At 34.8% G+C, this 72,089-nt stretch overlaps 5 protein-coding genes, 1 long non-coding RNA gene, 1 other non-coding gene and 1 pseudogene across 11 annotated transcripts; 4 read left to right on the top strand and 4 right to left on the bottom strand.

Moving 5' to 3' along the window:
- Positions 1 to 1,236: 1,236 nt before the first annotated feature.
- LOC128292601 (uncharacterized) lies at positions 1,237 to 3,763 on the bottom strand. Its single transcript, XR_008282586.1, has 3 exons — positions 3,680 to 3,763; positions 3,119 to 3,206; positions 1,237 to 1,495 (listed from the first exon to the last, which is right to left on the bottom strand). It is a non-coding gene; the product is annotated as an uncharacterized LOC128292601 (long non-coding RNA).
- Positions 3,764 to 25,318: 21,555 nt separating this feature from the next.
- LOC108453410 (serine/threonine-protein kinase STY46-like) lies at positions 25,319 to 32,643 on the top strand. Of its 4 annotated transcripts, XM_053028082.1 has the most exons (16): positions 25,330 to 25,647; positions 25,781 to 26,206; positions 26,614 to 26,728; positions 26,921 to 27,018; positions 27,158 to 27,271; positions 27,801 to 27,855; positions 27,976 to 28,086; positions 28,369 to 28,419; positions 29,085 to 29,260; positions 29,334 to 29,441; positions 29,618 to 29,691; positions 29,806 to 29,981; positions 30,727 to 30,822; positions 31,640 to 31,720; positions 31,869 to 31,922; positions 32,165 to 32,529. In XM_053028082.1, exons 2-16 carry the CDS (start codon positions 26,013 to 26,015, stop codon positions 32,300 to 32,302), a joined length of 1,641 nt encoding a protein of 546 aa, XP_052884042.1. In that variant the 5' UTR covers positions 25,330 to 25,647; positions 25,781 to 26,012; the 3' UTR covers positions 32,303 to 32,529. The 4 variants fall into 4 exon arrangements, 2 of the variants coding, with proteins under 2 accessions (XP_017606983.1, XP_052884042.1); XM_017751494.2 differs by having other exon boundaries at positions 25,319 to 26,206; positions 32,165 to 32,643; XR_001866547.2 differs by lacking the exon at positions 32,165 to 32,529 and adding an exon at positions 31,028 to 31,126 and having other exon boundaries at positions 25,331 to 26,206; positions 31,869 to 31,923.
- Positions 32,644 to 34,327: 1,684 nt separating this feature from the next.
- LOC108453409 (mechanosensitive ion channel protein 8-like) lies at positions 34,328 to 37,499 on the top strand. 2 transcript variants are annotated; one of them, XM_017751493.2, is made up of 5 exons: positions 34,338 to 35,936; positions 36,032 to 36,155; positions 36,240 to 36,533; positions 36,618 to 36,820; positions 36,901 to 37,499. In XM_017751493.2, exons 1-5 carry the CDS (start codon positions 34,501 to 34,503, stop codon positions 37,187 to 37,189), a joined length of 2,346 nt encoding a protein of 781 aa, XP_017606982.1. In that variant the 5' UTR covers positions 34,338 to 34,500; the 3' UTR covers positions 37,190 to 37,499. The 2 variants fall into 2 exon arrangements, with proteins under 2 accessions (XP_052884041.1, XP_017606982.1); XM_053028081.1 differs by having other exon boundaries at positions 34,328 to 35,936; positions 36,032 to 36,533.
- A 1,527-nt stretch (positions 37,500 to 39,026) lies between these two features.
- Positions 39,027 to 42,663, bottom strand: LOC108452374 (high mobility group B protein 9). The gene is made up of 6 exons (XM_017750155.2): positions 41,244 to 42,663; positions 40,960 to 41,038; positions 40,689 to 40,851; positions 40,424 to 40,522; positions 39,447 to 39,805; positions 39,027 to 39,348 (listed from the first exon to the last, which is right to left on the bottom strand). Exons 1-6 carry the CDS (start codon positions 41,417 to 41,419, stop codon positions 39,232 to 39,234), a joined length of 993 nt encoding a protein of 330 aa, XP_017605644.1. The 5' UTR covers positions 41,420 to 42,663; the 3' UTR covers positions 39,027 to 39,231.
- Positions 42,482 to 42,663, top strand: LOC108452753 (uncharacterized). The gene has a single exon (XM_017750548.2). The coding sequence runs from the start codon at positions 42,482 to 42,484 to the stop codon at positions 42,608 to 42,610; it is 129 nt and encodes a 42-aa protein (XP_017606037.1). The 3' UTR covers positions 42,611 to 42,663.
- On the bottom strand, positions 42,513 to 42,663 carry LOC128293442 (U4 spliceosomal RNA). The gene has a single exon (XR_008283624.1). It is a non-coding gene; the product is annotated as a U4 spliceosomal RNA (small nuclear RNA).
- A 3,859-nt stretch (positions 42,664 to 46,522) lies between these two features.
- On the top strand, positions 46,523 to 47,155 carry LOC108450939 (uncharacterized). The gene has a single exon (XM_017748703.1). It carries the CDS (start codon positions 46,523 to 46,525, stop codon positions 47,153 to 47,155), a length of 633 nt encoding a protein of 210 aa, XP_017604192.1.
- Positions 47,156 to 63,447: 16,292 nt separating this feature from the next.
- On the bottom strand, positions 63,448 to 67,354 carry LOC128292621 (uncharacterized; annotated as a pseudogene).
- Between the last annotated feature and the right edge of the window lie 4,735 nt (positions 67,355 to 72,089).

Raw genomic sequence — 72,089 nt, 5'->3', positions numbered from 1 at the left:
CTACTAGTAGGAGTGGAATAGATCAAATTTCGACAGATCTTATCTTCGCTGATCAGGAGCGGAGCAGATCAAATTTTGGTGAATCTTACCTCTATATATCGGCAATGGAGTAGATTTCAGCCACCAGCCTTATCTTCACGGCGAGGTGAAGGAAGAGGCTAAATGCAAGCAGATCTCATCCCTTGGTGAGTGGAACAGATTAAATTTCAACATATCTTATCTTCGCTGAGCAGGAGCGGAGCAGATCAAATTTTGGAGAATCTTATCTCCATGTATCGGCAATGGAATAGATTTCAGCCACAAGCCTTATCCCACTGAGCAGGAGTGGAACAGGCTAAATGTAGCAGATCTCATCCCACTGGCAGGAGTGGAACAGATCAAATTTCAGCGGATCTTATCTCCATGTATCAGCAATAGAGCAGATTTCAGTCACCAGTCTTATCTTCACTGAGCAGGAGTGGAGCAGGCTAAACTCTAGATCTTATCTTCGCTGAGCAGGAGTGGAGCAGATCAAATTTTGACGAATCTTATCTCCATGTATCGGCAATGGAGCAGATTCAAACCACCAGTCTTAACCCCCTAAGCAGTAGGGTAACCGGCTAAAAACTACAGATCTTGTCTCCTTAAGCGGTAGTGGAGCAGATCAAAGATACATGCTTTAACTCCCTAAGTAATAGGGTAATAAGCTGAAGATTATAGATCTTATCTCCCTAAGCAATAGTGGAGCAGATCAAAGATACACGCCTTAACCCTCTAATGTAATACCCCTCGCCCGTATCCGACGCCGGGATGGAGTTCAAGGTGCTACACGACTTTTACTAACACTTCCATACTAAACAGGGCCATGAAATCTCAAATAATTAAAAACTTTTATTTTCACATACAATCTGTCCCATATAAGGGCTTACGAGGCCCAAAACATACATCCGGAGTGGTTCGGGACCCAACCGAGAACTCATGAAAAACTTAGAAAATCTCTTGCATCAAGGCTTCATACGCCCGTGTGGGTATAGAGCACACGCCCGTGTGCTAGGGACACGCTTGTGTCCCAAACCCGTGTCCAAAAACCTGGACAAATACAAGGCTATTTTCCAAGCCATTTTGTCACACTCACAATAGATACACGCATACTTATACAATAACATACAACATGGCAAAATTAGGTACTTAAACATTCCTAACATGTCATGATTATGGCAATTTCACATGCAATAGATATCATAAATTTTACTCACATTTTTACCATATTCATACTATAATCATTATAAACTCATCACATAATACCATAGCACATGCATGCATAATAAAAATAGATTTACAACCCCATAATCAAAAAAGGCCAACACATATGGTTAAAGCCATATCACATACTCTAATATTTAAACTCCTATACATGCCATAGGCTCAAAGTACTTGAAATCACTACACCAATAGCGTTAGCTTGACAGTGTGATAATATCTCTGACGGCCTCCAACCCGAGCTAACCTGGAAACTCTAGAAAACATGGGAAAGAAGAGGGGGGTAAGCTTTCGCTTAGTAAGTTCATATGAAAACAATAAGCACTCATTAACTTGTTTTATCAATGTTTACAACATATTCTCAAGTTCACTACAAGCTGTCTTTCTGGGCAACAGTCACTAAATTATTTATATCTGGAGCTACGAAACTCCGAATTAAGTTCAATTAATTTTCCCTAAAACTAGACTTATTTTACTTTCTTTCATAAAATTTTCAGAATTTTTGGTTGAGCCAAATAGTACATTTTATTCCTCAAATTTACCCCTGATTCACTGTCTAACAGTTCCAACCCTTCTGTACTAAAGTTCAATTATCTCATAGTACAAGACTCGAATAATGTTCTTGTCTATTTCTATTGAAACTAGACTCATATTTATATTTAATAATTTTTTTCTTGAATTTTTGGTTGGGCCAATTAGTACAGTTTATTAGTTAAAGTCTCCCCTATTTCAGGGTATGACCACTCTGACCCCTGTGCACTACAAACCGAATTTCTCACTGTACAAAATTCCAACGACCATGGAGTTTATTTCCCATAAAAATAGACTCAATAAGGAATCCATGCATGTAAGGTATGACTCTTAATAATTTTTGTACAAATTTTGATGAATTTTTAAAGTCAGAATAGGGGATCTTGAATTCATTCAGACCCTATTTCACAAGAATTCAAATATCACACAATATGGAATTATTTTTCTTCCCCTGTTTCTTTCATGTGAAAATAGACTCATTAAGCTTTAATCCTATATTTTATTTTGCCTCTAACTCATTTTCCACTATTTTTAGTGTATTTTCAAAGTTACACTACTGCAGTAACTCAAATCTGTCAAGGCTAAATTACTCATTCATGATCATTGTTCACAAAATTAATACAACATCGTTTGTATAATCATCACCGAGACATTCATATCACATTTTCATTTATCATCTTACCATATTGTTGTTATGTCGAGTTTTCAACCCGAGGGTTAAGTACATACCTGTTCAAAGCATCCATTTCACAACATTTACTAGTACGTCCCTTTCATCTCGAGTATTCCTCCATTTGAGTAGAATTTTACCCTTTGAACATATCGGAATATAATTCGGATACATGGAAAGTTTGCACATAAGTGCCACATATGTAGCCAAGCTACCATGTAACCCGCCCATAAGTGAACTCGGACTCAACTCAACGAGCTCGGGCGTTCGCATCCATAAGTGAACTCGGACTCAACTCAATGAGCTCGGATGCCTAGTTACATCTCACGAACTCAGACTTAACTCAACGAGTTCGAACATTCGCATCCATAAGTGAACTCGGACTCAACTCAATGAGTTCGGATGCTCAACCATCCTAGTGACATGTCACTTGTATCCTAATCTATTCCTAAGGTTCAAACGGGATATTCCTCGAACACATCTCCTTGTCATCTTCCGTAAAATACCGAAACCAATACTCGGTAGCACTTTATATTTAATAGATAATACACATAACTTGTATTTTATTCGAAAATAACCACAAAGCATATATTTCATGATAAAAATTAGCATATCATATATTTAACATCAATAACTTAAAAATAACAATTATGTTACATTATTTACACATGAACTTACCTCGATACCACAAAGGTGAAAAAAAAAGACGTAATTATCCCTTAATCGATTTCTTTCCGTTCTAGGTCCAAATCTCGATTTTCATCATCTAAAATATCACATTTCCACTTATTAAAACAATGTACTGATCAAATTAGTCCATTGACACACTTGGGCAATTTTTACAATTTTGCCCCTATATTTTGCCAAAATTACCAAATTACCCCTAGGCTCGTAAAATAATTTTTATCACATTTCTTTACTCCTTGAGTCTAGATGAACCATTTTCATAACTATAGCAACTCATAATTTCAACTATTTCACACATTTACAACTCATTTTACAACTTAGCAATCTAGCCCTTTTTAAGGTGTTTTCATGCAATTTCTTTCACAAAAGTTGTTTATTAGACAACTAGGACTCATAATCTTCCATAAAAACACAGCAAACAACACATTTACTCTGATGGCAAAACCCTAAACTCTTCATCATTTTGCAAAATAGACCCCTCATATGAAAGCTCATGCTTTAGGGGTTCCAAAAATGTAAAAATCATCAAGCAAAGACATTAAAATCACTTACAAGCAAGGGAAATATGTTCCTGAAAATTTCCAGCTTCAAAGCCCTTTCTTTGCTGCATATTTCGGTGAAGGAGAAGAGAAAATGATAGCTTTTTCTTTTTGATTTGTTAATAATAAAACTAGTCAAAATTGGTGACCAAATTTCACCAAATTTTGACTTTTCAACAATTTTGTCTCCCATGGCCGGCCATCACACTTTCAATGGCCTAATTTCACTTTAAATACCCCCAATTTAAGATACAAGGCAATTTAACACCTTAAGGTATTAAAACACAACTTTTACCTTTTACGCGATTTAGTCCTTTTTCGAAATTGGACTAGAAATTGCTAAAATTAACTTACCAAAATTTACATGCACTTATAAAATTATATTATAACACATAAAATAATACTAAAATAATTTTCTCTATCCTCGAAATAGTGGTCCCAAAACCACTATTTCGACTAGGCCTAAATCGGGCTGTTATACCTAAGCAGTAGGGTAACAGGCTAAAATTTACAGATCTGGGCTCGTCGAGCAGTGGCGGAGCAGATCAAAGATCCACGCCTTAACCCCCTAAGCAGTAGGGTAACAGGCTAAAATTTACAGATCTGGGCTCGCCGAGCAGTGGCGAAGCGTGTCGAAGACTCACCTTAACCCCCTAAGCAGTAGGGTAACAGGCTAAAGTTTATAAACTTGGGCTCGCCGAGCAGTGGTGGAGCAAGTCAAAGACTCGCCTTAGCCCCCTAAGCAGTAGGGTAACAGGCTAAAATTTACAGATCCTGGCTCTCCGAGCAGTGGTGGAGCAGGTCGAAGACTCGCCTTAACCCCCTAAGCAGTAGGGTAACAGGCTAAAATTACAGATCTTATTTTCTTTAAGCAAGAGCGGATCAGATAAAGTTCCAACAAATCGTATCTTCATTTAGAAGCAATGGGATGCAGTGGGTTGCGATAAGGTTACACCAAGAAGCCAAGATCTGACAGGACCGGGCAAAATTGGCCTTTGTAATCTTTGCTTCTTTCCCATTACATGACAACGAGCAAAGAGGGGCAGCTGTTAAGCCCAATTTCTGCCCGGGCCCAATCAAACCAACCCAAATTAAACATCCTATTAAACCGAACACTAACTCCATCACCCTACTAAACCATCCACTACCTCCATCACCCCCACACCCTACTAAACCATCCACTACCTCCATCACCCCCACTAACTCCATCACCCTACTTGTTATAAGTTGTAAAATTTGGCTATAAAAGCCATGGAAAAACTATTGTAAGGGAGGATTTTTTTTGAGAGAATACACATACGAAATCGAAGAGAATACAAATCAGATTTTTAAGGTAACTTTTTATGTTATTCAATTTTGTTTACTTTGGCGTTCACATTTTTTCTTTACACAAACGAAAGAAGGGAAAAGAGAGGGAGTTTACCTCTGATTTTATTTCATTTCTGATTTGGCCCCAAAGTTTTCATTTTTAATTCAATTTAACCCTTTTTTATTTTTGTTGTTTTATTGTTAAATTAATTAATTTGGGCTTCATTCGCATTATTTTTATATTTGTTTTTTATTATTTTCTATTAATTTAATTAATTTGAGTTATGTTTCATATTATTATATTATTTATTTATTATTATATATTTATTATGTATATATATATATTTTAAGCAAAGTTAATTATTTTAAATATAAATTTCTATTATACATAGACTTATTATATTATTTTTTATATACCATTGTTTATTATCGATTACCATTTTTATATCAAATTATTATTATTTACTATTTCTCACTATTACTAATTTAACATTGTTATTCTAATTTTTTTATTACTATTATCCCCATATTTAATGTTATCGTCAACATATTTTTGTTATTATCATCATGTTTTTAATATTATTATTAATACTATTAGCACAATGTTTATTACATTCTTCTATTTATTATTATTGTTGTTTTATTAATTATTTCTATTAATTACTATTATTATTATTTTTTATTATTTATATATGGTTAGCATTATTCTCATATTATTATTTTCATGTTGTCTATTATCATCATTTTTAAAAAAATCTATGTCCTTAATTCATTTATCCATTGATCTTCTCTCAAAATTTTTCAAAATAAAGGCAATGTTCGGTATTTAAAGAATTCGAAGAATCGTGCCCTAACGTACTGGGTTTCGCTTTCTTTGTTTGTCTTGAATATTCGAATATCCTCTTACCAGTTCACTCTAAAAAATTTTCAAAATAAAGGCAATGTTCGGTATTTAAAGAATTCGAAGAATCGTGCCCTAACGTACTGGTTTCGCTTTCTTTGTTTGTCTTGAATATTCGAATATCCTCTTACCAGTTCACTCTAAAAAATTTTCAAAATAAAGGCAATGTTCGGTATTTAAATAATTCAAAGAATCATGCCCTAACGTACTGGGTTTCGCTTTCTTTGTTTGTTTTGAATATTTGAATATCCTCTTAAGGCTAAAACGCACGTTTTAAAGGCAAGCTCACAATTGAGGGTCAAAAATGTTGTGTCCTAACGTACTGGATGTAATGTTTTACCTTGAGCTGAGATGGTCTTTAATACACATTTGACTTACCTAAATGTTTTAAAAGCCAATAAAAGGAGGATCGCGGTTTGAACTCTATTCAAATCTTTAATTTTCGACATTAAGACACTAAATAATCAATCAAGTACCAATTTTGGGCGTGTCGAGGGTGCTAATCCTTCCTCGCACGTGAATCGACTCCGAACCGGTTTTCTATTTTCGAGACCAAAATCGTCGTTTTGAAAATTTTATTTATTTATTAAAAACGACCGTGTTTTGAGGTGATCCAATCACACCCTATTAAAAACGATTGGTGGCGACTCCCAACTTTTCTTTTTCAAAAGTCGATTTCCCGTTTTCAAAAAATGGTTTCGACAGCTTGGCGACTCCACTGGGGACCAATAAGAGAGTCGAGCTGTAAATTGATTATTTTCTGTTCTCTTGTTGAAATTTAGAAATTCGATTTTTCTAAAATACACGATCCTCGCTTTGCATTTTCTGTGTCCTTCTTGAGTTTTTTTTTTCGTTGAATTTCTTTATATACTCTCGCATCATATCGCATGACCGTTGTGGTCACACCTTTTAAGTGGGAGTGAGAAACTATGCTTTCGTGAGGTTTTCACCTCCGCATGGGCTAGGGGATCACTTCCGGAATACATCCGTACTTATGTCTTCGTGAGGTTTTCACCTCCGTACGGGCATAAGGAAATGTATTCCCCTGAACCGAACTTGATCCATATGAACCTATAATGGGCGAGGGTCGAGGAATCTGCTGGTTTAGGTACATTTACTCTAGAGCTAAACCACATATAGTGAGCTATAGGAACCCGCCTTAGGTAGAATTACACCTAGCCCTAATGGTTTCCCAAATAGGCGTTTGATAATTTCTTGATTGCTTTGATTTCTATTCTTATGCATAATTCTGACTTGTGTTTTTCCTTCTTTCTTTAAGTGATTGCATAACATTTTCATCATAAAAGGAGGTGTCGATATACGGTTCGGTTACTAATAGAAAGTTTTACCATGAAGGACGAATTCCTTGATAAAGTGAAAGACAACGCATTGGTCCAAAGATGGTCGGAGAATGCACGGCTAGAGAAAGGTGGCAGTTTGACAGAGGGGTACACGTCGGAGTTATGGGACTTTACCCATATTAGTGTGGTTCAGAATGATCTTCAGGAGTTGAAAGAATTATAGAGTTGCTGGGATGAGGAGATGAAGCAACTACTTTACTGTAATTATGGTGATATTCCTTATCTCCTCAATGTTAAGGTAGATATGTATTTGTTCCGCGCCTTGGCTCAATTTTGGAATTTCGCCTACAGTTGTTTTTGTTTCGGAAAGGTGGATCTAGCACCTACTGTCGAATAATATACAGCTTTGCTTCATTGTCCGAGGTTTCAAGTTGATAAGATTTATTCTAGAGCTGTCAACACCCCAACCTTTGTAAAGAGGTTGATGAACATCACTGGATGAGTGAGCAATGGGTTGCAGCTCGAGTCCAGCAGAAAGGCAATAGAAAGTGCATCCCTTGGGAAAATTTGAGAGATCTGATCCTGACACACCCTAATATGAAGAAAAGAGTTGATGTCTTCGCCTTGAGCGTCTATGGTTTGGTTATTTTCCCTAAGGCTTTAAGGCATGTAGATGAAACAGTCGCCGATCTATTTGACCGATTTGGTAAAGGAGTCACTCTTGTTCCTGCAATCTTAGCCGAGACTTTCAGATTTTTGAGTGCATGTCGGAGGGCAGGTGAGGCAGATTTATTAAGTGTGCACAACTCTTGTTAGTATAGTTTCATAGCCACTTTTGGAGGGTAGAAAAGGCCTCTTACCGACCTTTTCTCGGAGATTACTCACCTTTGAAGGACATAGTGACCATATCGAGAAGAGATGACATAACAGAGGAAAAATGGATGGCGATACTTCAAAATCTCCAAGAGGAGGATATCGAATGGAAGGCCCCTTGGATGGTTTCCGATGGGATTCTTTCCCGATGTGGGAGTTATGATTGGGTCATTTTGTTGGGGATTTGGGGAGCCGTTAGATAAACCCATTTGCTTGTATTGAGGCAATATAGATTAAGATAATTTATACTGATGACGCATGGGCTAGCTCAGAGTGGGTTCTCGTATGGGGAGAAAGACTCCAAGAAAAAAAGCCGCGAGATTTATAATGCTTGGAACCAAACCTGCCGGATAAAGGGAGTTGCTGTAAATCTAATGGTGACTCCTGAATATAATGAATAGTGGATTAGAAGGGTTAACGATAATATCCCGAGGCCAAATTTAGAAGAAGCTCGACCGATAGAGGAATATCTGCGAGTGGTCTCCTCCGAATTGGAAATCATAAAGCAAGACTTCGAAAAGAAAACCTCGGAGTTAGAAAGGAAAATAGAGCAGTTGGAGGACGAAAAAGTGTACTTAAAGCTGGATATTGATGTTCAAAAATCCGAGGCTGAGGATTTGAAGAAGAGAAAGAGATAGGTTGAGGTGGACCTGGATAGTCTGAAGACTGATTACAAGCAGCTGTATAAGTTAATGAGAAATGCTGGCTTGGGTAAAACATTTGAATAGTAGAGGTAGGAAATCTAAGAGGAAAAGGCTAGGGCTGATTGGTGGGAGAAAAAGTTCCATGATGCTCAAGCTCGAGAAGTCACTTGTAAAAAGAGTTTGGATGATAGCCAGAATGAAAAACAGATGTTAAGAGCTCGGGTGGCAGAGTTAGAAATGGCACTATAGCAACATCGGAGCCATAACTCAGTGATTGAATTAAGGGCTAGCCTAAGTGAGATCGAGAATTTGAAGGTGAAAGTAGAAGAACTTGAGACTACACTTCAGAACTGTGAGAATTAGATTGAATTATTGGAAGGAAATAATGAGCAACTAGGGGAGCAACTTCACCGATCTCAGGATCAGGTCCGAGGTAGGGATTACCTTATAGGCGAAGCTATAACTCAGATACGAGAGGTGGCTGATCATTTATCGACTTTGGCGGTCCAAACAGATGTGCTAAGAGTCAAATATGAGTTAGAGTCAGATCGAGGGCGAGAGTTAGCCTGCCTTCTTAGGAAAGTAAAAGTTTTGGGTGTTAGGGCAAGACCTTATATGTAATTCATTTTATGTAAAAGATTTTGTTTTTCAGTGAAGTTTTCTAAATGGAATTGAATTCGAATCGACGTCTCCTTTTTTTTTTTGCATTCATGTCATGCATTTGCATTGTATAGCATCATAAATTTTAAGTTGCACAAAATAACCCTATTAATTAGCGATAATTTATCTAGTTACCCTGAAACATCGCTATTATACACGAAGGAAAACAATGGATATGGATCAGAGATTAGAGAAATTAGAACAAATGCAAAAGGAGATGCAGGAGCAACTGCAAGCTCAGATGCAAGAACAGTTGGCCAAGATCCAGCAGGAGATGAGGGATCAAATGTTGGAGTCCCAGAAAAACATGCTGGAGTCACAGAACAACATGATGAGCCAGCTGACACAGCTGTTGAAGGGAGGGTCTAACAAAGGAAAGGGCCCTATGGGTGATACTGGGAATGACAATGATGACTTTGCTTGTCCTACAAGCTTTGCCCCAGTAAACATTCAAACACAGCCACCAAGGGTGTCTGTTAATGTTAAACCTCTGTATCAAGCCGGCACTTCGGCACCGGTAAACTTCCCAACGAACTCGTGCTCTAACCTTGGAGACAATATGACAAATCCCACGATCCCTGATTTTGATGAGGTTGAAGGGGAAAAAGTAAGGGCGGAGCTCCCAAAGTAGCTCGAGGATCGGTGCAAATGGATAGAGGAGAAGTTCAAGGAGCTAGAAAGTGCTGATCATTATTGCGGAGTTGACACAAAGGAACTCAGTTTGGTCTCGGACTTAGTACTTTCTCCGAAGTTCAAGATGCCAGAATTTGAAAGATATAATGGAACCAGCTGCCCTGAGGCTCACATTACAATGTTCTGTGGGAGAATGGCGGGATATGTCAACAATAACCAATTGTTGATTCATTGTTTTCAAGATAGTTTGACTGGGGCCGTAGCCAAATGGTATAATCAGTTGAGCCATGCTCAGGTCAAATCATAGAAGGATTTGGCGCAAGCCTTCATGAAATAGTATGGCCATATGACTGATATAGCGCCTGACAGGATTACATTACAGAACATGGAGAAAAGGTCAGGTGAAAGCTTCAGGAAATACGCCCAGATGTGGAGGGAAGTCGCTACGCAAGTCCAACCACCACTGCTGAAAAAAGAAACGACTATGCTATTTATTAATACCTTGAAGGCACCTTTCATCAATCATATGTTGGGGAGCGCGACTAAGAGTTTCGCAAACATAGTGATGTCTGGTGAAATGATAGAAAATGCAATAAGGTACGGGAAGATAGAAACAGGGAAAGCACGAGAAGGTCAGCCCTAAAGAAAAAGGAAAGCGAGGTAAGCAATGTGAGCTCAGGCTATTCAAAACATCCTTTGTTAATCAATCGAGAACGGTAGTCACAGCCAACAAGTTGCACCAAAGCAGAGCCCAAAGACAAAGAGAAATACGGAGATGATCTGGTTTACCCCTATCCCAGTGACATATAAGGAGCTATACAAAAGATTATTTGATGCACATGTTGTAGCACCGTTCTACTCAAAACCCGTTGCAGTCGATAGAAAATTGCATCCCTTTTAAAAGTTAGTCGAAAGGCTCGTTGAAATGGGTACTGTGAAGTTCGACAACAAGTCTGGCATAGAAAATCTGTTACCCAACCATGTTGATGAGGGGGTAAACGCAATAATTAATGACGCGGAGAAAAGAATTTGATAGGCATTCACCTTTGCATACTTGGGAGTGTTTTAAACGATGGGACGGTGGAAGAGATCCCTGTATTTTTTAGGGCTAATCTAGAGTCATATTCAAAACACACTTGTTGCTTTAAGCCTAGAGGCAATAAGAATCCTTTTGTGAAATAGGCTTATGTCTAGCGTCTTTATTTTAATGAAATACATTCTTTTGTTTCTTATTTCAAACATCTGTTCTTTACCATTTCATTCATGATCATACCACACAAGTAAATATTCTTGGTGTCTCTTGTTCTTCAAATTTTCTTTCATCCTTATAACAAGTCTCCAGATATCAATGATATGAGTGATACTGTTGCTAACTTAGAATCTCCTTTTGAGCGAGATATGTGTTTAGTGGGACCTCAAGACTTTGAAGATGACTAAGATTGTAGCTTATCTCCTGATCTGTTGATGACGGTGAACAAGATGAGAAGTAAACCTCATGTTGCAAAGAATCAGTGAAACCCATAATCTTCTTCTATATGGGGCATGTATGCCGTCAGGCTGATTTCGCCAAAAGCCTCTGACGAGTATCGATTCTTCTTGTGGTCGTCAATTAAGTTGCCAAGTGGACAAAAGCTGCCTAATATGCCAATGATACGAGGTCAATAGCCAGCATTTTTTATGTTAGTATGGAGTATCGAAAGGGACCATATCTGACGATGTACTAAATTTAAATAGCAGTACGATATCTGAAGCATTCGGGCTGTTCAATATTAAATACCATATCGCCCGAAAAATGAACTGTGCAAAAAAAAAAAGGATCATGGGAGCCTCTATCAGAACTTCCACGGGGGCAACATTTTTCGTTGATTTATGGAATGAATGCAATTTTGGCAAGGTCTCTTCTCCACGAGTCTCGTCAGATTTGAGTAAATCCAATTCCGATGATCAAGTGAACCTGATTGAAAAAGGAGGTCGAAAATTATCCGTTACGGTCAAATGATACGAAGTGATGACGGAAAGATCATTCCAGAAAATTTCATCAAGGAAACTTAGTTTTGAGAAGGATTCTTCCCATACAAAAGGATCTCAGTGAAAATGGATGTCAAATTGGGAATGACCTTATCCTTGGTGGGGACATTGATGTTAATTAAGATAAATGGAAAGAACTTGCCTGACCCTGTGAACTTGGATTTAATCGAAGAATACTTCACTTTCAAAAAAAAAAAGAAGAGAAAAAAGGAAAAGGAAAAAGAAGAGAAAAACAAAAAAAAGAAAGAAAAGAAAAGCAAAGGAGAGGGAAAGGCGAAAACCCGCAAAGGGCGCTTTGAGACCAAAGGGGATTTGAGTTGAAAACCCCGAAAAGGGCGGCTCAAATTTGGATCGAAAGTGGGGCATACAGTAGTTTTACTATGCCGAGTTAACAATGAGGAAGTATGCTACATCTCGGGGCATTGACAAAGTACTTCGGATCACCTAAACACATGTTGAGCTCAAATGGTCATCAAGAAGTTTGTACAGAGAAGCTTAGGCTGCGATATCTGGGGCACTTAATTTTCTATCTTACCCATGTTTACTATCCTTGGTTGCCTTATTCTTTTCGAGATACGCCCCAATCATTTTTATTTTATTACCTTGGATATCTCCGATTACTTTAATTGTTGCGAGCTATGCTCTTATTTAATTTCATTCTTATCCCTTGCCATGATCTCTTTCAAGCATTTCGCATTGGAATATACATTAAAATATTTCCACAAAGGAGATTCTGCTTATGACTCTAGAAGTTTCTAAATAATACGGGAACCTGAAACAGGACTGTTGTTTAGATTACCGAGCTTAAGGGTTGGAATTGTCTGAGGGACTACCCCTTAAGATTTTCTGTCAAATATATCAGAGACAAATATTGCATCGAAGTTACAATCTTGACGAATAGCAAGCAAGGTCAACCCAAGCTTTAAAAGGGGATCATTCTCGAGAGAAAGATGGAATTTTGCATCCATGCAAATATCGAGCATATACATCTGGCCATGACACCCAAGGAATGGTGTAGCAGACCAAAATTAATGGAAGAAGAGTCAAATCTTGTACCCTTAAAATTGCGGGGGGAATGAATTGAAGAGGAATTAGATTATATTCCCCCGAGTTGCAGTAAAAGAGTTTGAAGATGGTGCAAGCCTTATATCCCATGAAGTACAATGGATTGGACCTTGAAATTATAGTGGGGCAAACCAGTTGAAGAAAATGGATTGTTTCTATGAGTTTTCTGTCGGAAAGTAGTAGCTGAACAAGAAAGACTCATGTCAGTGAAGCGATAGCCTTAACAGACAGCGAGTTATGGTAGCCCAAGCATTAAAATGGGATTATTTTCATGACATTCTGCATTCGTACAAATGTCATTCATAATACATTTAGTTAGAGGCATTTGATTCATGTTGATCATAGCATCCTAATCATTTAGCATAAGCATAAACCACAGGAAATCACTTCTCCAGATGGATTCCCCAGTGGACAGTGTAGCAAGATTGATTAAAATTACAGATTTCGGCAAGCCTTATCCCACTGAGCAGGAGTGGAACAGGCTAAATATAACAGATCTCATCCTACTGGCAGAAGTGGAATAGATCAAATTTCGACAGATCTTATCTTCGCTGATCAAGAGCGGAGCAAATCAAATTTTGGCGAATCTTACCTCCATATATCGGCAATGGAGCAGATTTTAGCCACCAGCCTTATCTTCACTGAGCAGGAGTGAAGCAGGCTAAATGCAGCAGATCTCATCCCACTGGCTGGAATGGAACAGATCAAATTTCGATAGATCTTATCTTCGCTGAGCAGGAGCGGAGTAGACCAAATTTTGGCGAATCTTATCTCTATGTATCGGCAATGAAGCAGATTTCAGCCACAAGCCTTATCCCACTGAGCAGGAGTGGAACAGGCTAAATGTAGCAGATCTCATCCCACTGGCAGGAGTGGAACAGATCAAATTTCAGCGGATCTTATCTCCATGTATTAGCAATAGAGCAGATTTCAGCCACCAGTCTTATCTTCACTGAGCAGGAGTGGAGCAGGCTAAACTCTAGATCTTATTTTTGCTGAGTAGGAGTGGAGCAGATCAAATTTTGACGAATTTTATCTCCATGTATCGGCAATGGAGCAGATTCAAACCACCAGTCTTAACCCCCTAAGCAGTAGGGTAACAGGCTAAAAACTACAGATCTTGTCTCCTTAAGCGGTAGTGGAGCAGATCAAAGATACACGCTTTAACTCCCTAAGCAATAGGGTAACAAGCTGAAGATTATAGATCTTATCTCCCTAAGCAATAGTGGAGCAGATCAAAGATACACGCCTTAACCCCCTAATGTAATACCCCTCGCCCGCATCCGACGCCGGGACGGGGTTCAAGGTGCTGCCTGACTTTTACTAACACTTCCATACTAAACAGGGCAATGAAATCTCAAATAATTAAAAACTTTTATTTTCACAAACAATCTGTCCCATATACGGGCTTACGAGGCCCAAAACATACATCCGGAGTGGTTCGGGACCCAACCGAGAACTCATGAAAAACTTAGAAAATCTCTTGCATCAAGGCTTCATACGCCCGTATGGGTATAGAGCACACGCCCGTGTGCTAGGGACACGCCCGTGTCCCAAACCCGTGTCCAAAAACCTGGACAAATACAAGGCTATTTTCCAAGCCATTTTGTCACACTCACAATAGATACACGCATACTTATACAATAACATACAACATGGCAAAATTAGGTACTTAAACATTTCTAACATGTCATGATTATGGCAATTTCACATGCAATAGATATCATAGATTTTACTCACATCTTTACCACATTCATACTATAATCATTATAAACTCATCACATAATACCATAGCACATGCATGAATAATTAAAATAGATTTACAACCCCATAATCAAAATAGGCCAACACATATGGTTAAAGCCATATCACATACTCTAATATTTAAACTCCTATACATGTCATAGGCTCAAAGTACTTGAAATCACTACACCAATAGCGTTAGCTTGATAGTGTGATAATATCTCTGATGGCCTCCAACCCGAGCTAACCTGGAAACTCTAGAAAACATGGGAAAGAAGAGGGGGGTAAGCTTTCGCTTGTAAGTTCATATGAAAACAATAAGCACTCATTAACTTGTTTTATCAATGTTTACAACATATTCTCAAGTTCACTACAAGCTATCTTTCTGAGCAATGGTCACTAAATTATTTATATCTGGAGCTACAAAACTCCGAATTAAGTTCTATTAATTTTCCCTAAAACTAGACTTATTTTAATTTCTTCCATAAAATTTTCAGAATTTTTGGTTGAGCCAAATAGTACATTTTATTCCTCAAAGTTACCCCTGATTCACTGTCTGACAGTTCCGACCCTTCTGTACTAAAGTTCAATTATCTCATAGTACAAGACTCGAATAATGTTCTCGTCTATTTCTCTTGAAACTAGACTCATATTTCTACTTACTAATTTTTTTATATAATTTTTGGTTGGGCCAATTAGTACAGTTTATTAGTTAAAGTCTCCCCTGTTTGAGGGTATGACCACTCTGATCCCTATGCACTACAAACCGAATTTCTCCCTGTACAAAATTCCAACGACCATGGAGTTTATTTCCCATAAAAATAGACTCAATAAGGAATCCATGAATGTAAGGTATGACTCTTAATAATTTTTTTACAATTTCTGGTGAATTTATAAAGTCAAAACAGGGGATCTCGAATTCATTCAAACCCTGTTTCACAAGAATTCAAATATCACACAATATGGAATTCTTTTTCTTCCCCTATTTCTTTCATGTCAAAATAGACTCATTAAGCTTTAATCCAATATTTTATTCTGCCTCTAACTCATTTTCCACTATTTTTAGTGTATTTTCAAAGTTACACTACTGCAGTAACTCCAATCTGTCAAGGCTAAATTACTCATTCATGATCATTGTTCACAAAATTAATACAACATCGTTTGTATAATCATCACCGAGACATTCATATCACATTTTTATTTATCATCTTACCATATTGTTTTTATGTCGAGTTTTCAACCCGAGGGTTAAGTACATACCTGTTCAAAGCATCCATTTCACAACATTTACCAATACGTCCCTTTCATCTCGAGTATTCCTCCATTTGAGTAGAATTTTACCCGTTGAACACGTCGGAATATAATTCGGATATATGGAAAGTTTGCACATAAGTGCCACATATGTAGCCAAGCTACCATGTAACCCGCCCATAAGTGAACTCGGACTCAACTCAACGAGCTCGGGCGTTCGCATCCATAAGTGAACTCGGACTCAACTCAACGAGCTCGGATACCTAGTTACATCTCACGAACTCGGACTCAACTCAACGAGTTCGAACATTCGCATCCATAAGTGAACTCGAACTCAACTCAACGAGTTCGGATGCTCAACCATCCTAGTGACATGTCACTTGTATCCTAATCTATTCCTAAGGTTCAAACGGGATTTTCCTCGAACACATCTCCTTGCCATCTTTCGTAAAATACCGAAACCAATACTCGGTAGCACTTTATATTTAACAGATAATACACATAACTTGCATTTTATTCGAAAATAACCACAAAGCATATATTTCATGATAAAAATCAGCATATCATATATTTAACATCAATAACTTAAAAATAACAATTATGCTACATTATTTACACATAAACTTACCTCGATACCACAAAGGTATCTTCATTTAGAAGCAATAGGATGCAGTGGGTTGCGATAAGGTTACACCAAGAAGCCAAGATCTGACAGGACCGGGCAAAATTGGCCTTTGTAATCTTTGCTTCTTTCCCATTACATGACAACGAGTAAAGAGGGGCAGCTGTTAAGCCCAATTTCTGCCCGGGCCCAATCAAACCAACCCAAATTAAACACCCCACTAAACCGACCACTAACTCCATCACCCTACTAAACCATCCACTACCTCCATCACCCCCACACCCTACTAAACCATCCACTACCTCCATCACCCCCACTAACTCCATCACCCTACTTGTTATAAGTTGTAAAATTTGGCTATAAAAGCCATGGAAAAACTATTGTAAGGGGGGATTTTTTTAAGAGAATACACATACGAAATCGAAGAGAATACAAATCAGATTTTTAAGGTAACTTTTTATGTTATTCAATTTTGTTTACTTTGGCGTTCACAATTTTTCTTTACACAAATGAAAGAAGGGAAAAGAGAGGGAGTTTACCTCTGATTTTATTTCATTTCTGATTTAGCCCCAAAGTTTTCATTTTTAATTCAATTTAACCCCCTTTTATATTTTTGTTGTTTTATTGTTAAATTAATTAATTTGAGCTTCATTCGCATTATTTTTATATTTGTTTTTATTATTTTCTATTAATTTAATTAATTTGAGTTATGTTTCATATTATTATATTATTTATTTATTATTATATATTTATTATGTAAATATATATATTTTTAAGCAAAGTTAATTATTTTAAATATAAATTTCTATTATGCATAGACTTATTATATTATTTTTTATATACCATTGTTTATTATCGGTTACCATTTTTATATCAAATTATTATTATTTACTATTTCTCACTATTACTAATTTAACATTGTTATTCCAATTTTTTATTACTATTATCCTCCATATTTAATGTTATCATCAACATATTTTTGTTATTATCATCATGTTTTTAATAGTATTATTATTACTATTAGCACAATGTTTATTACATTATTGTATTTATTATTACTGTTGTTTTATTAATTATTTTTATTAATTACTATTATTATTATTTTTATTTATATATGGTTAGCATTATTCTCATATTATTATTTTCATGTTGTCTATTATCATCATTTTTAAAAAATCTATGGCCTTAATTCATTTATCCATTGATCTTCTCTCAAAATTTTTCAAAATAAAGGCAATGTTCGGTATTTAAAGAATTCGAAGAATCGTGCCCTAACGTACTGGGTTTCGCTTTCTTTGCTTGTTTTGAATATTCGAATATCCTCTTAAGGCTAAAACGCACGTTTTTAAGGCAAGCTGACAATTGAGGGTCAAAAATGTTGTGTCCTAACGTACTGGATGTAATGTTTTACCTTGAGGTGAGATGGTCTTTAATGCACATTTGACTTACCTAAATGTTTTAAAAGCCAATAAAAGGAGGATCGCGTTTTGAACTCTGTCCAAATCTTTAATTTTTGACATTAAGACACTAAATAATCAATCAAGTACCAATTTTGGGCGTGTCGAGGGTGCTAATCCTTCCTCGTGACGTGAATCGACTCGAACCGGTTTTCTATTTTCGCAGACCAAAATCGTCGTTTTGAAAAATTTATTTATTTATTAAAAACGACCATGTTTGAGGTGATCCAATCACATCCTATTAAAAACGATTGGTAGCGACTCCCAACTTTTCGTTTTCAAAAGTCTATTTTCTATTTTCAAAAAATAGTTTCGACATTTGGGTTCAGCGCATTTTGGTTTTGATATTCAAATTTTTAGTACAGCGTGGCATTTAAAGTCATCGCTAAAAAGTGAAACGCAGCATGGGAAAATCTAAGACGCTTTTAGAAAACCATGCCATAATGGTAATTTTTTTTAGCCAAATTAATTGTTGTTTTTGATTTATCTCCATTGTGATTAATTGTGATTTTTAATTCATGCCATTACGGTTCATTGTAATTTTTTTTTTGCCTTTTGTCACCAAAATTTAAAATGAACATAACTTGCAAAAGATAGATGAATTATATCTTACTCATAACTTTTACATTTACACGTTTTAGTTGTTGAGCCTAGGGATTCAAATTTTTAGAATTTACTGCATTCCTTTTAGTTTAATTTTTACATCACAGATATATAACATTATCACAAGTGTGCAACGCATATTATGCTTTGATTCAAAATTCGAGACCATATCATCAAGAAACAAAATCAAATGAAGCAATAATTGAGCTTCAGAACAAACACTGATATCTGTTGCCATTTCGGCAAATGACCTACTAGAGCAGCTGAAGCACATAGGAATTGATTAGATTAGAAAAAGAAAAATCATTAAGAGATTGATGCCAAATAGAGATAAGATCACAGCATTTTTGGATCAGCAAATTTAGAATGACAATAAGGCTGCACCCTTGTGGCTTCCAGTAATAGAGCTCATTGAGACTGAGTCAATGCATTAAATATGGCAACAAACTAAAAAAGGCCTTCTTTCTTCCTTTGGGGCCACCTTCCAGTTCCAACCTTCCATAATCATATATTATCATCTATCGGACTTCTTATGGTAACTTTTTACTAAATATCAGTCCAAACAACCGCAAGACATTAGCAATGGAATTGAGTAACTGTACCTATTTTCTCTTCTTAACTTGGGATATGATCGAATCAGCTGGTTCTTAAATAACGCATTGCATATATAAAAATTTCTAGCCATCGTGCTTTACATCTTATTAAAGTGGCAGAAAAGAAGGTAAATAATAAAAAGGTATAGCCAAATTACTTAATTCCATGCACACTTTGCTTTCTATTAGGCATGAGAAAAAGTCGTAAGAGTCAGAAGCATGCATGGTCTGATCTCCAAAGCAAAGTTAAAAACGCTAGCTTGTCTTTAATTCTCCCAACCCTACAACAAGCTTTAGCTTAAACCACGAAAAATGGTTGAATATTAGATAAAACTATCAGGCTATACCCTATAGCCGATCAGATTCCAAAAAAGAATCTGGTGGTTTGACACAAAAGAAACAGTGGGATCAGTGTGAGAATAACAAAAGGGGAACACACAGAAATAAATTAGTAGCATTAATGTGGCATCCATGCATGCAACGCAATGAATGCATATAATATATATATATATACACACATGAAGATTAAACTTTTGAAAGGGATGACACGGAGGAAAAGTGTTGCATATACCAAGAAGAAAAAAAGAAAATTAATCCTGTTCATTCATTCATCCTTTCAAGAGGGAATATAGTGGACCAAGCACCGGGGAAAGGATGGAATTATTGTATGAATTGAGAAGAGGTAATAACAGTGTACATGGGAGTAAAACTGGTGATCCACCCATTGATCTGCACTAATAAATGGGGGAATCTTTGTCTGACTACCAAGTAAAGGTACTGCTAGGGTAGGGATACTATAACTCGGATGCGTTATGTTGATGATTTATTTAAAAACCAGTATATTTTATTCATCAGTATAATGTATTGGTGAAAATGAAAGAAAAGTAAATGACAAATAAATTATATAATTGGGCAGGTTTTGTGGTTGTAAATAAATATGTGTGCAGTGCAGATTCCTTCCGCTTCTCGGCCCCATTTATGTAATGTTATTAAAGATTGGCCAACGATCCCCATTTTTCGCATTAACTATCTTCAGCTACTAACTGCTTTTCTTTCTTTCGAACCCTGCTACTCTTTTGTCTTTCCCTTGATTTTTAGGAAATTAGACGGGAATAAAAACTAAAAGCCATGCTTTTATTTCATGTGTTGAATGACCCATATTTAATGCAAGGTACAGGTTCAAATTATATCCAACAAAACATAATTTGTTAATTACCCATTAATGCATTTTACGTGCCGAAATGTTAATTACCCAAGTGATATTGTAGGGTTTTTAAAAAACTGAAAAAGTAATACGTACGGGCATTAAATGTAAAACAGATCTTGTTCGCCAGTAGCAGCCCAACAAAATTAATAAATCTATTTGGACGTCATCTGCAACAATGGAATCCACAATGACAACCGGGACTTTGGTTTCATGATTTTGGATGCTAATTTCAATTTGATGAAACGAGGAAAATGGAGTCCATGACCTTTTATCACTCTACTTTACCTACAAATGTTAAAAAGATGCTCTCATATTATAAAGAGGGTTCTCAAATGTTTAATAAACGTTAAGACGTAGAATTTTCAATTTATTAATAGGGAATGAGCCGGCTCTCTTTTCTTTTTCTGGTGGGAGCTTAATTAAGTGGGTCCTAGTGTTTTAGATGAAACTTTTTTTACTTCTTATTGGTCCTCCACTTATTGTATAAATTCTAATTTTGTCTCTTTTGAAAATGAGATCATATTTTTTATATTTCATTACTGGTGCAAAACCAAAAAATATTAAAAGGTTCAGTTTAGTTTAATTTTTGCGTTTTTTATGTATTATCCAATGATTCAACTCCATTTATTTGTTGGTTTTTATATTAATTTTCTACTTGTTTTTATAAAATGTACATTATTTAATATAATTAAAAGTAATTTTCATAAATATTTTTAAAATAATAAATTTTCATTTACATAGAAAAACTTTTATATAGTAACTTTTCAAATATAAAATATTACATTAAAATTCGATTAAGTAATTGCAAAATGTGGATTTTGGATTTGTGGAATATTTTTTGTCAACCCCCAGTAAAAAATGAGGTGTAATCAGTAAAAACACACTAATAAAAAACATGGGGTGTAAACAGGGAAAGAGTCAGGTTGACTGATGACCAAATTCTTTAACGGTCAAAAGAGGTAAAACTTTTGTTCTTTCTTCAAACAAAAGGGTAGAAATATTTCCTATTTACCTGGGGGTTGTGTATGAACTGGGATAGGGCATGAAGAAAGACTCGTACTTAGAGGACGAATTCTGCTTATCAGCGTAGATATAATTAAGTAAGGGTATCTATAGTCTATACTATATATGAAAAGAAGAAATTTAAGAGTGACATGTTGGCTTTATGCTAAAACGGTTAGCCGATGCCGCAATCAAAAATGAAAAGAAATAAATGAATGGCCTCTCTCTCATAGCTTTATGCTAAAACAGTAGCACTTTTAATGCTATAACGTTTGAAACATAAGGAGGAGGTTAATATATGCTGTGATCAGTATAAGGAACTGGGGTGTGAGATTAATGATATTTTCTGGTTTTATAGATGAAAGAACGTAATGCAGGCCGTAGGGTGGAGGCTATTATACCTGATGATGGCGTTGCTGGCCTGTTTGGGAGGCAAAGGTACTGATGGAGACAGTGGCACTTGAATATCAGAAGAAGAGAATGAAACGGCACTAGGATATTGGCACGGCTCAATCAAAGCACAGCAAGCTACGCAGAGTTATATCTAAAGCGTAGAACTTGATTATTGTCTGAGTGAACCGAGCCAACATCGCAGTGACTATTTCAACCATGTTAGAGAATAACATGCTAGCAGTGACTCAGAAGAAGAAGAAGAAGAAGAAGAAGAAGAAGAAGAAGAAGAAGAAGGATATTGAAAGAAGAGAAGGTGGTGAGGAGAAATGGGAATTTGTTGGATCTAATTTAAGGACATAAAACAAGGGAGCGTTGCAGTGGGTGCATTAAAAACCCTCGACTACCAAAAGCCACATCGAGGACCAGAGCATTTAATAACAGCCTTCACCTTCACGACCCATCCCCCTAATATTCCCTCCCTCCCTCTCTCTTTTGAATACTAAAGTTGTCCAAAATAATGGAAAATTGAATCCTCTCTCGCTTTTCTCATGTTTTGCACTAACAAGCCAGGGGTATCAGAGGCGCAGACTGCAGACACTGAAGCGTAATTAATGAGGGGGGAATCCACCCCTGCCCCATCTTCATAACTACATCTCCCTCCCAACTGCTCTGCTCCTTAATTACTATTTGTAGAATCTCATCAGATTAACGACACAAATTTTGTCCGTTGGGTGCCTACCATTTAGTTCACTGCCGTAGAGTTGGTGGAACTTCAGTGAGAGATTTCTCACACCCTCCACTCCCTCCTCCTTCCTCGTTAGAATTTTATGTTCTCAAGGAATCGCTGAAAAGGACGTTCACGCTTTGGGCTCCTTTCCCGCTCATTCCACTCATAATTACCTTCTTTTTTTTTCTTTCTTTTTATGTACAAATTTGATTTTCACCCATATTATAGCAGCCGTAATTTATGATTTGTTGAACTTGATATTACCGCTTTATTTTTATTTTTTTACAGAAACAATCATAAAGGATAGCACACGAATTTCGAACGGTCGACATGATGCCAATGGCCTTGAAACTTACACAAGTCATTAGCACTAATGGATAGTCTAGTTTGTTGGCTAGTATGTCAATTTTCTGCTGTACCATTATTGCTTTACTTAAATCCTAGCTGCAGTAATTAGAGACCTGATTATAGTTTATTAGAGAAGTGGAACTGGCCTACTAGGCCTGGGGAATCCTGAGGGAATGGATTTTTGGACTTAAAGATCTTTGGACCAAGAGGTCGCAAGATATTGCGATGTTATATTAGGGTAAATCTCAGAGCAAATGTATGGACATACGATGGGCTGCTTTCAGAGACTGTCTGGGCCTGGAATTATGCAATTGGAGTGATCTATCGTGGGGAAAAAGGAGAAGAAAGCAAAAGCTAAAAAAATGTAGTACGACGTACAGAAGAGGGGTTGGTAGTTGCCAAGTGTTGCGTATATCCTATCCTACTGTCCTCTACTGTAAGTCTGTAAGATAACACAATAACTCACGCATGCACCATACTCGGCCAATGCAACCACATTTCGCTGCTACTAGTTCCATACACCATGCATATAGCCCCTACCCACCTACAAAATTCAGCCACCTCCAAGCTACCTTTAGAATATCGCTTTCATACTCGAATATTTCTCTTTCTCATCTCTCATTTAGAGATGTTAATGGGTATAACCAAGCTCAATTTAAGCCATTTAAAAAAAAATCAATTTAGATTTAATTCAAGTTAATCATTTTTATTTAAAAACAATAATTTAATGTGTAAATAACAAGAATTAATATTAATGATTCATTTTCATTAAAAAAATCTTGATTACATGATTAAAGAATAAAGGTAAACAAACTCACATCACGCCTTATGATTCTTTTGATTGTATTAATCATATAAATATTGATGCATTTGTTAATACTAATTTTATCTTTATTTTTACTGATGATGTATCCTTTAAAATTATTGTTTTATTCCTTAAAAGTTTTAGTGGAGTATAGTATCCACGGATTTAAAACTTAGTGAATATTTAATTTGTTGGAGTAGATATGAAGATTACTAAAGTCTTGTATTTTTAGTTTTTTGGCTTATTCTCCTGACGCTAACATTCTTTGATAAAATATCAAAATATAAGGCCAAATGGTTTATGGGCAGCAAAAAAAATAAAAAATAAAACAATTTGTAGACATGACATACTGCTTTAGAAAAGCCCAGGCCCAGGCTCCGAGCCTTTTGCACCCTACCCTTGATTCCTATAGGTTGTTGATGATAGGTCCAGATTTCACATTCTGCCCTCTGACTTTATTTAGATACCCAACATTATTTAATATATCTATCATTGGTTATTTGGTCACCAAACTCAACTATAAAATAACTTTTTAAGAAATCAGTTAACATCTTTTAACATTTTACAATATGACTTTCGTAAAATTACTTTTAACTAAATAAACAAAACCACCAATAAATTTAAATATTTCAAAATAAAAAAAAATTAGGTATAGGATTTTTCTTTGTTACCCCTCTAAGGTAATATAGCCGACAATTTGGGTGAAAATTTTTCATGTAAAATTAAATGATATTCTGATAGAAATGATGAAATTAGGGTTTTAAATATTACAATGTCATATGTGTATTTTTTTATATTTAATTTGGCTTTTGTTAAATTTTATATAAAAGAACAAAAATATTCCGTCCTTTGAAATAATAATAAATTTTAATTATTTTCATGACTTAAACTTAATAAAAGAGTTAATATAAATTAGTAAATGAGCCACAAATGTATATAATTATATATTCATTACACACGTGTGTGTGAAAATTAACATTAAAAATAAAACATTTTATTGGATCTTAAATATGTGACATTTATGTTATATATTAAGAGTCATCCTTTAATCATGTTTCAACTTAATTTAGGAAATAACTCAATAGTTTTATAAAATAAAAATATATATATATATATATATATTATGCAGGGTTTTTGTCTTTTATATATTTTTATATAAAATCTAAATTTTATTGGATTTGAAGTCAAAACATGATAGTTTTTAATTTTAATTTTATCATTTCAATAAATATATTTTTCACCTGTATGTGAATGTGTGTGATAATATAATATAAATTGTTTGTACATGAATTTAAACGCAATGCAATATAAAATGAGAACATAAGAAGCAGTGAGGATATATTAATTTTGGGATGGATAATGCATTAGATGATAGAAATTGAATATAGAAAAAAAAAACAAGTTGATTTGACCGCCACCCCCTATATCACGTTGCTTTCAAAAGCAAGCACAACCCTGTATTTGTTATAAAATACAAGGGTATTTTTATAATGAAATGACGTTACGATATAGTAAATCCAATCAGAATATTCATCAGAGACTTGAAAATTAGGAAAGAGATTAGAGAAAGATTCCATGGAGATGGAGCAGATTAGGTAGTGGACTGAGACTGGAAAGAAACAAGTCCCATTGGTTTAGGTCCACATCCTAGCACATTGGATTTTATTAATCCAACTATAACCAGGACCTGCACAAAATAACAAAATCAAATGACGTATAGTCGTTATTATTAGCAATTTTAATATATATGGGGGGGTGGTGATATAAGCAAAGCAAGGCAGCAATGGCATCGTTAGAATCCGAGTAGATTTGTGCTGGTGCGTTGCGCATTATGCCCCACTGCTTTAACCTTATTTTCTTTATTTTTTTTTGTTTTTCCCCCAAACACAATCCAAATTTATTTCATCAGCTTCTTGTATATTTTTATCTTCTTGTATATTTTTATAAAAGGACGGGCGGAGGAGAAACACAGGGAGAGAAGGGGATGCCGAAAAGAGAAGCCTATGGGCGCACGCTGCGCTATGCTGATTTCATCATTCGCTAAATTTAAAAATAATCGCTGTCGTTTGTTGCTAATCCAACTCTGATCCTATAGCAAAAAATATTTTAACCACCGTTTTAGATTCTTAATCAATCTTTTTTTCTTAAAAAAAAATCATTAGGACTTCTTTTTGGATTTTTTATGGTAATGGCGGATACGGAGAGTTGCAGTAGTAGAGCGGTGGATTTCGCGCCGAGTCAGAGACGAAAACAGAGAGAAAAGATTGAAGTGTATAATGAAGTTCTTTGTCGACTTAGGGACTTGAATATTGAGGAGTCAACGTTCCCTGCCTTTGAAGATGAACTTTGGGCTCATTTCTCTAGACTTCCTACTAGGTAAACAACACCGGATCCCGTCTTGTCTATATATTCGTTTCATTTCCCCTCGCTTGTTACTCGATGAATTTTGGTTTGTGAGTGAATTTCAAGTTTTGGTAGTATAGTTGTGTGTTGACTCGAAGAAAAGGAGAAGCTGAATTCAGCAAATTAACCATATCGACTCGATGTTAGTCGTTGCTGAGGTTTCGTTTAGAGAAGAGGCTGCAAGTTTAAACAGAGTTCGTTAACTCTTTTTTATTTTTTATTTGTTGGTTATTGGTTTCTTAGCTACCAACCTGAGCGTCAACAATACCATGCTTTTCCCTTATTTTGTCATGAAATGATAGTTAACTGGAATTACCATTCACTGGCTCTTTTGGCGTAGATTTAATTAGTTAAAGGTGTACTTCATTTGTTTGTTTTAGGTATGCACTAGATGTAAATGTGGAGAGGGCAGAAGATGTTCTTATGCACAAAAGATTACTTTCTAAGGCACATGATCCTTCTGGCAGACCTGCGATCCAAGTTCGGCTTGTGCAAGTATTTTTGCTGGATCTTCTCATTCATCTTTCGGATTACGCTTTGCCCCTTTGTTATTATGTACTGATATTTGATACTTGTTGATGAAAGGGTTGCAATTCTTTTATGTTGGTTGTTTTATCATAATCCTTTGAAAGAATTAAAGTGATTTGCTCTACCAGCTTCATCTTTACAAATGTTTCTCTTATACAGCTTCGTTCTGCCATGGATGGAAGCCAGGTTGAGTCGGTGCATATGAAGTTTACAGGAAAAGCTGATGCCCAGTGTTCAGATTATCCCAATAAAAAGAGGCATGGTTATGTAAACATCTGTTTGGTCTTCTTTCTTTAAAGGAGTCAAAATAGTCAATTTAAATATCTTAAATTTCTTGTAATGTCTAATTTCCTCGATGTTTTGTTACTCCTCCTTTTACTTTTTCCTCTACTTTAGGGTGCATCCGCCACCTGCCTTTGGCACATCATCAGATCTTGAGTTTGTGCATAATGCTAAAAGAGTGGTTAAAGACATGGAAGTTATGTTTAGTGCTAGACCAATTCACTATCGGTAAATACTTCTAAAACATCTCTCTTCTGCATGTTGCCATTTTTGATTAATACATTTGTATGATAGAAATTCAATTTATGAACTTTGTGCGTATACAACTGCCTTGATTCTTCATTTATTACAATAAAGCAATTTCTACCACAATGATAAAGGTTTTGCAGTTCCTCTTTGAAGCAAAGTAGAAGAGTTAAAAGATACAATCAGAGGAGAAATAAGGTCTTCCTAGTTAATAAATTATCCTTCAAGTGCTCATTGTATTCTGTGGCAAACTATTTTCAACATCTGGGCAAACCTGTGTTTGTACCCTGATTCTCCATTGCTTTGTATATTCAGAGTTAGATGCCTTATTGTCAACGATGTTGTTTTTGTTTCCTATCTAATTTTGTTTTTCCCTTAACATTTCCATTTATTTCGGATTCTTACTGGGGAATGAAAGGAATAAAACTTTGAAAGTTAGTCTTTTCTATTTATTTGTGGAAGTCTGTATTGAGTGTTTGTGAGATAATCCGTTTAATTCATAATTTGATAGGCTGATGCATGAGATCACTATTTCAACAAATGACAAACCAAAACTTCTAGCACAGGTAGTCAATGCCTCTCATTTATTCTAGTTGTATACTTATATTGATATTTTTGGATATTATATCTGGTCTGTAGTTATTTTTCATTTCATTTTTTAAAGATATATTATGTTGAAATTTCAGTTGACTTCTTTATTGTCTGAACTTGGGTTGAACATTCGGGAAGCACATGCTTTTTCCACGACAGATGGCTATTCCTTGGATGTGTTTGTTGTTGATGGTTGGGCACTTGAGGTACTGGACTCTTTCTTCTCTTCTGATATTATATCACACCAAGTCATTATTGCATGGGAAGAACGTCACAAAGTTTCTAATGGTAATGATAGAACGTGCGTCAGTCTTTTAAGCAGCATATTTATAGCACAATGTTTTCTGTCTTTCCGATTTATTATAGTCTTGAAGTAGTTTTTTTTTTATCTTACATCTCGTCTGATTAGACGTTTACTTTTCTAAATTGTGTGCTTCTCCTTCAATTTCTCATTGTGATTGACATACTTTTATGTTTGTTGTTTGTAGGATACCGAGCAGCTCAGAAATGTATTGGTAAAGGAGATATCCAAAGTTGAGGTAGGCTGAGCAGTCATCTCTCTTATAACTATATAATAATTCATTATTTTGATGTCACTTTCTTGCTAATGGTAGAATAGGACGATTTGTTAGTCACCTTTTACTTTTATATAATGGTTTATGTTGAACCCAAGACATTCGGTTGATCGGATTTTAAATCATCTAATTTTTTGTATTTTAACTGAAGTGAGTATTCTCTCCACTCCCCACTCCCCACTCCCCCACCCTCCCCGACCAAACAAAGAAAAGCACCTGAAGTGAGTATGGGAAATATATTCTTTTGTACTAACATTTATCTTACGACATTGATGATTATTTTTATGGGTAACGAGAAATTACCCATGTTTCAGTTCCATGAAATTTGGTGTACATATAGGTGCGGTACATGTTATTCGGTGCAATGAATGTTTGGTGATTTAATGTTATATTTCTGATTCAGAGGATATGCCCTAATATTCTAGGAAGTTTTAACAAATTGAAATTTTTTATTATTCTTTTATTTTTGCTCCTGCCTGTGCCCCTTTTCTTTTATCATTCCAACATATGCTGTGTATTATTTTGTTAAAAGAAAGAGGTTAATCATATCGAGGAAAATACTGAAATATCTTGTTTATTGTGGTCTTCTATCAGTGCATTGATATCTTATAGTTTCAATTGCTTTGCAGAAGCTTTCCTCTGTAAGATCTCATGCAATAAATCATGTTAGGGAGCTAGAGAAAACTGGAAACAAACTTAACTCCAGTCATGTAAACATGCCTGGTAGTGGAAATGATGTTTGGGAAATTGATACTAGCCTGTTGAAGTATGAAAGCAAATTGGCTTCCTGCTCCTATGGTGATTTGTGAGTTCTTTATCCTTAAATGTGATGCTTTGTTTGTGCATAGTGCTTGTGAACCATATTTTGACGAATGCAGGTATAAAGGTACTTTTTATGGTCAAGATGTAGCTATCAAAGTTCTTAGGATAGAGCATCTAAATGAGAACCTCCGAAGGGAATTTACTCAAGAAGTTAATATCATGAGGTCTGTTCAATCACAGTTTGTAATTACTGTAGGCTCTGCTTCATCTCCTTTTCCATTTCCATAATATTTCCTGTTCTTGATGATCCAATTCAATTGCCTGTGGATTCTTTAAGAAAAGAAAAACTAATATCTATGCCATACAATCACGAAATCATCTTTTTTTCTTGAATTTACAGGAAAATTCAGCACAAGAATGTTGTTCAATTCTTCGGTGCATGTACAACCCCTCCTAACCTGTGCATTGTGACAGGTTCATTTCATGCGACTTTCTATTTATTCCTAGTTGCCTGACTACACTTGCAATTTTCATTTTCTTTTCAAAGTTCATTTCCAATTTCAGTTTATATTCTTGGTCCTTTCTCAGAGTTTATGTCTGGTGGAAGCATTTACGACCTTCTGCATAAACAAAAATCTGGTTTTAAGCTTCCATTATTACTCAAACTAGCAATTGATGTTTCTGAGGGAATGAGCTACTTGCATCAAAATGGTATAATGCATAGAGATTTGAAAGCTGCCAATCTTTTGATGGATGAAAATGGAGTAAGAGATGCACGTGTTTTTGTTATTTATTTACAAATTTGTTGCCTTTAATGCGCAAAATAACTAAAAGTTTGACGGATATGGAGGTAACTCAAGGCTTTTAAGTCACTAGTTTAAACTACAAGTAATTCACATGTACATGATATAATAGGTCAATATTAATTATTTTAATGTATAAAATTTATGATTAGATGCTTTTCATTTCAGAAAAGTTTATCTCAATAAAGGCTATGTATAAAAGAAAAAATTAAAATGACTGAATTTTTTAAATTAATAGAAAATCAATAATTAAAGTTAAAACTATTAATTAATAAATTATAAGAGTAAATAATGTCATTCACTATTTGCACCTTTGAAGTGTTACTTTTATATATAGTATTGATAAAATTTTGGTTTAAAAGAGTACTACCTTGAGGATTATGATTTGAGAAGAATTAGCACTGGTTAGTAGTATGTTGGGGAAGAAAAGGGGGGAACATGGCTGTTGTTAGATTTGCGGATGTAGAATCTTGATCATCTTTCTCTCAATAAACAAAGCTCAACGTATTAAACTAGGAAAAGTTTTCTAATAGAGAAATTTAATATTTTTGGAGTGAGGAAGAATTAGTTGCTTATAACATGAAGTATTGACCTGTTTTGGTTCATTTTTTTCCTTTAGTTTATGTTTATGCTTTATATATGCACATTTATTTAGCTGGGTGGTCCCTGATTTCAATCTTTCTTCTTCTTTTTTTTTTTGTCGCAGGTGGTCAAGATAGCTGATTTTGGTGTTGCCAGGGTGCAAGCTCAGCCAGGTGTGATGACTGCTGAAACAGGAACATATCGTTGGATGGCTCCAGAGGTTGGTATTCTTGTAGAGTTCATTCATTCCTGGATATTTAACATTTGGGTTACTTTGTCAAAATTGAATGTCCGCAATATCAGTCCATAACAAATCGAGTTTTTTTAAAGCCAGTTCTAGCATGCAATCCACAGGATGCTTGCCCTAAACGGGCCTTTGTAAAATCATTTAATGGCCACTAAGGGCTGTTTAAATTGCTTTTCAGTGAATGCTTGAATAGGTGAAGGATTTAAGGGATTGTTTGCTGTGGTGAAAATTGAAGGTCAGCAAGGGTTATGCTGCATTTACCGGAGCTTGAGTTGAGGTTGTAAGAGGTGACGGTCTCATAAACAAAAAATGAACACAAGTAGAGTAGAACTAGGAGAAAGGTTTTATCGAGTTAGTTTTTTGTTGGTGCATAGCTTTAATGACTTAAACCAAGTTGAGAATTGTTTTTGTTGATGACCTTCCAGATTTTCTATTCCTTTTTCGGTTTTAAGACAATCTTATGTTTCTGTCTTCAATTTTTTTCTGGGTTAAAGTTGTGGATCTTATGTTTCTTGTTTCAGTTTCCAGGCCTTAATTCATTTGTTTACAACTATAGTATAAGCAGATCTTGAAATTCAAATCTGATTATTGTTAATGCAGCACTACAACTAAGTGTTGCATAACCAATTCAGCTTTGTTTTAACTATTTCATTGAGCGCACACTATAATTTATGAGAGATGACTCTTTTGATGACATTCTAGACCCATGACTGTATTGATGATTAATATTATTTGCTTTAGCAGTTTCATCCAGCTCTCTGACATATTATCTGCTCTTGGTCCATGGAAGGTGATTGAACACAAACCTTATGATCACAAGGCTGATGTTTTTAGTTTTGGAGTCGTGCTATGGGAAATGCTTACTGGAAAGGTAATTCTTTGGCAATATTTTTTCTGAAAGAAAGCACCACTGAAAGTTACTTTATCTTCATCTTAAGGTTCTTTTTTGTTATTTGTTCTTCTAGTATTTGGTTTTACAGGCCAAAAAACCAACCTTTACTTTTTGTTATTGATGCCAGCTACCATACGAGAATTTAACACCCTTACAAGCAGCGGTGGGCGTAGTCCAGAAGGTATTCTTTTAAAGTATAGAACTAGCAGAACTATTCTGTTTTAGTGACATGCATATCCATTATCCTTGCATAGATGTATTTACTTATTCCTTCTTTCGCATGCATGAAGTAATTAGTGATATTCAGGGGGGTTATTGTCTTTTAGGTTAGTTGGTAATTGTTTCACTACTAGATTTCAAGTTCATGATTACCCAGCATAAGAGGCTTGAACCAACGAAGAGCTTTCCTTGTGTGAATTTCAGGGTCTAAGGCCTGTTATTCCTCAGTATACTCGACCAAAATTTGTAGAGCTGCTGGAGAGATGCTGGCAACAGGATCCATCTCTACGACCTGAATTTTCTGAAATAACAAATCTTTTGGAAGACTTAGCCAGTAGATAAAGGAAAGTTGCAGATAACCATCATTTGCCTACCCATTTTGTTAATAAATACTAGATAACCTTGAAAAGAGTTGCAGACAAGAAAAAAGCGGATTGGCAGAAGGTGAATCACGAAGAACATATGAAACAGCTTTTAGTCCAGGAATCCAGAAAGATGGAATTTGTAGCCTGTAATATACATTCTTTTTTCTTTTTTCTTTCCACGTGGATTTAAACGATTTTTCTTAAGTGATGGACATCAAAGCTACATGACAACTTATTATTGCCATCTTTGAATATATATTCTCTCTAGTTTTTGCACTTAAGAAGAAAAAAGTGGAGATGCAATTGCTTGATGGTCTACTCCAGTTTTTGCACTTGATTTGACTCAAAAAAATAATTTTTTTTTTAAATTTCAAGTTGAATGAATTGAGTTATTTAAATTAATCGAGTTATTCGAGTTAACTCGAATTTTTTTTTAAATTTCGAGTTCAAATTGAGTTTGGTTTTTGAATTTGAATAACCGAATATTAAACTATAATAATTTACATTATTACCTCAAAACTTTTAAATCTTTTCATTTTCCTCTTAAAACTTTTACTCTTTCCTATTTTTTCTCCATAACTTTTGTTCCCCTCTCATCTCACCCCTTTCTATCCCAAACCGATTACCCCTTCCCTCTTTTTTTTTTTTTTGAATATTTCCCTCCTAAAATTTTAATCCTCCCATTTATTTCCCCCCAAACATTTTACTCCCTCAACCTTCAAAACTTTTTAGTTTCTCTCTAAACTTTTATTTTTCACCTTTACCCCTAAATAAAAATTAAAATTATCCAAAAAATTATTAAACCTAAATAATAATAATTTTATTTATATCTACTATTTATATTATTAAATTAAATTTCACATTTTATACTATTTATATTGTTGAATTGTTTTATCATATTGAATCTTAATAAATTTTTACTAAAATTGAATTATTGATGATGGCATAAAATATTCGTGTTAAAATTTTGTTGGTATCAATTTAACATTCTATCTTTAAAATAATTATTATTAAAAATCATTTTATACATTTAATATATTTTTAATTTCAAAATACATAGTTACAAGAATAAAAAGGATAATTGAAGCAACTAAGCAAACAAAAAGTTAACCCATATATAAAAGATTAATAAATAAATTATAAGGGATTAAAATTAATAACAAATTTGATTATGATAGGTGACAGTGATTATAAGAACTTATAATATGTTTTTAATTTAACTCAAACAAATATATTTAATTCGATTTTATTCGAATTCTATCTCACTTAACTTAATTTGAGAAATTTTCAAATCGAGTTAAGATGATAAAATATGATTCGTCAACTCGATTAACTTAAATTTTTTTATTCGATTTGATCGAACGCTTACTCCTAACTACAGATTGGTATGCTGTTCCACGTTATATTCTACTGCTGGACAGTGGATTCCCCAATGTGGTGGCAGTTAAATTATTTTAATTATTCTTTCGATGGTTCTTGTTAACGAATAATCACTAATTAGACAAAGGCCATAAACACGTACGTGACAGCTTATTGGTCAATACTCGAATGCGTATTTGAAGAACGCTTTTTCAAGTAGAGAGAATATATGCAATGCATATGGTACCGTCGATATAAAGATCATTCAAGATATCGGATTCGATTGTGTAGGCTTTTTATCCCTTTTTTATTTTGTCTGTCTTTATCAACAATACTCTAAGCAGAGTTCAGAAACTCGAATCTTTTGTTGTTCATTTTTCAATTTATTTTCTACTCTTTTGGCTTGGTTTTGTTCTTATATAACTCAATGATACAATGTAACTCAAGTGTCCGACTCTTCAGTCTGGAACCAAACTAGAAGAGCACCATATATTGTGGAATCGTAAATACTAGAGCTCCAAGAGAAAAGCATCTGCGTGAGAATTTCTCGGTCGATATGGGGATTTATGCTAGGCACAAGGGCAGAAAAAAAAGAAGAAAAAGACTCCATTACCAAAAAATATGCTCTTGGAATCTTTCTAATCACATGACTCACGACACAAGCGTGTTTTCACGAATACAATTTTGGCTTTGGCTCCATCGTCTTTCAACGGCTAACAATTCTCCATTTTTTTCCCTCGGAAAAACTCCCTATTCTCCTACCATTTATAAGGTGCATTCAATGGTCAGTAGTTCTTCTCACAAAGGAGTTGAAAAATGGAACCCTTGAGAAAGTCTTTGAAATCATACTGTTCTAGTGCAAAACAGCAACAAAACCCTGAACAGCAACCTCTCCTGGTTCACTCCGACGACAGTCATACGGCAGAGTCCTTTGATGCTCGCAAGCAGAGAGAAGAAGTGGTCGTCAACATAGACGACTGCAGCGATGCTGCTGTCAAGGAAAATGGGAACAACACCTCAAGGGTTCAACAACCTTCAGGTTCATCCAAGAAATCCAAAGTTTCATTTCATGAAGTGTTGACTGAAGCTGTGAGGCAAAAGAGCAAGGACGTCTCAGGCCAAGCACCCCAGTGGTCTTCTGGTTTGGGTGGAGGACAGTTTTTGAGGTGTGATTCAACTGATTATCTTCGTCAAAACTCATGGAGGCAATTGGTGAATAAAACCAAGTCCAGGTTGCTTGACCCACTTGAGGACCGATATGGAAGGAGCAACAGTATGTACTCTGAAGACGAGTTCAAAGAAAATAACAATGACGAGGGAGACAATCCAGATGAATACAAGGCACTGAAGTTCAATTTACTGACGATACTTCAGTGGTTAAGTCTGGTTCTAATTATAGCAGCCTTAGTTTGTAGTGTCTCCATCCCTGGTATCAAAAGTCTAAGGCTTTGTGACCTTCAGTTATGGAAATGGGAGATAATGGTTTTGGCATTAATCTGTGGACGACTTGTTTCGGGATGGGGAATCCGATTAGTTGTGATCCTCATCGAGCGCAATTTTCTTCTGCGAAAACGAGTTCTCTATTTCGTGTATGGATTGAGAAAACCTGTTCAGAACAGCCTCTGGTTAGGTCTCGTATTGCTGGTGTGGCGTTTGATAATAAATGACAAAGTCCAGGAGGAGACCGACAGCAAGGTGTTACCATACGTAACCAAGATTCTCATATGTTTCTTGGTGGCTACCTTGATATGGCTCGTCAAAACCCTCCTTGTTAAAGTCCTTGCTTCATCATTCCATGTAAAAACCTTCTTTGACAGGATCCAGGAAGCTCTTTTCAATCAACACGTCCTTGAGATACTCTCTGGTCCTCCCTTGTTTGACAAAGAAGAAGAACAGGATAATGAACCCGAGATTGAGGACTCACAAAATACCAGCACCCTTCCTCCAAGGACTGAGGCAGCACAAAAAACCAGTAAGGTCAAGAATAGTCCCAGGATTTCAAAGCTAATATCTAAGAGGAAAGCTGAGAATATCCAACTCGACCACCTTCAGAAGCTGAATCAGAAGAATATATCAGCTTGGAATATGAGGAGGATGATTAATATGGTTAGCCGCAGGAACTTGACTACCCTGGATGAGCAGATACTCAACTGTGAGAGAGATGATGAATCATCAGTGCAGATTAGAAGTGAACACCAAGCAAACGAAGCAGCTAACAAGATTTTCCAGAATGTTGCTAAGCCAGAGTCTCAGTAAAGTTCCTCTTTCCCTTGCCTCAAACTTGTAACTGTTTAATGTCCAATGATGCTGTAATGCTGATAACTTAATGGCATAAATCTCCTATCAGATACATTTACATTACAGACCTTATGCGCTTTATGGGTCGAGATGAAGCTATAAAGGCATTGCAAGTCTTCGGAGCAGGAAGTGAAGACGAAGAAATCAACAAGGCATCTCTCACCAATTGGCTGGTAATGGGAGTGGAATTCCCTTCTTTTTTCTTTTGTCTTAAGTTGTTTAGAGACACACTAAAAGACCTTTTTTTCATCTTCAAGGTCAATGCCTTCAGAGACCGAAAAGCACTTGCATTGTCCCTAAATGACACAAAAACTGCCGTGGATGAACTCCACAACATGTTGAACATCGTAGTAGCCATTATCATTATCATAATTTGGCTCATCATACTAGGAATCCCTGTCTCCCACTTCCTTGTTTTCATAAGCTCACAACTTCTTTTGGTGGTGTTTATCTTCGGGAATACATGCAAGACTGTATTTGAAGCAATAATCTTTTTATTCATTATGCATCCATTCGATGTGGGTGATCGCTGCGAGGTGGATGGAGTGCAGGTAATAAAAAAACCACTTGCCTCCTTTTCCTTTGTCTCCAGGGTCAGTGTGTTGATTACTAACGTTTGCTGATTTGGGCCTCAGATGGTAGTAGAAGAAATGAATATATTAACCACAGTGTTCTTAAGGTATGATGGCCAAAAGCTTGTATATCCGAACAGCTTATTGTCTACCAAGCCCATCGGAAACTTCTACCGAAGTCCAGACATGGTTGAAACACTTCAATTTTGCATCCATGTTTCAACTCCACCAGAGAAGATTGCCACCATGAAAGAAAGAATTATTGGGTAAATAAAGCTTCTTGATTTAGCTAAACAAATGTCTAAGCATTTGAGGTTTACTAATACGGAAAGGGTGCAATTTCCAGGTACATAGAGAGCAGGGAGCACCACTGGCATCGTAACCCACTGCTGGTTGTCACGGATGTAGAAGAGATGAACAAGCTGAAGTTTTCGGTATCGTCGAAGCACAAAATGAACTACCAAAACATGGCGGAGAGATGGATTAGGAGAGGCCATTTACTTGAAGAAACGATTAAAATACTTAAAGAGCTTGACATTGAATATCGGTTGCTGCCTATGGATGTGAATGTGAGGAACATGCCTAATTTGGTTTCACACAGGCTGCCTTCAAATTGGAGTACTTGTCTTAGCTAAGCTAATTACTGGTGTAGAAGATTTAATAATCTTGGTGGGAGTTTGAGAGCACTGTTGGTTCAATATCCATCTTTCTGTCTACTAGATAGTAAGTTCAAGACAAAACAAAGCACTGTCTCATCCCATGACTTGGGGGATAGCCTCTAAATATAGATGGGTATAGATTTACTGTATGTTTTGGGGAGGATGGTACAAAGAGTTGAATAACATTTTGTGAAGACAAATGATTATGTTAGATAATATCGAAGTGGCATGTATATATATAACAAGAATAATCACAGATATATATATATATATATATATTAAGAAAGGGATTGTGCTTTTATTATTATGCTAAAAAAAAAACTAAAACCAACAAGACTAAAAAACCAACAGACCCAAACCAAAACATACAGGCCCAAAGAAAACAAAAGTCTGTTAAAACCAAAACCAAAACCAAAACCAAAACCGAAAAGAAAAGAAAATAATCTAAAATAGATTTCAGTTATTAAATAAATTATAAGTTAAATATGTCTATATATTCTAGTAACAAATTTCTAAATTGATAGATTAATTAGAAATTAATGTTAAAATTTTAAATTATTCATAACTAACTTTTTAGGTATCATCTTTAAAAAAAAGACAGAAAACTTGAAGATTTAACATATCAATAGATTCAATAACAATTTCGCTTTTTTTTTTAATAATTTAACATGAAATATCTTAATAAATTAAATTTTATATTAAAGATAGAACAAACAAAACATTAAACTTTAATACTTTTTATAATCAAAGTATCTACAGCCAAAAACAATAAATAATCTCGTTGACCATAATGTTCTCCTAAAAATTAAACAATTAGCCATAAAATATAGGTACAAGCAGGTATAAGCATCTCTTTCTGCCTGCTATATAAAATAGTGTGTATAAATTTCTAATACTTTGTCCAAGACTGAACGACAACAGGGCACTACTCTGATGCAAGCACTTTAAAAATGATAATATTTCACCGTAGATTCGGCAAAACCTAATATTCTCAAGCCCATAATCAAGAACCCAAACATAGCCGTAGAAAAGCCCACAACATTATTGGTGCAACTTAAGAAAGATGTCCAACTTGTAAGAGTCTTGATTTTCCCCTAATGCTTAAAAAATATATTTTTGATTCTAAAAGTAATTTTAGAAGGAAGATTGTGCTAAACAACTTATTTTTTGCTAAATTTTTACTTTTTCAAAAGTATTTTCTGGAAAAAAAGTTTTATATTTTAATTTTTCTCTTAAAAGTACTTTTTAATTACTTTTAACCCATCCAATAACATAATATTTTTTTAGTGTTTAAATACAAATGTATTAAAATTATTAATTTAAAATATTTTTAAAATATTAATTACAAATATTTAATAGTTATATTTAAATATTTAAAATATAATTTTATATTCTAATTAAAGTTTATATATATTTAATATTTATTACTTAAAACATTTAAAATTAATATTTTATATATTAAAATATTAACAATAAATTATAATAATTTTTTATATTCTTATTAAAATATAATGATATAACTAATTCAAATATTATTTAAATACATATTTATTACTTAATAATAATATTTTTAAAATATACATTTTATTTCTCAAAATATTTTTAACAATAATATTGAACACTGAAATTTTAAATTATACTTTTTCAAAAATATTCTTTTAACTATCGGAGAATAAAATTCTATTTAATCTCCAGAAGGATATTTTGAACGCCTTTATTTAATTTTATTTTAACCAATTACGCAGATCTTGACCATTCGGGGGTAAACAGTCCAAGCATTTACAACCCATTCTACAGAAATTTAGTGGACACGTTGCCAGATGAAGATGTAGCATAAATAAAATAAACCAAATCCTCAATCCAACATCGCTTCTGAACGCAGCAAATCAGAAGCGTAGAGATTAGAATGCAAGTCTTCCATATATATAAAAAAGATGATTTATAAAGCTAAAACATCTATAGGAGGCAAGCCATCCAATATATAGGAAGCAGTTGTTATAATTATTTACATAGCCCTTTTAGTAATGAGGTTTGTCAACTTCCCCACCCTCCTGCCTCAGCTTCAGTCTCTCTTTGTACTCTTTCAATTCTCTCCTGTATCTTTCCTTGTCTTTCAATCCAATGTTCTGGTACACCTACAAAAAATAACTTCTTACTCCTATTAGCATATTGGGGAAAAAATGTATGCATTAAGAGACACTAAATAAGATCTCTTTCATCGTTTTGCAATTACCATCCTTTCTTCTGGACTGAGACTGTTCCAAGACTCTCCTATCATTTTAGTGAACTCCCTCTCTCTGTTGGGGTACAGTGATTTGAGTTTATAATGCTTTTCAGCAAAGAAAAAGTTATAACCACTCCGATTCGGTTTTGGATAGCTGGGGTCCCCGGCCCTTCTGCTTCTCCTCCTCCTTGAATGGCGAGCGCTGCGAACTTGCTTGTATGGGACAATGGCATTGCTATATTCAGAAACTGGGTGTTGTGGATGGTAAAGCACTCCACTAAGAACCTCGGAACCCAACCTCACAGATATCAAATAACCACAATCGAACTTCCCTTCGATCGTTCCCGTAACTGAGAAACAAGAAGTTCCTACAAAGAGAACCATATCAGATAAGGTTATCTAATCAATTGCAAGCCCGGAGATGTTCAAAGCAGCATTCTACCATTATTGATTAAGAGTTTCAACAAAATGTAGTTAGAAATAATCCATTTAAACCAAGTTAAATGTCAATGTTACACATTGCTTCCAGAAGCAGTTGGGTGCAAATTTTAACATGAAATGCCTTGCGAAACTAAATGTTTGCTAGGTTATTATGTAACACCATGCCACTGAAAACCATAGATAGAGACAGCAAAATATACAAATATCATAAATACCATAGCCACATATTACCATAAACTTATGGATAAACATAGCTGGACCCCAAATGAAAAAATAAGATTGAGAAATCACTAAGCTATCGACATACAGATTAAATATCAAAGACCCTACCAATAAAATAGCTAGATTTCTATGGTATCATAATGACCCTTGCCTATTTGACACTCATAAATCAAACCGAATTTTGGGGCATAAAGAAATTAAATTTTAACATATTTGTGTTGTGTGGATTGGGAATGACACTAACTCTATCCTCTCGTACCTTTCCCTATTGAAAATAATAAAATGGAGAAATTAGAGGATTAATATGGGAAAAAAGGAAGCACCTTCAATAAGTGGATCTGGGGATTCTCTTGTCGGTTGAGGGGAATATTCCACGAGAGCCAGTTCAGGCCTGCATGAAGGGTCGTTGACAGGAGATGCAACTGCACAAACATAGAGCATTAGAGTCATACATGAATTACTAAAACCACAAGGGAACAAAGAGGGTAAGATCAAATAACAGTTGTCTGCTACAAAAGAAAGAAAAACAAGGAAAAATCCATGCAATAAAAACAAGCATATGCAAAAAATAAAAATAAAAACACATACCTGTAGGAGTGTTGAGAGGACCCTTCATCTTAAAAAAATGAACCTGTTCGTAATGGTAAAGAAGGCTGAAGTAGTGTTTTCTAAGCACGAAAGATGCACTCGTCGTCGTTGGAGAGAACTTGAAAACACTTCCCACTTCCCTCCATTTCTTCTCTGAAACTACCTACTCAGCCATAGCAATCAAAGCAAAAGGTTGGTGAGATGTTTTACACTTTACATGATGGTGGCATTTAGATGAAAATCGCAAGAAAAAAATATGAAAAAGGATAACCTTCTCATAACCACCCCTTTTGGTGGCTTCTACATACAGAACATGTAAATCTAGCTCCTTTCCTCCAATCACAGGAATCCTTTAAAATACAGAAGCCGTCAAAACAAAGATAAATGCAAAGGAGCATGAAAAGACATTACCTTTCTTTAAAGGAGTAACAGTGTAAATTTGATAAGTTCAAGAAAACGCATTACATTTTCATATATCTAATACATAATCAGCACCAGAGTTACTCTCCAAAGAAAAAAAAAAAAAAGGAGAACCGAGAAAAGGATGAGAATTACATGAACTTGGTGCCCATGATGAAATGAAAGCGCCTGAGAGTATCCCAGAAAACGATAGGGTCCTTAACAACTTCCTCATGAGAGGTAAGAGAATCCGGGTACTCTTTCTTCTCAACAACCCCATTTCGACCCTTGGCTTTCACGGAAGGAGGAGTTGTTTTGCTGCCACTGTCCATTAATGGTGGTCACCGGAGAAACCAGACGAAAGAAACAAAGAAGTGCGAGAGGGAATACTAGTTCTACTTTATGGAGGATAATGACAAAGAGAAGAATAGTAGATGATTTGGTGATAAGATTATAATTAAGGAAGGGCAGAAAAAAAAAGCTGAAATTAAAGAAACGGGGTCTTTTGGACGCTTGAGCAAGTAAGGATTACGCAAAATCGGCTTTTTCTGGGGATTTGGAGTGGCCAACCAATGAAGAATAAGGTCCTAATGGGGTTATTAAATTACACCGGCTATGTTCATTATTTATTATACACTGGTTTTTCTTTTCACCCTCTATCTTACCCTCTATCTTTTTCTCTCGTGTCATTCGAAGCCTGACATCTCTGCAGCTGCAAGGTCGAATTTGATTTGCTCTTTCTGGTTTTGCTTTCTCCAAACGATGACATGCACTTGCGCTTCTTGTTCTGATGATTTTCTGAACATATCTTAGCGTACCTCTGTTGGAAGATATCTGGCATATAGTCTTTTTTTGGGTTCCAGTTCTGTAGTGCAGCAGCGTACGCTTTTGATGGGTTGAAAAAGGCATCTCCATCGTAGATTTATAACAAATCAAATGTCTTAAAAAGCTCCAAACCTTTCTTTTACTTGTCTCTTGATCTTTGGTCAAATTGCTTTCTACTTGGCTGGTAGTACTGGGTCATCTTTATATCCGTTGAACTTCTTTTATATGCCGATTGAAATAACGTATATCAGCCTTTCAGTAAGCTTGACTTTGAAAAGCTAGAAAAAAGAATAATAAATTTTTTAAGGGTTGAAGTATAATTTTCTCATTTTATCACTTTGCCATTTTTTTTCAAATTTTGAAGAGATTATGTTATAAATTTGCCATTTTTGGGCCTGTCTTCGCCGCCCCTGGTGACTAGAATAGCTGTCTAGTAAAATCGGAAGTATTCAACTGAGACTTCATTTATATGGGAAACAGACCACTTGGATATCCAGTGGATCATTCAACGCAGAGCACTATTTGGCCCAGGAAAGTCTCGAATAACTGGAACCATTTTATTACCACTAATGTTAGCTCAGGCTTATACTAGATATTGTAGGCTTTACCCCGAAGGGAGCCCTTCCAGAAATTCTCGAAGGCCAGGGGCAAGCCCAGGCCTAAGAGGGGGTTTGGAAATAGTTTTCAACCAGCAATAGACGCGCCTCGGTTAGAACCTCATAAGCTGCGTCATTGCCCCAAGCGCAAAGATGGTTAAGCCCAGCTCGCCGTTGTCCTTTTATAGGACTTAGGAACCATCAGCAGCATATTCTCAAGTGATGTGGGATTTATAGCATCACTTCCCTGATCTTATCAGCCGCTCTCTCCCTGTGGCATTCAACCTTACTTGATTCTAGTTTTGAAGTCGCAAAATGGGAGATGAGAAAGCTTTTGCATGGGTATTCTTCAATTCAACTTCACTCTTTCATATAAATCAGATTCACTAGTATCTGTACCAATTATCATTTACGATTCCAAACGAGGATTCCAGCTCATAATCTTTATTTTATCTATAAATTTAAGACTCAGTCCATCAGTAGGCTTCGACCTGAATTTGAAGATGGCAGTCTCTTAACCAGTTAAAAGAAAAAAAAAAGGAATAAATATGTTAGAGGAGACTGGGCGTCGCACTTGATTTCTACAGCTGGAACTTCCGAAGATATTTGCTTCCAAAGGAGAACCAGTTAAAGATGTGTCCTCATCAATTTACTAATAATGTAAAAAATTATACGTGATTAATACATCAAATAATAACAAATATTTAAATAAGCCTTTTTAATGTCTTTTAACATTAGTCACTGATATATTAGTTGGTATTTTATGATCACATGAAATTTAAAGTGGCAAAAGTTATACAGATAATTTATGTTGATATAGAGAAGTACTTTTTTGTTATTTAGAAACATGTCGTGAAACGATTCACTGTAAGAGATATATAAATTTTTAAAGAAACAACTAAATTTATCTTATTAAAATTATTTTAACTTAACAAAATTTAAAGTGGTTGATAAGAAAATAAAAAAATAACGAAAATATTTTTTTTAAATGTTAGGCATAATGATTTTTCTACCTTCTAACTTTACCAAAAAAAATCATTTTAGCCTTCATTTAATTTTTGTCTCTTTTAATTATTAAATTTGTTTTTTTATCAAATCACTTTAAAATTATGAAAAAAATTAACGTTTGTCAATTTTTCAGATGTGGCGTGCACATGGATTGCCACATAGATGATATGACATCATTTAATTAATTTTTAAAATTTTGAAACATTAAAAAATTATAACTTTTATAATTTAGTTATAATTTTAAAATAATTTTAATGATTTTTTAAAAATTTTTAAAATTTAAAAAATAATTAAATGCTGATATATCATCCATGTGGCCATTCACATGTATGTCGCCAAGTCCACAGAGTTAAAAAAAGTTAATTTTTCATTTATTTTTGGGTGATTTGACAAAATAATTGCAAGTTTATAAGCTAAAAAGGTGAAAAATTAAATAGAAGGCTGATATGGCCTCTCTCTTTTTTTTTTTTGTAAAGTTTGAGGGCCAAATAAGTTGTTAGGCCAAAATATTATGATTTTAATTTTTTTTCTTTTTGAGAAAACGAATTCATTAATGGGAAAACAGATCAAGGTAGACAATGATATAACAAAGAGAGCATTTAACCCAAAGCCATAAAGCTTACCCAATACACCCAAATTTAGCTCCCCTTGTTGACATCCAAGCTGGACAATTTCTCTACATTTACAATACGGACAATGGAAGAATGACAAACAATGCAATCCATGTAGTTTGCTCTCAATTAAGCTCCTCTTACCAAAACATAAGCAACCTTATTAGCATCCCTACGAAACCAACACAATGGAAAGGATTGAAAAGCAGAGGCAACAGTAACACAATCCTTATGAACAAAAACATCCTCGTAATCATGATGAAAGGCTTGCCAAAGATGCTGACTAATGATCTCAATTATAACATTACTTGCATGCAAGGACATGAGTTAAGAGAGAGCCTCATGAAACAAAAAAGGATCAAGAGTTCTCTTCATAAAACTCAAAATGCATCGAATAAAATCACCTTTGTCATTTCGCAGAACTGTCGCCCATCCCATGCACCCATTATTCACGAAAGTGGCTTCATCAACATTACATTTAACTTCACCAGCCATAACTTACGCCAACAAATATCCTCATCCTCAACCATATCTTGCATAACCAATTGAGAAGAATGAACAACCTGTACAAGTTTGTTTTCATCATAACCCTTTGTTTCCATACCACCTCATTCCTACTATACAAAATACCCCTAAATCACCCCCCACAAACCACCTTTTTTCTCTTGTTGTTCGCCAAAACTCGAATGATAATATCCTCTATTGAAATAGCAACTGGTATAAGTCCTAGTTCATGCTACATAGCAATTGTGAAAGGACAATGAAAAATAATATGCTCTAAATCCTCATTTACTTGACAACATCTCAGGCAAAAAAGATCAATATCAACCCCTCGAGCCAAAAAGCTTGGTATTACAAGGCACAAACCCTCGTAAGCAATCACCATAAGAATTATTTTATTTTTGACGGCAAAGCCTCATTCCATAAAGTTTACCAAGGGCCATTGACATGAAAATCAATATTGTTGAAAAATAAGCTAAGAGTCACTTGATAGTCAGACTTGGTAGAATAGGATCCATTAGAACCAAAATGCCATGTATAAATATCCTCCATAGAATATCAACTTAACAGCATATGCAAAACCTGCTCAACATCATACGGTACAAGCAATCCTTCCACCATATCCCTATCCCATGAGCCTCTATTAGGATGAATTAAATCACATACTCACATATGAGCACACCCAACCATAGGAACAATGTTAACAAAAAAAAATTACCATCACTATTAACCGCGATTCATTAAAAACACTAATCATGTTTCTTTTTCTTATTCACCGTCTAGTACTTTCAAGGAACACTACTTTAGCCATGTGAATACTTTTCCAAATAAAAGAGGGAGAAGCACTCTTCATTGAACTAAGAAAATTGCTAATTGAGAAGTATTTAGCTTTGAAATTCCTGCACGGAGGAGATTTAGGTTGGGTGAGGTATAGATTGTGAAAACCCAATCCGCCAAGCTTCTTTGCAGCACACAGGCTATTCCAAGTTGCCTAATGAATTCTTTTCCTATTATCCTCCAAATCCCATCAGAATGAGTTCATTTCCTATTATAGGCATTTGTCTATAATTTTTATTAAAAATGTTCAAATTAGATATTTATGTAAAATAAAAATAAGGTAATAAATTTTTAGAGAGATGATATTTCTTTTTAAAGGTTAGAGAAGACATATTTATAAAAGAAAAAAAAACTAACCTAAGGTGAATTATTTTTCTAATTATTTAAAAAAAAAAGAGAGAATGTAATTGAAAGTTGAACAGCGTGAAATAATGAAATGCCGCGACATAAGGAAGTTTGCAAAAATTGTCCAGGTTGTTTTATTTATTTAAATTCCATATCAATAAAAAATATTAACTAATTAAAATTAAAATGAAAGATAGGGTGTAATGTAGTTTACTTTATTATATAGAGCTTTGCTCTCTTCTTTAAACCCCCCAAAAATATGAAAATGAAATTAAGAGTTCCTACATTAAAGGATAGAATTTATTTAAGTAAAAACCCATAAATGCTTTTCTAAAAATAAAGAATACTCATTGAACAAGGACAAAAAGTTGGAACCCAAGTTTTAAATGTTTCCAAGAAACCAAAAGGCCCAATTATTATTAATAAAAGTCTAAAAAATGCTTTAAACATGAATTGGGTTGGGCCCCGAAAATAACACCGTAATGATGGTTCTTCGTCTCCTTATTACAGTTGGATTGTTCTTCAAGGTTTTAGAATTCCTTATTCTGCTCGGACAGGCTTTTTTATAAATATAGGCATGCATTAAAATATCATAAAGCCTATTACTCCACCGTCGTAATCTATTAGAAATTAATCAAGTTTGATCTTCATTCTTTAGGCAATCACTTAGGGTTTCCTTTTCTTGGTCAAGAATCAAGTATTTGCTAAGACAATGGAGGATTCGAAACACGCAGAAGACAAGCCGTGGCTGGCCATTCCCCGCCATAACCGAGAGAACGGATGTTCCATGAGATTTCAAAGCGTTACGAGCAACAACGTTTACGACTATGAACTTGCTGCATGCACTAGTGGAAAAACCATATGCGGATCCTCATCTGGTTTTCTCATCATGGTCGATGAAACTTCTCAGATTTCCATGATCGACCCTCTCACCAAAGCTCGTCGATTTACACTACCAACAATCCTACCTTCATTGCCTCCTAAACCTTCCACCGACATTGAACCTAGCGAGAGACGCTTGACCCACAAATACCCCGTTCATAAAGCTGTACTCTCCTCCCCTCCTGATCGCAATCCATACGATTACATCCTCGTGGTTATACATGGAGAGGAACGGGAACTGGCTTACTACAGTGCATTGACCCAAACTTGGATCGAAATTCAAGAAGCTGGACGTTATTACGATGATATTATCTTTCGCTTGGGGTTTTACGCTGTGGACGAGTACGGAAAGGTTATCCTTTGTGAGCCTGGTTTGCCTCCAACCGTTGACGAAATTGCAATGCCATGGCTTCTTCGAGCAAGCAAGGTCTATCTTGTGGTCATGGGGATGCATTATGTGTAGCTATTAGATTTTTGAAGGAAAACCCTAACGTGGGATATGAAACTTATAAGTTCGAAGTACACTTGTTGGAGCCATACGGGAAAAGGATGCGTGTCGAAGACATGGGGGATTGGGCAGTATTCTTAGGTCAAAACGAGTCAATGGCTCTATCAATTAGAGTTGTCAAGGGAGCAAAGAGTAACTGCATCTACTTCACAGACGATAATTTCGATGCATATAAGTATGGAGTCGTTGGTGGCCACCATATAGGTGTATATGACACGGGGGAAGAGAGTTCCAAGCCACTGCAATGCTGTCAGAGTGATATACAGTGTGCTTGGCCCCGACTAGTCTGGTTGACACCATATAATAATGGATCGTTTTCATGAATATTTGGGACATAACAATTTTCATTTTCTTAGCAATTTATTAATGTCAGCACAATCAACAGCGACTGTTAGTTATAAATTAGATAAAGAAATCACTAATCTTGATTCTATATTAAACAAACAAGCTAATCTGTTTGCAATAATTGGTATATGACATCCTGGGAAAAAAACCCATTCGTAGGCAAGGCTGCGAGCCCCATAGAATCAAGTTCCTATTAACTATTTAATTTCTTTACTTTAATTTTTTTATTTTAAAAATTAAATCATAATTCAAATATAATTGTACTATTTTTAAAATCTTATACAGTAATTATGTTATCATATATATGTAATGTCATATCAAATTACTATTTTTACATGATATTAGTTAAAAAAACTACAACAATTTAGTTAATGAATTTAATAGTTGTTTTATGTTTTGTGTAGAATTGAGATTTTAAAATTAAAAAATGTAGAAATTAAAAATATCAAATTGGAAATAAGTGATTAAATATATTATTTTGCATAATACAATATTGATAATAGAATTTGACTTAACTGATTTATTTGTTTATAGTTTAGAGTGAGACAAAAATTTCAAAATTTAAAAATTTTAAATATATAAGCTAAATCTGTGCAAAGATTAAGAGTGGTAAAGTGATGTATGAACAAAAAATAAAAAATAAAGTTTCAGTTGGGTATTTAAGGCTGTGGTCTGTTTCTAATCTATCCCCTAACAAAAATCCTTTGATAAATGAAGTTCCAAAGCTCTCTGTAATCGCTCGTTTTTTAATGAACACAAATGGAGCGTTGACAAAAAAAATTGAAGTACACAGTAGTCAACGAATTTGCTTGTTTAAGCTTTGGATAAAAACCATTAATTGCAAATGTAAAAGTTGGTTACTGGTCAACAGATTTCTGTCTTTTGTCCTCTACAAGGAATTAGCTTTATGAACAAAAAGTTGTAAACAAATTTCTTGTCTTTGACATAAAAACGGAGAATCTTGCGCTCTCTCCTTTGTTTGTGTTTAAGCGGAATCGAAGTCTAATTTTTTTTTTTTCAGATGCAGGGCACCGTTTTCTAGTGTCTATCCAGCGTCAAATTTGGGTCGCAACCACTTGTATTGACATGGGTAACTTGAAAAATGTGCCCAATTTGCATTAAACTTGTTTGGAAGAAATTCGGGTTAATTTCAAATTATGCATTTACAATGTAGTACAAGTTGTGACAGGGTATCATGTTTTGAAGTATACATTGTTGATGCTAACCCTTGGTTAGTTTAGTTATGGCCAGCTCCATTTGTTTCCTACACGTATCCACAAATACCCACAGCTTTTTTATGATTCACGAAAAACTGGTATTCTACATGACCATTTTGTAAGCCAAGAAAATATTTTATATTGAATTAATGGTTCTAAATTTGTATGCAGATTGACATGCGAAAGCGTCAAGATATTCACAGCCGGTCACCTGTCAGAATTCTGGAGACAAACTCTATTCCGCAATTATTGGGGGAAGATCGGGGGCTGGTTCGTGGTATCCAGCTGGCAGGGAGTGGACACTAGCCACGAGCAGACAAAGATATGCTGTATTCATATATGTATATATGGCTAAATTAATAATGCAATGATTCTTGTACCTTCTTTTTTATCTTTCCGTTGTTAATCCCATCCAACTGGGGAATGGGTGCTACCCATTGAAATCTAGCATGATGGTTAGTTCTCCTGTGTTAATAAAACATAAATCCCATCTGTTTACATTGGAACTCATTCTGATGCTTTACCTGTTTAGAAATTATCTGCATTTACCATTGAAGGATTTATAGAGCATATCTCTACTCTTAACATTTCGTTCCTAGTGTTTACAAACATCTATGCAGTATGCCATTTAGAACTCTAATTGCAAGTCTCTTTCTTTGTTCCCTTTTAAATCAGCTAAAGGACCTTGTTAATTTTAAACACGTTAGCTAACCATTTCCTGAAATTATTACATGTACAATATATGCTTATGTTTTGTGGGAACTGTAACGGATTATGTTATTCAAATTTCGACAGTCCAAAAGTAAAACAAGCAAGGACAAAGACGAATATTAACTGCAGACAAAAGTAGAAAAATGTGACACTTAGTAATGATTATGCAGCTAACTTTGTATAGCTTTGCAGTTGAGTTGTGACTTGCAAGTGCTTTTATTAATTTTCTGAATAAGAGCTGACCCCAAGTTAAGCTGAAACTCCGAAATGAGCTTGGGACAAAGTTTTCTACTGCACAACACTGTCAAAGAATTACTAACAAAAGAGACATCCGAGTAATCCATAAAGTCAAGTGAATAGTATACAAGTTTCGTCCCATCAATTGTGAGAAAGTCAGAAGTTGATACTCAAAAGCAGCAGCATATCATCAATGTACATTTTTGACTAACTGAACCAACCAAACCAAATTATCATCCATATTAATTATAAAATACAACTTCAAACTTCAGAAAAAAAGAAAGGAACCTTTGAAAATGTTTTTTTTTTTTGTGGGGGGGGGGGAGGAATTCCACATGGGCTGATCTTTTAGAACTTGAAAATGGGCCTCCAGCAAATAGGGAACCTTTGAAAAATAATGGAGAAAGTTTTGTATGGAGTGCAATGCAGAATGACAGATTATTTCGAGTCATTTGAACATTATTAACCTAGCAGGCAGGCATAGGCAGCGTAGTAGATAGTAGTAGTTGCAAGTGAATAGTGAGAGATGTGGGGGAAGAGAGAGAGAGAGAGAGGGGGAGAGTCACATGGAAGTAGAGCTGGAAAGAGATTGAGGTGTGTGACAATGATAAGCATGGTCATCGGCACCATCATTTCATGGTTTGAAACTAAATAAAAACTCCCTTCCCCACCACACTGCATCTCCTATTTCTTATCTATCATCAGTAAACACAACCAAAACTACTTTCGCAAGATTTTATGGGGTTTCGCCCTATACCTAACACCCAATACTACAAATCACTATGTTCTATATGGCCTCCTCTCTCTCTCACATGACATGCACTGCTTCAAAATCTGTCAATTCATTCTTTTTAAAGAAGAAATAGAAAAGAATTCAATCACCTTCCACGATATTCCAATCTCAATCATCACCTTCTTTAGAATTTATCCAATGTTTTCCTTCAACAATGCTCTCTCTCTTATCTTTTATCTTTTCAGGACAAAGAAACGTTCTACTACTATATATAATGTCAGAAGAAGTCAGTATGAGAGTGAGATTATGTATCAGGATTCAGGAGTTGTACTAACTTTACCTGCACACTATATATAGAGATTATATACGTCAAGATCCTCGCAACTTACCATAATAAAGAATTAAGTACAGCAACATGCTAATGACTTAAGTTTCGCAGACAAATTTTGTTTTCCAAAAGCCATACTTGATCCACGGAACCTGTATGTATATAGAGTAATTCTGCAGCTGGGTTCCACATGGTTTGCTATTAACTTTTATTTAATTTCTTAAGTTGACAAAGCTGGAGATCACTAGAGTCATTGCGTGACGCTGGCTAATTCGTGTCCAGACATTTTAAAATTTTTCTAAATCTCATTTTTTTAGAGGCATTTTATTGACCAACTTAATTTTCTAAGAATTAAATAATATCATTTACTTAAAATAATTTATTTACATTTGTTTATAAAGTTTTGATGAGAAAATATGAGTAACAGCAATATAAACCCTTTCAAAGAGAGTATTAAAAAAGGAATTAACTAAAAATAATATATATGGGAATTTAATGATGAGAATGTATGAACATCCCATATGGTGGTCCGCACGCATCAAAAGTGAAGGGGAGCGAGCGTCTTTAGTTTTGTACACCCAAATATTAATATTCGTAGGTGCATGGCATTGGCCGAGTAAATTCAACTCTTTCCAATTGTGTTAATTTTTTCATTATGGAGATTTAATTTTTATAATTATGAAAATTTAAAATTTCAATTCATAACAATTAAATCATTTTGTAGAAAAGATAACATACTAAAATAAAATATACATTATAGATGTAAATTTGAATATTAAAATTTATATTATATTAAAAAGCGGTTACGATAAAATATACAAATATCTACTTTAATCATAAACATTAATAAAATTTGTTTAAATTTGGTGTGTTGAATTCGATGTGTATGCTTTTTCTTTTTCATTCGACTTCAGTCTTAAAATTTAAAATAATGCCCAATTTTCAAATCGAAACCTTAGACCTACAGGAGACTTCAAAACTTGTAAATATTACTAAAACTATGAGAAGAAGGAAAAGGTTTTATTCTTTTTATGATACAATCAAGATTTCAACTTTGACGTTACAATGTCAACAACAAATCTCAACTATTACTCTAAACAAGTTTTATCATGTAATTTGGCTTTCTTTTGATATATTTTATCTTCAGGATTAATAATTAATGTTGTTTTAGGATCTTACCACTATACATTATGATAATTATACAATTATTCATTTTATAATAAGTTCAAAAACTAAGAAAATAAAATTCTTATTAAAAAAATATAATGTTTGTATATAGCAATAAATAAGATTGAATCCATAGAAAGATATGATGATGTTAATTTTTAAATAAAATTGTAAATAGAATTGAGAACTCAAAAGATGAAAGTCTAGTAAAAAATGAATTTATTAGTTTTGATTCAGATATTTCATCATCAATTAGTTGTAATGATGGATGTCACGCTTAACCATTAATATCTCTTTACCTTTTGGATAACTATCCTTAAAATTTAATCTATTCATAATATTTAGCATTAGATAGTCAACAAGTGAGGCTTATTTTGATTATTACACTAATTATATTTAATCATGTTATTAATCACAAATATTAAAGTAATTAAAAAATGTCTAATTTGCTACACAAATATTCTAAACCTACAATACCTATATTTACAATTAAAATAAAATATATGTAAATATAAATAATAGAGAACTTAACTTTGAAATCCTTTCAATTAGAAAAGAATTTAACAACACATTTTGAAACGAAAACACAAAAAAAATAAAACAATAAATTTATCCTTCATCGATTAAAGCAGTTTTATTTAGGTTTTGGCAAATTTATGCTGTACACTTCAAGGCAATTTTTGTGTATTTTTCCCATGTTTTTATGCCTTGAGATGAAATACCCTTAAAAATAATATATTGTACGTTTAAAGTGAAGTTTTGTAATTTAAAATACGGTTAAAACTGTAAAATCAGGTCCAGTTAAAGTTTTTTTTTTTTTTGTAAAAATAATATTCAAATTTCTTTTCCTCTAATTCTTTTGATTAATCCATAAAATAAATTATAAATCAATATAAATTAATTAATCACTTAAATAATAAAAGCTCAAACGAAAAATTTAGAAATTAGTTCAAAATCATACATCATACATAATTGAAGTTTATAATGTTTTTATTATCTAAAAGAATCAATGTTTTTAATTTGAATTAGTGGTTGAATTGGTCAAGTTATCAATTGTGATCCAATGGATCCAACCGGTATAATTAAAAAAATATTAAAATATCAATAAAAAATAAAAAAGTTTAAAAGTTCCGGTTCAACCGTTTTTTTTACTAATTTAATTGATTTCTAACTTAATTGATTCAAAGCTACTTTTTAAATCGATCCCCGACTAATTTTTGATCTAACCGATCTAATAAATTGATCAAGATAGAAAATTGAGCTAATTTTTCAATATAAAAATAGAATAGTTACAAACTTAAAAGAGACAATCATTTTATTAAATATTTTCATAGTAAAAAAAATCCGCATCATAAAAGAATACACATGGAAGATGATTTGTGATTTTAAAAAAAATTAGGATACATAATTATGACGTCAATACGATCGTGGTCAAAAGACTAATTGATAATTTAGTCAATTAAAAGGTTGAATTGAATCTAAAAATTTAGAAAGGATTTAATTAAATTTTAAAAAAAATACTTGAAGAGCTTTTGGTACTTTTTAAGAATGAAAATAAGCACTGGAGACGGTGAGTTATTGAGAGCAGTTGCACTTGAACTCCAACACATTGCTCGCAATCATTAAAAATGGTGGATTTCCATGCATCGAGCTGTGCGATCATAAAACAAAGTCTCTCCTCTCAACGGTGCCCAATACACTTGCTGGTCCCTTCATTTCTTTAGTCAACCAAATCAAATCACCATTTCAACAGTAGTCAGTAGGCCCGGTAATCATCTCTTGTTCAAACCTTACCTATTAGCAATATATATATATATGCCACCCTAATCTTCTCTTCCAACCTCAGCCTGAAATGGAAATTCAATGAAAATGAAACAGAAAACCACTAGCTTTGGCACCCACTAATTCGCACAATAAGAACCAATTGTCCCCACAATCGCACCATTGCTTAAAAGCTTTCCAAATTCCATAAAGGAAAAACTAAAGTATACGAGAATAAAAGTCGATACTTGAAAGTTTTCACAGTCGCAGGGAACAAAGCGCATGAACTTTTTTTTATCTTTTTAACAAGGCTAAAACTGAGACATGGTTTTAATTTGTAATGGCCTTTTGGTGACAGTTCCTTGATATTACTCCTTTTTTATCTTTCACCAAAGAATCTATTGTTCTACCATATGAAAAAAGTAGCAGAAAGATAACCCTAAACTTTAACTTTGTAGTACTAATTGTATATTCAAAGAGTGAACGGTCAAGAATTCCAGATCTTGTCATTAAAAAGTCAAGGCCCTTCTTTAATTTCTTTCAACTTTTTGATATGACAAGGTTCCCCCTCTTCAACTGCCTATATATGTCACGTATCTACTGTTCATCCTTTTTTTTTTTTTCCCCATATATTCAACTGGAATGTGGAGCATTTACTATAAATGTTGCTGTATCAGTTTATCTATTTACAGAACAGTTTCCTTCCAGCCACTTTTAATCATAAATAATTCAATGGGGTTAAGTCCATTTTTCTTAAGATTAATTAACCTCCATTATTAACATTTGTCACTTGAAATCTGCTAGGAGAACCAAATATATATACATATAAACAGGAAACTAATTCAGGTGAAGGACATTGATCCAATGGGAGTAATATTAATATCAGTGATTAAGAAGTAATTAATCCTAAACGTTTTGAATGCTCCAATGATTCAATCATGGCTGGCTCTGACAGTCGCTCAGTGTGACAACTGGTATTGTACCTGGAGAGGCTAATGGGACGTTGAAGGAACAAAGTCAAAACCAATCTGCAACTTCTCCGAGGTGATATACAGATACTGATGTCTGTTTTTGAAATTTCGAACCGTAAAAACAATTAATTGAATATAGTTGGGAGGTAGGTTTTAAAGCAATAAATGGTGGAGTGTGTGTCATTAATAATCTTTTACATATACATGTAACAAAAAATATTTGTGGGAGTTTGTTCTCTCATTTAAATATTAACCGCTGGCCCTGGAAATTAGTAAACAAACATTGCTACTATCAGAAAAAAAGCGCACACACACACACACAAAAACTAGCACATGAAAGAAGAAAGAAAAAACAAACAAGAAAAGGCAGTGATAACACAAGGTTTAAGGAGGTAGCGGAGGATGTGCGAGTGATGAGTGCGACGTATCAGTCGACAAAAGGGAAGATTTTGATTTTGGGGGTTTTTCTTCACTTCTTTATCTGTCTAAGCCCAAGTCACCAGCACCATTTCTGATTTTCTTTTCCTTTATTTTTTTTCTTATAAGGTTCATTAGAGAGAGAACAAAAAAAAAAGGAAAAAAAGAGGCAGTCATTTAGTCATATTATAATGGTATGGAAAAAGCAGATTGACCTATGTAGTTTACCTTTTAATCTCCTTTTTAACACGTTTGATAGATAGGTCAAAAAGGAGTTTGGGGTTTTAAATTTGAAGCTTCTTCTATGGGTGGCACCTAGGATTCCACATTAGTGCTGTAATTCGTAGGACCCATGAAATTGGCTCCTTTCCACCCGAATATATTAATTAACATCGCACTGCTTTTCCAGATAAATTTTCTCCCATTGATAATGTCTTAAAATTACATTGAAATTACTAATTAAGTTGAGATTGATTGAAGTGAGAGTGATCTCATCATGTTAAGTAAAGATAATTTTGAGAAATATATTTATCAATTTTTAGGCAAAGTATATAAGCATAGGGGTACAGTCCAAAGCAAGAAATTGAGTAAACGACGTTATGCAGGTTGTGGAATTATTGGCAAAAGATATAACCAATTTTCCCTACAAGCAAATTAATAATGAGATGAGATGCAGAAGGAGGAAACAAAGTCCATTAATAGTTGATAAAAGAAGAAAACTTGTGAGTGGAGTGATGTAGCAAAGAATTAAAAGCAACTGCGCAATTTTAGCACTTATGGCTCACTCATTGGATTTCATAGGGTGTCATTTTCTCATAAATGAAAAAGGATGGAGACGATGTAAGTCACTTAATTCAATTTACCATTGTTGGTGGTAGATTTGCCGTTACCTTTAGGGCTGGCTATATATTTTTTAGCTGTAATTTTTAAGCTTTACTTGGTGTCACTTTCAATTTCATTTTCCTACCATATTGCTTCTTCAATGTTTCTTTGGTGCCACCAAATTCTAAAGGTGTGCTATAGTTTGTGAAGTGATCAATATTGTTTCTTTGACTAATTTATTCGCGAATGATTGAAATTAGACTCATGAAGATGCGGACTTTAACGATATTGAGTTGGGAGAAAAGGCTAATGTGAAGTTGAACTTTGGACAGGGATGAAGGAGCCTTTCATCTCATTAATTAATGTTGATTTGAGGCATATTATAATACTGAGGTTATACAAGATTTTTGGTGTTATAATGAAGACGGTTCACACTGCATAGAATACGACGAGTCACTCGATGGAGGGTAATTCACATTGTGAATGGTTTGGAAAGCCACTTGATTGGATAGTGAAGGCATCTGGGGCAATATTAGCGTAATGATTTATTATTTTGCACTTATTTAACATTCTTCCTGGAGGAGGAGGTATCTAATAGAAGAAAATATATTTGGATTTGGCCCTTATCTCATGAAAACTTCTTTGTAAGGTCCAATTCTAAACTCGACTTAGGTGTGAGTTAGATGTGACTTTCCTAAGGTCGGTGAGCTTGAGTAATAATAATGATGTAGGCCCTATTCTTAAGGTGTAAAGGATGTTCTAGCATAAGGGTATAATGATTGCCCCTCCTAGTTTAATAATAGCTTAGCGAGTTGTTTTGTGACTATTATAATATGCTAATAGAGTGATGTCTTGTTAGTGATGATCGAGATTATTGTCGTTTGAATTACCATTACAAGGATACAATCATTACTTTTGTGTGTGTGTGTTTTTAATTTCAAAATTGCACTTTTAATGGGCATAATCACTTACTTTTGATTTGGTCTCATCTAATTGTCAAATAATTTATTGCTCTCGAGAGGTTTTTTTATTCCTTTTGTCCTTTCACGAACATACCATATCTATATTTATAAATAGAATACTTGAAGCTTTTTGGGAGGTACTTTCGTGCTTCTTAAGTTTTTCCTCTTTTGTTGATATATCTTTTCGCTCTTCTCTATTTTTTAAATATGGATTATTTTCACTTTTGGTAAAATTTTCCTTTCTTTTCATTTAAACTTTGTTTTTGTTTTTTTTTCTTGTTTCCCTTTCTTTTTGTTTTCTACCGGATCATTCTATAAAATTTAGGAATGGGAAAAGGAAAGTACAATGGGATGATATCCCCAATTTGAGCAATCGTGTTTCCTGTATTGCTATGGTAGAGGACATATTAAAGATTCTTTGCTTGAAAAGGCTTGAGGATCCTCATTATCGGTACAAGTTCTCTATTTGAGAAGGTAGGCACCAACTAAGTGACATAATAGACATTGGAAAGAGTATATTCCTGCCACTGTAGATATTTGAATTAGGTTTTCAGTTTTCACTTCCTTTTTCACCTTTTATTTGTAAAGATTTTGTATTATATGGTATGACACCATTTCAATTACCAGGGGTGATATTGGTTTCAAAAGGTGGCTTTCTTAGATTGTTGTATTGGGAAAGGAGCTATGCTTTAGCAGTTTTCAAAATTTGTGTATTGTATAACAAGGCCAACAGAGGCTTTGCTTTTTTCATCAATAAAATGGCATCGACATTCCTATCATTAACATGCTATATAACTAGGATCAGGAGAAAGGCCAACATATCTTTGTGGAAGAGCATCTAGTTAAGTCCTCTTTTCCAACAACATCGCAAGAGTTAAGCTATTCAAGAGTCTTATATATCTATATATGTCAAACTCTCACTTTTCAATCAAAATTATTAAATTTAAACCTTATTTCAGTTCACTATTTAAAAATAAAGAGTTTGATCGACATTGTTCCTATTGATGCTAAAAATTTTAGGAGCCAAATAAATCTAGAGCCCTGGCTTATGTAAGATAGAGGTTGGTTTGTGAGAGCCTCTGATGATCTAAGATGCAACACCCCTCACTTGAGTTAAATACTTACTTGAGTAACGAGTACCACATTTGAGCACTACCTCTCTTAAATATCAAATGCTTCCTACAATTCTTTTCATTATTATAAAGCTTATTTTAGACATTACAAATCATTTACAGTCATTCCTACAATTTGGTAGCAAAACCAAGACCACTTGGGACCTTTTTGGGTTAAAAATAGTAAGTGATGCCACAACTTGAAGGAAAAGGTCATTGCGATGTTAAATCGAGATCAACATGGTCGCAATGAGACAAAATTACATAGTGACGTCAAGGCAGGGTGTAATGCCCTTACTCGACCCAATTGTTGAGTCCAGTTATAGAGTGTCACAATGTAACACCCCCTAACCCCACGCCGTCACCGGAATAGGGCTATGAGATATTACCGGACTTATACACTAACATTTATACAAAACCAGTCATACACTTTACATTCCAGATCAATATTCATCAAATTTCATCATAAAGTCCCTAATATGGGCCTACGGGGCCCAATATATATGTTTTAGAAGTGATTTGGGACTAAACTGGCAACTTTAGATATTTTTCCTTGGAAATAGGAGCACAAGCCCGTGTGGCCTGGGACATGCCCGTGTGGCCTGGAACATGGTCGTGGGGTCAGGACATGGGCAGATTCTGACTTATTCACACGGCTTGGGCACACGCCCATGTGACTTGGCCGTGTGAAAACATGATTTTTAACCATTTTTAAGCTATTTTCACATGCTAAACACATCTATTTCATGCCCAAACATTTACTAATAGTTCTTAAATCAAATATCATTCATTCAAACTTAGCAAATATTCATTCATTCATTCAATACCTCTTAATAATTATGTACCACAATTCATATCAAAATTATACAACATTATCATACTAGTCAAACTCATGTAAGTTTAGCTTCCAAAATATGCATATTTCATACCTGCTTCAACAACTTTCATGTTTATACACTATCATATACAAAATAACACCTTAACAACCTAGGTACATACCATTTTACCAAAAGAAAAGTATTCACCACTTTGAGTCCGGGATTGGCTTGGATGCTGAGTCCTTAACTTTCTTTCGTACCTAGACCTACACACGGAAACATGCCGTACGCTGAGTGTACACTCAGTAGTATTTCTATAAATTAATACTTAAAATAATAATAAGCTATGTATATACATTGTAACATAACTTTTTATTTCATAATCTTATTAGCTTCATCACTTACCTTTTACTTATAGCTCTTAAATGTATTTAAACAAATCTTTTTATACTTTTCATATCATTCAATATCTTTCAATACTTGTATAACAGTCACATAATCAATAGCAGTCAGTCTTTGTCTTTAATACTTTCAATACCCCTATTAACATAACTCAGACCTGGACGAATACACAGATCTAACCCACACACCGAGGATAATGTAAGTGTTTCATCGGTACCAAACCGAATACACCGTAGGTAACAGATGTCGATAGCGAATGAGTCATAGTCGTCTGAGTACCTCTTGAACGAATCCTAACGATCACATGAGTCGACACATATAGTGTCTCATCGACACACAGTCGGAATATCCCTGAACACTTCCAATCTATGGCATGCCAATTATATCCGACTAGTCCGACACTTGTTAATAGGGTGTACAAATCGTTACATTTCAATACAAAAGCAATAATAATTTCTATCATATCATTCATTATACATTCTAACTACTAAGAATAGCAATTACATTGTATTAAATCATTAAGCATAGTTTATAGAAATACAAACCGAATTTCTCGAGTTTACTCGATATCCTCGTTCACTTTCTTCTTTCCCTTTTTCGATGACGTTTCCGATGCTACATAAAATTTAACATTTAAAATTATCAATATATATTATTTAATAACACACTCTTGTATTTCCATGTATCTTTTACTTAAATTTCAATTTAGTCCTTCCACCATAACCATTCTTTTTCTTCAAAATAAATCATATATTTTCATTCAATTATCATTTTAAACTATTCCAACTCTTAAATTTACAGCATAAAACATTAATTATAACATCTTCTCAATTCAATCCCTGTTATTGCAAGACCTATATTTTCTTTTACAATTTGATGCAGTGTTAATTAACACTTAATTCTTCCATTTATTCAATTTAATCAACATCTAAAAATTCAATAACTTTCTAAATTTCAACATAACTCAAGTAGTATTCTTTCCTAGGATTCCATAGACATCAAAATTACAAGAAAAGGGATCAAATTAACTTACCAATCAAGCTTAAAACTCCAAAACCCTAAATTTTCCTTTTCTTTTTCTTTCCCTTTTTCTTTCTTTCTTTCCCTGCTCTGTTTCGTTTTCATTCTCTCTTTTATTTCTTTCTTTTATTTTATTTGTTTTATTTAATTACTTTATTTTATTATATTATTATAATATACTTTAATCATTATTATTATTTCTTATTTAATAAGTAAATACTTATTTATACATACATTTGTACCAATTAAAATAATACAAATGTATTCATACATACCAAACACTTGTCTCCTAAGGCTTATTTGCTAATTTAGTCCTTTAAATTTTCTATAGTTTATAATTAAACTTTTACACTATATTCAGTCTAGTCCTTTCACTAAATTAGCCTTGATTAAGCTAAATTTACTTAATTAAAATCTAATTAACATCTCACTTGTAACACCTCCTAACCCCAAACCGTCGCCGAAAAAGGGCTACGAGGCATTACCGGATATATCAGACAACTTATGGATATTTTACAATTATTATAACATCCATAGTATAATTGAAGAATTATTTCCCTATAATGGACTTTGAAGCCCAACACAAGTATTAAAGTGGAATGGAGCAGGACTTGTTCGAGTATTCAGAGATTTTTATTTTTTTATTTTTACAAAAATTTCGACAAAGATTTCTTCTTAATTTTACATAAAACCCCTTCAAATTCAAACCAAAACCAAACTAATCCAAAACCAATGGCACAATCAAAAACAATTTAAACCTAAATATATCTAAATCATAACCAATTCATTAACATAATCATTTAATAACTAAACATTCATAATATTAATCCAAATTAACTAATAACTTCATTCATTTTTCATTCCAACTTAATACCAAATTATATAATATAATATTTACCATTTTATCAAACTAATAACAAAATGTGGTATACCATTCTTATAACCAACATTACAAGCATATCTATATAACTTATACAACACCTAGTACATGCCACTTTCAATTAAGAAAGAAAACGTCACCCAAAATTTGCTGGAGTCGGGATCGTTCAGATCTTTGGATGCGGTACTAGACTCCTATTAACTGCAAGACGGAAACAACCCGACGCCGAGTATTCCGTACTCATGGTATTACCATAATTCAAATTATAATAGCAATAAAGAATTTTAATTACCAAACATGTAACTATCTAATTTCACAAATATCAATTCATTCTTAAACTTTCATTAATTAATAATAACGATACAATTTTTATCTATTCTTCGTTTCCATCACATATTACATATAACAATTTCAATCACTACATGAACATTAAGTTCATGCCTTTCATTTTCAATCTCAATTTCAATCCACTATTCAACTTTTTCTTTTCTTTCAATATTTCAATAATATAATCAATCAATTTATTTTAAATTTCTTATTTTAGATATTCACCCTATTAACAAATCCGGACTTTGAAGGATACACGGATTCCAACCCAACACACCAAGACGACACATTGTGCCTAAAACGGTACATAGTACACGATCGATATCGACACATAAAGTGCCTAAAACGACACACAAGGTGCACGATCGACACACGAGGTGCACAAATACTGAAACATAAAGTGCACGATTAGTAAAGCCGGCAAATTCCGTACACTTCCAGATCCTATGGCATACCAATTATATCCGACTTAGCCCGACTAGTTAATAGGGTATTTCAATTCTGAATTCACTTTTATTTCCATTCCAAGATTACTTTTCAATTAAAATTTTCACATTCAAATCAATTTACAATTCAATTATACATACACATTCACCATTAAATTCAATTCTCATTCAACTCAAATATCAATACTTACCTTATAATTCACTTATTAAATATAGAATTGATATAAAACATTTAATAAAAAGTAATTTGAATTATAGTAATACAAACCGTGAATTTCTCGTTTTAATCCTCGATAGCTTTTTCATTTCCTTTGTGCGCCGATGTCTTGGGTTCTTTGTTAACAATTAAACTCCAAGCTTCAAAAACCCTATTTCCCCTTTTCTCTCTTTTATTTTCTTCTTTCCTTCCCCTACTCGAATGCTTTCTGTTCTCTTTTCTCTATTCTTTTTGTTTCTTTTCTTTACTATGTTTCTTTTATTCACTTTAGTTACTAATAATATATAATAATAATTTTTTTTTTACCATCCACTTGTCAAAATTATACTATATAACCAAGTAAAAATCTTAGATTTTTACTCCTTTTGCCGCCTTATCTTCCCAAATAGGCTTAATTCCCTATTTGGTCCTTATTATTTCTTACTAATTTATAATTAAACTTTTACTACTTATTCAATTTAGTCATTTTTACTAATTACTCTAAATTAAGCTAAATTCACCTAATTTAAACCTAATTAAACACATCGCTAAACTCATAAATATTTCTAGTAATTATTTCGAACTCGATTGACTAAGATGGAGGCCCGTTAATGTACTTTTCTGATGCCTGTGAATTTTGGGTCATTACATTTCTCCCCCCTTAATAAATTTCGTCCTCGAAATTTACCTGAGAATAGATGAGGATATTGTGCTCTCATCGTTTCTTCCGGTTCCCAAGTCGCTTCTTCCATACTATGACTCCTCCATAACACTTTTACTAGAGGGACCCGTTTATTTCTCAACTCTTTTACTTCTCGAGCTAATATTTGAACCGGCTCTTCTTCATAAGTCAAATCAGACCGAATTTTAATATTTTCAGTAGGAATAATGTGGGAAGGATCTGATCTATATCTCCGGAGCATCGAAACATGAAAAACATCATGAATTTTCTATAATTCTGGAGGTAAAGCTAGTCGGTAGGCAATAGCCCAATTCTTTCCACAATCTCATACGACCCAATAAAACGTGGACTTAACTTACTCTTTCAGCCAAATCTCAAAACTTTCTTCCAAGGTGATACTTTGAGGAATACTTTATCACCAACAGAATATTCAATGTCTCGCCGTTTCAAGTCTGCATATGATTTCTACCTATCAAAAGCTGCTTTCAATCTATCTTTAATCTTCTTAACTGTTTCTTCTGTTTCTTGAATCAATTCTGGCCCAATCATTTTTCTTTCATTCAATTCTGTTTAATATACCGGTGATCGACACCTTCGACCATATAATACTTCATACGGAGCCATTTGAATACTAGATTGGAAACTATTGTTATAGACAAATTTAGCTAATGGCAAATAACGTTCCCAGCCTGATTAAAAATCAATGATACAAGCCCGAAGCATATCTTCTAATATCTGTATTACCCGTTCGGACTGTCCATCTGTTTGAGGATGAAAGGCTGTACTAAAGTTAAGTCGAGCACCCAATTATTCATGTAGTTGTCTCCAAAATCTCGATGTGAACGGAGGATCTCGATCTGAGATTATTGACACCGGAATACCGTGTAATCTAACAATTTCTCGAATATACACTTCTACAAACTTCTGCAATGACCAATCTGTTCTAACAGCTATAAAGTGAGCTGATTTTGTAAGCCAATCAACAATTACCCAAATAGCATTCTTTTTACTTACCGACAATGGCAATCCCGTAACAAAATCCATTGTAATACGATCCCATTTCCACTCAGGAATGCTAATAAGCTGAAGTAATCCAGTAGGAACTTGATGTTCTGCCTTTACTCGCTGACATGTCAAACATTTACTAACATATTCAACTATGTCCCTTTTCATTCCAGGCCACCAATATAATTCTCGTAAATCACAATACATCTTCGTTCCACCAGGGTGCAAAGCAAAAGCACTATCATGTGCTTCTCGAAGAATTAACTCTTTTAGTTCAGAAGTAACTGGAATACAAACTCAATTTTGAAACCTCAAACAATCATGCCCGTCAATACTAAAACTCTTGGTTGTACCATTCTGAACCATTTCTCTTTTCTTCAATAGTCTATCATCTTTCGTCTGAGCTGCTCTAATCTGATCAAACATCATCGGCTTAACCCTTAATTCAGCTAGCAAGCTTCCATCATCATTAATACTAAGTCGACCAAATATTGCCCTTAATTCCCCCACTGCTTTTCTACTCAATGCATCAGCTACCACATTCGCCTTTCCCGGGTGGTAATCTATAATACAATCATAATTTTTCAGAAGTTCGATCCACCGTCTCTGTCTTAAATTCAACTCCTTCTGCGATAGAAGATATTTAAGACTTTTGTGATCCGTGAAAATGTAGCATTTTTCACCATATAGGTAATGCCTCCAAATCTTTAAAGCAAAAATTACTGCAGCTAGCTCCAAGTCGTGCGTCGGGTAATTAGGCTCATGTGTTTTTAATTGTCGAGATGCATAAGCTACGACCTTCCCATCTTGCATCAATACATAGCCCAGGCCGCTCAGAGAAGCATCACTATACACAACAAAATCTTTTCCCGACTCTGGTAATGTTAATATCGGTGCCTCTGTCAACATTCGCTTCAAAGTCTCAAAATTCTTCTGGCACTGATCATCTCAGATAAAAGGAACATTCTTTTGCAATAGTTTAGTCATTGGTAGTGCTATCTTTGAGAATCCATTTACAAACCTCTTGTAATACCCAGCTAAACCGAGAAAACTGCGTACCTCTGATACATTCTTGGGTGGTTTCCATTGGACAATCGCTTCAATCTTCTTTGGATCAACCCGAATTCCGTCTGCAGATACTACATGTCCCAGAAATACAACCTCTGATAACCAGAATTCACATTTACTGAGCTTTCCATACAACTGTTTCTCTCGCAAAATCTGTAGAACTATTCGAAGATGCTGATCATGTTCTGCCTCTCTCTTCGAATATACCAATATATCATCAATAAAAATCACCACAAACTGATCTAAATACGGCTGAAAAATGCGGTTCATCAAATCCATGAAAGCAGCTGGGGCATTGGTCAACCCAAACGGCATCATTAAAAATTCATAATGGCCATAACGAGTACGAAAGACAGTCTTAGGCACATCACTTTCCTTCACCTTTAGTTGATAATACCTGGATCTCAAATCAATTTTTGAAAATACTGAAGCTCCCTTAAGTTGATCAAACAAATCATCTATACGAGGCAACGGATACTGATTCTTGATCGTCACTTTATTCAACTGTCGATAATCAATGCATAACCGCATAGAACCATATTTCTTTTTAACAAACAACACTGGAGCTCCCCAGGGTGAAATGCTTGGTCTAATAAATCCACGATCTAGTAAATCCTGTAACTGCACCTTCAACTCTTTCAACTCAGTGGGCAATATTCGATACCGAGGTATAGAGATTGGTGCTGTACCCGGATACACTTCAACAGCAAATTCAACCTCTCTGTTAGGTGGTAAGCCCGACAATTCTTCAGGAAATACATCTGAAAACTCACATACGGTCCTGATCGACTACACCGACTTCCAACCGAATCGAATTAATAACATATGCCAAATATCTTTGAACAACCTCTTTGAAGCAATTTATTAGCTTTCATCACTGAAATGATGCGTGTCGGACCACTGGTACGGATGCCACTTACTTCAACTCTGTCCCCATCCTCTGTCTGAATACTAAACCTCTTTTTGTAACAATCCAAAATCACCCCATATTCGGATAACCAATCCATGCCCAATATTATATCGAAATCCCCAAATGGCATGATCAACAAGTCAACCGGAAAAGTTTTATTCTATATAATCAACGGGCATCTTAGACAGACCTGATTCACTAACACTGTTTGCCCCAACGGACTTGACACCTCAATAGACACTCTAGACATTTCAGATTTTAATTTTCTCAACTCAACTAAATTTGAATTAATGTAAGAATGTGAAGATCCAGGATCAATTAAAGCATAAACAGGCTCAGAATACAGTAAAAATATACCTGTTACCACATCATGGGCATCGCCTTCTTCATGAGTTTTGACCACATAAGCTCTAGCTGGTATTCTGGCTTCAGATTGCTGAGTAATAATATCACTGCTCCTTCTACCAGCTCCTCCTCTGGCAACAGAACTACCTCTACCTAGACCTCTGCCTCGAGCAGTAGATACTGATTTCTTTGATGTGACAGGAGTATCATTTTTATTCTTCGGATAGTCTTTAACAAAATGCGCCGTCGACCTACAACGGAAACAACCTCTGGTCATTTTTCAACATTCACCCAAATGTCTCTTTCCATAATGTCCATATTCTGAAATGTCCACATCTCGAGGTGGACCTCGTATACTACCAGTAGATACCGTCGTCTGTTTTCCCTAGCTTCTTCCACCTCTGTCTGATCTAAAACTAAATCTCTAACCACCCTGAGATTATTTTGGTCTTTTCGGCTGAGGGTTCCAACTGGTAGTTCCCGTACGCTTCCCAGCTGGTCTAACGCTTTGAGTCTTTTTATTAAAGCCCAACACTTGTTCTACCATTTTAGCTCGCTCAATCAAGTCTACCATTTCGATGTCGTTGAGATACCAACTGTAATTTGATCTCATCTCGTAGACCCCGTAAAAATCTCTTACAACTATCAGCTTCAGTTGGAATAAACTCTGAGGCATATCTACTGAGTTTCGAGAATTCCTTCTCATATTCTATTACTGACATGTCACGTCAAAAACTCTTGTTTCTTATCTTCGATGTACATTTCTCCGATATATTTCTTTTGAAACTCTTTCTGAAATAGATCCCAAGTTATCTGATTCTCTGGTAAATGTCGAACCACTGATTCCCACCATAAATAAGCTTCTTCTTGTAACAACGATACATCACAAATCAAACACTATCGGGGGGTACAATCTAATTGTCGTAAAATTCTTTTAGTCGACTCCATCCAATTTTCAGCTACAGATGGATCGACTCCTTTCAGACCCATAAATTCATTGGCACCATACTTTCTCAATTCCTTTATCGGGGCCCGTTTTTGAATTGGAACTGAAGTCATAGCAGGAACAATTTTCACTATTCTTTGTAGTGCATTGGCAATTTTTCTATTTGTATCAGAATCATCTCTATCATTTCTTCTTTCTGCTCTAGGAGGTTGGTTTCTCATTGGGTTAATACTAGGTGTTACCGATTCAGTTCCATCTAACCCGTAAGATTTTTCTTCTCCAATATGCATTTCTTCATCAGTATCATTTATTCTTTCATCTGACATCTTTAATCTATAAAACAAAACAAATGAATAGATCAGCATCCAAAAATCCCGACTCAATTTCGACTCAAAAGTGGCATGTACTTCTAGACTCAATTTCGAGCTCGATATAGCCCGAGAATCAGCTAAACCTGATAGCTTTGATACCAATAAATGTAACACCCCCTAACCCCAAACCGTCGCTGAAAAAGGGCTACGAGGCATTACCGGATATATCAGACAACTTATGAATATTTTACAATTATTATAACATTCATAGTATAATTGAAGAATTATGTCCCTATAATGGACTTTTGAAGCCCAACACAAGTATTAAAGTGGCATGGAACGGGACTTGTTCGAGTATTCAGAGATTTTTATTTTTATTTTTCTACAAAAATTTGAAAGATTTCTTCTTAATTTTACATAAAACCCCTTCAAATTCAAACCAAAACCAAACTAATCCAAAACCAATGGCACAATAAAAACAATTTAAACCTAAATATATCTAAATCATAACCAATTCATTAACATAGTCATTTAATAACTAAACATTCATAATATTAATCCAAATTAACTAATAACTTCTGTAACACCCCGAATTTGGGCCTAGAAGTATTGGGCCTTGAGTGTGGGTCCATAAGGAGGTTTTATATAGGTATTTAATTGTGTAATGAAATGACACAATTAAATGTCCGCTTTGGTGGTTAATGGCCCTGAGAAGTGTTAGAGAAATCTTGGGTTCAAACTTGGGCTTTAGCAAAAATTTTGGTATTAAGTGAAAAAAAAAACGGATGCTTGGATGAGGGTTTTAAATTATTGTGTTAAATAAATGACACAAGGAAGCTTGTAGTCTAGTGGTTGTGGTGTCATTAAGGTTGTATGGGAGCACGGGTTCAAGCCTTGGCTCTTGCAATTTATTTTGTTTTTTAAAAGGAACACGGACTTTGGCCTTTAGACCTTATAATTAATTGGGGATAAAATATGACACAAAAAGCCTTGTGGCTTAGTGGCAAGTAGCGTGTGGAGCATTTAAGGGAGGCATAGGTTGAATCCCATGGCAAGCAAAGAGCATTTATTTGCTAATAGGGGCGGCAAGAGTTGGTGTTGAATTTAAACTCTAATGTTGGAGGATCCCACATCGGAAGCTAATATAAGAGTGGTTGTGAAGTGGCTTTAAATAGAGGAACCATGAAGAGAGTAAATGTACCTTTCTTGGTTGATCCCTTCATTGTATGGCATGCTCGTTTGGGTTGGGCGTCGGCTAAGAGTGCTCGGGCGTGGATTAACTCCAGTCTCCTATCGTGTGTATTTATCACTACTCTTGTTGTTGGATGGCTACTTGGACGCGATGGTAGAAAAGGGAATATATGGGCCCAATGGGCCTACTGGGCCCAATTGGATAAGTTGTTTGATTGTATAATAAATATTGGACTAGGCTAGGTGAATCGCATATCTGTGGCTAGGTTTGGGCTAAAAGGCCACACGGCGTGTGGGCCCATTTGGGCCGAGAATAGGCTTTAGGCCCATTCGTATTGTTATCCATGTTTAGAATACTTTAGTTTACCAATTATTGAAATGCCTCGACTTGTAAAATTACCAAAGTACTCCGATTTCTGAATTACTGTTTTACCCTCGGGTTATAGAATTACCGCTTTTACCTCGATTCTGAATTACTGCTTTTACCCTCGGTTTATGTAATTACTATTTTACCTCAATTTACTGAATTACCATTTTACCCCAATTTACATAATTACCGCTTTTACCCCGATTTACATAATTATCGTTTTACCCTCGATTTACTGAATTACTGTTTTACCTCGATTCTGAATTGCCATTTTACCTCGATTTATAAATTCTTGTTTCACCCTTGATTTACTGTAATTACTATTTTACCTCGATTTACAAAATTCTTGAAATACCCTTGGTTTGTAGATTTACCAAAACACCCTTGTAGGATGAAATGACTAAAATACCCCTATTAGGTAAAAAGACCGTAAAGCCCACAGTAGGGTAAAGTGACCGTAATACCCGTATGGTAAAATGACGAATATGCCTTATGTTCCGTATGGTGATGTGCTTAGGATTTACATATATTGATATTGGAATAGTTGAGTTTGAGTGGCGGTGGTGGTTATCGTAGGTGATTGATTATGAAAACGTTTCAACTTCAACCCGTAATGTGTGTACTAACCTTCGTAATAGCTTAGATTAATATTTCTTTGAAAAGCGAAAGCTTCATATTTTAGTGATTCGGAATTAATATATAGATCTATTTTCACGCACGTTTAAGTTGGATTTACAACGGATATGGGGTAGGAAGGTATTTGGAACGTTCTTCAACGAGTAGATCTCGTGGTAAGTATTGAACCTTTTTCCATTTGTATCTTGTGGTTTAAGAAAAGTGAAAACCCTCGTCGATTAAGGCTAAAAGGGTTTTTGGTGTTATTTGGTTTCTTTGGTGCTAGTGAGGATTAAAGGCTACCGATCGAGGTGTGTGAAAAGCTTTGATCATTGGATTGACTAAATCTAGTCATCAACTTTGCAAAGGTATGAACCCAAGGGCCATTGTGGATGGTGGTGAATGTGTAAGTGATGATAATAGGTAGTTTTCGATTTGGTTTAATAATAACATGGTCTAATCTATAAGTGGTTGATTATAGGAGAAATCGCATAGGAGATCTCGTCAAGGAATATCGCAAATCAGGTGTGTAACGAACCCTTTTTCTTAGCTTAAAGTGATAAATGCCGAAAAGTCAAAATGCCGAAATTCTGGCATTTCGAGGACTTGTGAGCAAGCAAACGCTCACTAGTTAGTTAGAATCAATGAGATGATGATCGGGACCAATGGAAACGGTAATGACGTGTTTTTGGCGTTTACGGTAAGTTGGGCCTCGAGGGGCTGAAATAGGGCCCAATAGGCTTTCGAGTCCATTTGGGTAAAATTGCTAGAAAACAGAAATCTGTTAAATTGCCTGTTAAAACTATTAATACTATTATGGATATAGGCTAAATGGGCCTAGATGACAAAATCGGCCAAGTAGGGCCCATTAGGGGTTTTAGGCTAAATGGGCCTAGATGTTCATAAATGCATTGGGTTGGGTTTTTTATATGAATGGAGGAAGTGAAAAAGGGCTTATGCCCCAGTTATTAAAGGGCTTATGCCCCAGTTATCAAAAGGGCTTATGCCCGATTATCAAAAGGGCTTATGCCCGATTATCAAAAGGCTTACGCCTGATTATTAAAGGGCTTATGCCCCGCTTATAAAAAGGGCTTTTGCCCGTTTTTTAAAAGAGGCTAGGCCTCCGGTTATTTGATAAAGCACTAAGTCGCTAGTGGAGAGTTATGGTGGGGTGGGTCGAGTTAATCCCACATGGTGTGTTGGTTGGTACGGGTGGAGAGTAGCGGATGGTGGGTTGAGTAGTCTCCCGGATGGGTTTGCATTCTTTCATTGACATTATATGTGATATTGAAATGGGCCTATGGGCGCACTGTTCTGAGAAAGGCTTGACCAAGAATATGAAATATGAAATATGAAAAGGGCTATGGCCCAAGACATGTTTGAGATTGGATTTGGGCTTAGACCCAACAGTCATTATTGTTTTGGGCTCGAAAGGGCTTGTTGCACTGTGAGTTTCCAAACTCACCCCTTTCCTTAACCTTGCGGTGAGCCTTGATGTGGGGACTTGGTAGGAGGGATTCAGAGTAGCCACGGTGATTGTCTTTGGACTTTTAAATAAGCGTTGGTTTTCATTAGTTTCCTTTAATTATTATTTATTTTGGGTTGTAATAAGGCCATTTTCACTTTCCTTTTATTTCTTTTTGGGATTATTTTAATTTTAATAACTTCAAACCTGGTTGATAATTATTCAAATGGGCTAGACTTAGGACGTGTTTTCAAAACTATACTTGTTTTCAAAAGAGTTCAACACCACGATTAATCGATTTATCAAAGTCGTTCACTTAAACAAATTTAAACTCGATATAACAAAGTGTGGCTATGGTTGTGAGCATGTCTAGGATTGGATCCAATCAAAGAGCTTGGTATTTAAGCGACCTTCATGGCTCACCTCCTCTGTCTCGGATACCTACCGGTGCCCAACTTTCTATACACTTTGTTAACTCAACAAAATATATGGTTTTAAAACACTAAAAGTAGCGTTGGTTTTCAACTCCAATGTGGCACGTCAGATTCGGCCATAACGTCTAGGCTGGGTTTGGGGTGTTACATTTAGTGATATCAGAGCTAAGTTGCAATAACTCGGCTGTGGATCGGGTCCGAAAATTTTTCGAAAATTTAGGCCTAAGAAGGGTATTTTTGGAAATGGTTTTTGAAAAGTTCATTTTAAAGATGTTTTGCGGAGTATATATGTTAAAATGGTGTAAGTTTTTCTGTTTTAAATCAAGAGTTTCAAAATAAAGGGTGTTTTCAAATCAAAGTTTTTTTTTTCGGTGGTCAAAAACATGGTTTTCGAGTTTTAAATGGATTGAGAAAGAAGTGGCGCACTGAATCCCCGGCACCAAGTCTGTAAGTATTTCTGTTCCTCATATTACACTGTATTAAGATATTACTGTAGATAGAACTGAGACCATATCATGACATTATAACTAGGGCAACCCTAAAAACTCTAGAATCCGAGACCTGTAGCTAGGCTATGATTTGGTGAAAATAGAAACTTTAAAATACTATCTCTGCATAAGACATATGAATAAATAGTAAAATTTTGAGATCTTTGTAGTTAATTGATATGTGTACTGG

The sequence above is a fragment of the Gossypium arboreum genome, chromosome 5, assembly GCF_025698485.1.
Source record: "Gossypium arboreum isolate Shixiya-1 chromosome 5, ASM2569848v2, whole genome shotgun sequence".
NCBI lineage: Eukaryota > Viridiplantae > Streptophyta > Magnoliopsida > Malvales > Malvaceae > Gossypium > Gossypium arboreum.
Note: the sequence above shows the minus strand (reverse complement) of the source record. Positions and strands in the feature narration are given on the sequence as shown.

What these genes read in the sequence shown, in the direction of transcription:
- LOC108453410 (XM_017751494.2), top strand. Translation starts at nt 26,013, where the DNA reads ATGGTAATGGCGGATACGGAGAGTTGCAGTAGTAGAGCGGTGGATTTC. An exon ending in TCCTGCTCCTATGGTGATTT is followed by an intron (nt 29,261 to 29,333) that starts GTGAGTTCTTTA and finishes TGACGAATGCAG; the next exon opens with GTATAAAGGTACTTTTTATG. An exon ending in ATCGTTGGATGGCTCCAGAG is followed by an intron (nt 30,823 to 31,639) that starts GTTGGTATTCTT and finishes GGTCCATGGAAG; the next exon opens with GTGATTGAACACAAACCTTA.
- LOC108453409 (XM_053028081.1), top strand. Translation starts at nt 34,501, where the DNA reads ATGGAACCCTTGAGAAAGTCTTTGAAATCATACTGTTCTAGTGCAAAA. An exon ending in GTTGCTAAGCCAGAGTCTCA is followed by an intron (nt 35,937 to 36,031) that starts GTAAAGTTCCTC and finishes ATCTCCTATCAG; the next exon opens with ATACATTTACATTACAGACC. An exon ending in ATGAAAGAAAGAATTATTGG is followed by an intron (nt 36,821 to 36,900) that starts GTAAATAAAGCT and finishes TGCAATTTCCAG; the next exon opens with GTACATAGAGAGCAGGGAGC.
- LOC108452374 (XM_017750155.2), bottom strand. Translation starts at nt 41,419, where the DNA reads ATGGACAGTGGCAGCAAAACAACTCCTCCTTCCGTGAAAGCCAAGGGT. An exon ending in TCCTCTCAACACTCCTACAG is followed by an intron (nt 40,523 to 40,688) that starts GTATGTGTTTTT and finishes ATGTTTGTGCAG; the next exon opens with TTGCATCTCCTGTCAACGAC. An exon ending in CCCAGATCCACTTATTGAAG is followed by an intron (nt 39,806 to 40,423) that starts GTGCTTCCTTTT and finishes TTCTCTTTGTAG; the next exon opens with GAACTTCTTGTTTCTCAGTT.
- LOC108452753 (XM_017750548.2), top strand. Translation starts at nt 42,482, where the DNA reads ATGTTAGCTCAGGCTTATACTAGATATTGTAGGCTTTACCCCGAAGGG.
- LOC108450939 (XM_017748703.1), top strand. Translation starts at nt 46,523, where the DNA reads ATGGAGGATTCGAAACACGCAGAAGACAAGCCGTGGCTGGCCATTCCC.